This window comes from Cynocephalus volans, chromosome 12 (genome assembly GCF_027409185.1).
Source record: "Cynocephalus volans isolate mCynVol1 chromosome 12, mCynVol1.pri, whole genome shotgun sequence".
In the NCBI taxonomy this organism is placed as follows: domain Eukaryota; kingdom Metazoa; phylum Chordata; class Mammalia; order Dermoptera; family Cynocephalidae; genus Cynocephalus; species Cynocephalus volans.
In genome coordinates, this window is record NC_084471.1 from 99,118,115 (window position 1) to 99,190,203 (window position 72,089).

The 72,089-nt window shown below is 42.5% G+C and overlaps 2 protein-coding genes across 2 annotated transcripts; one reads left to right on the forward strand and one right to left on the reverse strand.

Annotated features, from left to right (window-relative positions):
- The first annotated feature begins 5,167 nt into the window (after window positions 1–5,167).
- GSG1 (germ cell associated 1) lies at window positions 5,168–10,868 on the forward strand. Its single transcript, XM_063115714.1, has 5 exons — window positions 5,168–5,489; window positions 6,813–6,983; window positions 7,683–7,835; window positions 8,478–8,589; window positions 10,526–10,868. The coding sequence occupies exons 1-5, from the start codon at window positions 5,171–5,173 to the stop codon at window positions 10,866–10,868; spliced, it is 1,098 nt and encodes a 365-aa protein (XP_062971784.1). The 5' UTR covers window positions 5,168–5,170.
- An 881-nt stretch (window positions 10,869–11,749) lies between these two features.
- FAM234B (family with sequence similarity 234 member B) lies at window positions 11,750–44,732 on the reverse strand. The gene is made up of 13 exons (XM_063075357.1): window positions 44,690–44,732; window positions 34,800–35,198; window positions 32,110–32,208; window positions 28,529–28,717; window positions 27,325–27,455; window positions 23,763–23,910; window positions 23,288–23,429; window positions 22,043–22,186; window positions 21,852–21,933; window positions 19,197–19,352; window positions 16,709–16,826; window positions 14,985–15,205; window positions 11,750–14,253 (listed from the first exon to the last, which is right to left on the reverse strand). Exons 1-13 carry the CDS (start codon window positions 44,724–44,726, stop codon window positions 14,248–14,250), a joined length of 1,872 nt encoding a protein of 623 aa, XP_062931427.1. The 5' UTR covers window positions 44,727–44,732; the 3' UTR covers window positions 11,750–14,247.
- Between the last annotated feature and the right edge of the window lie 27,357 nt (window positions 44,733–72,089).

The following is a 72,089-nucleotide window of genomic DNA, read 5'->3' on the forward strand; positions in this document are numbered from 1 at the left end:
AACTGTGAGGAGATGGCGCCACCCAGCGTTGTGATGAAACTATGCAGCCAGGAACCCAACAGCCAATGCAAAGGTGCAAAGTGACCTCAAAATCCCTTCTCCCTTCTCCCAGAGGAGAGGAACTCTGTCACAATGAATAACCGGTCGTTTGGGCAATACGGGAATCACGCCTGGACGTCAGCACACGGGTATCAATTTGCTTGTGAACATCGGTCTGAGAGAAGTAGGGAATGTATTGGATGAAAAAGCAGGATCCAAAGAGACTCATTTGGCTGGAATGTGGGATAATTCAAACACTCTGATGTTAAAGGGAACCTGCCTTTGATTCCTTAAACGAACTGCACAAATACAGAACGGGAAAAACACGACTCAGTGGCTAATCTAGGAAAGGTGGAAGAAGAGAAGGGCAGGGCAGGACATAAAGGGTTTCATTAAGGCGAGCCCAAAAGGAGTCGAACTGGTGTCATTTTACATGAATTCCCTGGGTATATATTGAGAGCTTTCTGAAATTCCCAATTCCTGGGCCTCACCCCAGAACCACTATGGAATCTCAGGGCGGGGTCCAAGAATCTGCATGTTTCCCAGACTTCCAAAGATTGTTCTGATACTCGCTTAGAATTGAGAACTACAGCTCTAGAGTGAGGGAAAGGACTTTGAAGAATTTTCAGTCAAGACAAGTAACTGCAATGGAATAGAGAAAGTGCTGCGAGAGACACAGGTATTGATATTCAACTCTGAGCCCCACAGATATGTACAATCAATAATAATAATAAATATTGCAAGAGAGATACAGTATGGCAAGGACAGAGAGGAGGGAACTGTCTGTCTTAGGGAGAAAAGAAACATTTGCAGAAAAGGAGTGACTTTTCACACTGATCTTGATAAGAGGCAGGCAGGTCACCTGGTAAAAAGAGATGGGTGGCGTTTGGGGCAGAAGGGCATCCGCAAAGGCATGGAGGATGAAGGTCCGTGGATTGTTAAGGGAATCACAACCAGAATGTCTCCTAACCTTGTCATCTCAATTCATTTCTACAATTTTGATAACAGAAAGAATGACTTGTACTTCTAGAGGGCTGGCGGCAAAGAAGATATGCATCAACCCTTCTTGATTGGTAGGATCGCTTCTTGAAAAAGTTTTAGGAACTCGCTCTTTTTTTGAAAAATGAATATTTTCATCTGTTTGCCAGAAGGTCGGAGAGGAATGGTACACAGCGGTAGCATTACTGACCCTGGAATTTATCTCCAGTCCTACTCCATTCGCATCCTCACCCCTCCCCTGCCCAACGCTCCCTCATTCACTCCAGCATTCCACCGGGAGGAAGGAAGTATGCAGTAATAGTCCTTACCAGTGATGCTAACTAGGAGTAGACACCGCCCATGCAAAGAGGAAATTCTTCCATGTCCTTGGCTCCACAGTCCCTGACAAAGCAGAGAACAGAGCTTCTTAAAAGGAATGGAAAAGCTTTCCCAAGGGAATGGGAATTTTTGTAGTAATGGTGACCTTGTAGGATCTTCCATGTCTGCCGTAAAACCAAGCCCAATCTATTCACACCAGTTACCTAGGGAATGGCAGTTAGATGAAAACCAAACCATTTACCTTTTAAAGAAATTTCTCTCTGCAAAATGCAGGTCCTTGCTTCTTTGTGCTTAATCCTAGATCCCCATTGGCAAGCTCTCCAGTGTAATCTCCCAGAACAGCTGGGCCATGATTGCATTGTCAATTATTAAATGCCCATCTTCCCTGTAAGGCAGCATTTAATCAGGAGGCACTCCAAAAAACATGAGAGAGAAGGGGAGGGGTGGGAAGGAGACGGAGGAGGGTGGGAAGGCAGTTTTCATTCTTGAAACATTAAACCAAAGGGACTTGGAACGCAGAGAGCATCCTGGGTCCTTTCAGACAAGCTGCAAGACGCTGACCATGGCCAAGGTAACCAGCTTCCCCCTCTTTATCGCTCAGGAGATGCTTTCCACAGCTGTTTTGCATCTGGTTCTTTTAAAAGGTGTGCCTGTCTCATCAATTTGTTGTCTTTACTAGCCTATGCTAATTCCAAGTTTTCTGTTAATATATGTAGATGCAAGGTTTACTAACATTGGCACCTATGCACTTCCTAAAGATCTAAGCCCCTGAGTATTGGAGAAGCTATTCTGTCCCTTTTCTAGAGTGTAAAGAGTTACTTCCCCTTCTATTTCATGTCTGCCAGCATATGCAAAGACATAGCTTTTCTTATGGCTGTTAGTTCTTCAAGATGACTTTAAGGAAACCATGGCAAAATTAAGTTTGTTCTTCTAATTCAAGAGGTATCTGGACCCTACAGAGAAAAGGCATGTTTTGAGAAAGGAGTAAAATACGTGACAAAGGGCATGACACTATAGGTATAGGAGATAATTCTTGAAAAGGCTCTTGAGTGAGATTATCATTCAATTATTAAGAATTATCTTCGTGGGTGCCTTGTGTCTGTCCTTGGTGCACACACCTTCCAGAAGGAGCCTCTTTGAGCTTCAGCCCAAGCTCTCTCTCATCCTTTGTTTCTCAAATCACCTCTTCCTTAAATTGGTTATCACCTTGGTGCCACTAGGTAAGGGTACCTTGGTATGGGGTTTGTTATTCTGTCTTATTTCTGAATAACCTGGAGAATAGTTTACAGATAAGTGTAACTTGAAATGGATTGAGTGTAGAGTTAAAATCTGATGTAATGTGATAGTAGACAAATTTCCAAATTAAATAAGATTGAAAGTAGTTCTTGAAAACGAGTCCTGAGGTTACGGTATTTAGAATTGCTTAAATCTTTAGTTCAATCTTTAAACAGAATGATTAGTGAAGATGTTTTACCTGGAAGTCCATTTCCTATTCAAGCAATGGCTATAAGAATAATTAGAAATGATAACTCATAGGAACACAACAGTGACTAAGACCAGTAGGATTTTAATAACTAAAAACAAGATGGAAACATTCTTTTCGGGGTATGGGGCAACTTATGACTCCAAGACCTGGCAATATAAGATCTATCCTCCTTCCAGATTCTGTGGGTTTTTTGTCCTTAGCCAAGGTCACCCAGAGTCATGCAAGGACAGACAATTCTTGGTGAAGTTAATTTGTTGAGTGTTTTTTTTAAAAATCCTATTATATACTATATAGTATGTTTTGTATATTGGTTTTTATATACATATGAACCTTAGTATTGCTTAATGCCACAAATAATATGCACTTTGGCTGTGGTATGCACTGTTTTAGTCCCTGGAAATTCTGAAGAACAAACCATTATATTTCTAAGATAAAGTTCTCTGTTAAATGTAGAAACTGTTAAGCTGGGGATGATGAAAAAGGCAGATTTATGGGCCTGTCTATTTAGCTACAGTTTTATTTACATCTCTTAAGCTAAGTAGATTTAGGTCTGATTAATTCTGATATGAGAGATCCCCTGGAAAGCCCAAGATGATTTACTTTAAGAAGCATCTGTCAGCAACTAAGCACAGGCTTCTTTTCTGTTCAGTGTCTATTAATGTGACAATATAAACTGCTCCCTAACACAAAGTGCAAGATCTGCCAAATTTCTTTATTTTTCCAACTCGAATTGAATCTGGCTCCAAGCTACCACTCGACAAAGTTTGACAAGTCGAATACTGGTCATTTTTTAGGTCACCCTCCTCTTCTCAGGCTGAAAATGACAAGGAGAGCAGGGGCTCCAGCCAGAGCCACAAGGGCCAAAGTCCTTTCTGCTGCCACCCACAGTGTCCCTCCTATGAGTCAGGCACTGCTGCTATATCTAGCTGCAGAGATGCCCCTCCAGGGTCCTCTCCACCGACCAAGGGCTTGGCTACGGGCACCCTCCCCATGGCTCCACAGCCACCATGCAGCAGCCACCCGCCATCTGAGATTTTGTCATCTCGATGGTGGAAGCTGGGCCCTGATCACTACCTCTCCCAATCCATATGCCCCATCTCCTCTCCAGGGCTTTCAATAGCCCCACATCCCAGCTGGTTCACTGCCCTCTTTTATCCTCAAAGCCTCAAGCCTCCATCTGCTGCCTCCAGGGGTGATCCAGTTTAACATTCATTGAGAGAACATAGCCTCCTGGACTCCTTTCAGAGGAAACTATAACTGCAGAGAGGGGGACACCAATAACTCACTATGTTACAGTAACAAATACCTCTCAATGAAGACAAAACCAAAAGCAATTCCCACAAAGTGCTCTCGATTCTTTTCCCAAACCTTGCACCTAATAGCCTCAGTGGTTTCATCACATTCTGGCTGAGGTTATTGTTCTCTGCTGCTTATCCAGACCATCTTCAATCACTAAGCAGGTTAGTGTTGAGTGCCGCATGTGCAGACACTGTGCTGGATGCTGTGGGGAAGACAGAAGGACAGAGACCTAATGGCAGAGGGAGGGCGTGGAGGGCGGTAAGATGTTCCTACAAATAAATGTGGAAAGGGTACCAGGGAGAAAGTTAAAACCGAGCCTCACTCCCACAGACGGTGCTGGTTGGGGAAGCTTCCTGAAGCAGTTGGGACTTGGGGTGAGCCTCGGAGAGGCAGGACATCAGCAGACAGAGACTGGGCAGCAGAAATATCTACAGTGATGCTCGGTCCCTGTCGGTCCAGGGGTACCAGTAGCGGCTGCTGGGGTACCAGGGTACTGTCACTGCCACTCAGGACACGACTGTTGGCTGTTGTGATGTCATTCCACAAAGGTGCACAGGCATGTCCTCCCTGGGGTTTCCCAGCTGGAGGCCATTAGACACTGTTTTCACCTTTTGAGGCAGAAATGGAAGATTTCGATGTGTGGAAGACTTCTGCATCCTCATTACAATTTGTCCTGTCTGGTCGATCACCTTTATCCCTACTTCTGTGTGTTGTTGAGTATCATACCCAGAGTCCAGCCCGTGTCACTATTGGATCTATGCGAATTGTCACTTCTTTTCTGTAGTCACTGCACAAGGTCCAACTTCAATAAGCACCATCCATTGCTGTGGTGCTCGCTCCGGGCCACTCCTGAAGCCGAGCTCGCATGCGGCTCCTGGAGAAACCTCCTGGAGGCTGGTTGTGCCTGTCAGTGTTGAAGGAGTGTGGCTGGAGCCGAGGGAGCCACAGCGGAATGTGTGCACATCTCTACAAGAGGCTCTGACACCCGCTCTCCAGCTCCCTTCCCCTCCGCTTCTGTTTGTCTTGCAGATGGAGCTCCAGAAGGGCCTCTCCAGCCAACGGACACTCATATCTGCCGTCCTCAGCCTGCTGTCACTCAGCCTCTCCACGACATCCCTGCTCAGCAACTACTGGTTTGTGGGAACACAGAAGGTGCCCAAGCCCGTGTGCGGCAAAAGCCTGGCAACCAAGTGTTTTGACATGCCGATGTCCTTGGATGGGGGCGTCCCCAATGCATCAACCCCGGAGGTGGTGCAATACAGCTGGGAGACTGGGGATGACCGTTTCTCCTTCCTTACCTTCCGGAGTGGCATGTGGCTATCCTGTGAGGAAACCGTGGAGGAACCAGGTAGCCTCCCCACCCCATCTGCCTGATTTTCTTTTTCCTTTTTTCTCATCCCACAGTGGGGCAAGAGATTGCATACAGGCAAGAAGACCCTTTAGGACAACTTAGGACAGCAGCAGGAAGTGTAGCACATCCCCCCACCCCAGTGGGCCTCATCCCCAAGCTCAGCACCTTCCACCTCTGTATTGTATCCCTTCTCCCTAGGATTCCCTTAAGTCAAAAGCCCTGGCTTTTCACCTCCTCTCTCTTTAGTACACTTGCTGATTTAAAATAGCATGTTTAAAATAGACTTAACCTTAAGAGTTTCATTTAGACCTTTCATGTTATGAGAATTTCCATTCTAGTGAGCTAGAATTGCTATTTAGAAACAAACCAAGTAGAAATATAGTAGAAAAAGCCCAAGTTCTGCCCAGCTGTGACCTTATGTGAACAACTTAATTTCTCTTGATTGCCTTGTCTCTTCTGTGAGATGAAAGCAGCACAGGAGATCATCTTTAAAGCCTCTTTCCTCCCTTCCCCTGCAGAAGTGTTTTCTCATTCTGAGTATCACAGCTACAATTTAGAGGCAGGGGAGCTGAGGCCCAGCAAGGGTAACTAGATCACCTAAGGACCCCTGGAGGAACAGAAGACAGGTCTCCCGCCACTCAGCGAGTCATAGCAAAGCAGGCCCAGGGTCAGTACAAGCTGATCAGCGTGCTTTCCTCAGGTTAGGAGAAGGGAGACACCTCCTCCTCCCGGCCCAGAGCATCCAAAGGGTACTCGTGGCGTGGGAAGAGGACACCTGGTAGTGAAGTTTCTCTAATGCCCAGAATCATGCACAATCTGAGACCTGCTACTACTTCCAATTTGCTTTAACCCAAAGGGAAAAGGAGATGGAAGAGGAATACAAATGTGTGTGCATTTAAATTTATTTTTAAGTTATGGTTGTGTCACTTAGCACTGCTCCAACTCCAGTCCTGAAGACAATTTAGAACCTCGGTCCAGTGTCCAGCAGCAGCAAAAGGTATTGGTTAACACTAGGATCATTAACTCTTCCTGACTCGGAAAATAGGAACATTAACCTGTGCAGACAATCTCGGGAAACATCTTCCTTATCCGAAATTGAGGAGAAATTGATCTTGGATGGGTGTGATCTATGCCATGCTTTCATTCATGCATTCTTTCCTGCTTGCATGGAGGGACGTTTACTTGTGTGCCTACTCTATGCTAGGCAGGAGCTGCGTCAGAACAAATGGAGCAGCGCCGGGCAGGGGACAGGGAAGGCTTTTGTTCCAGCTGTTCCAGGAAGCACCTCCATGAAGTTGTACCTGGTATGTTTCATTTCAGGGGAGAGGTGCCGAAGCTTCATTGAACTCACACCACCAACCGAGAGAGGTGAGAAAGGACTACTGGAATTTGCCACGTTGCAAGGCCCATGTGTCCCCACTCTCCGATTTGGAGGGAAGCGGTTGATGGAGAAGCCTTTCCTCCCCCACCTTCCCTTGGGGCTTGTGGCAAGTATGTGTTTGATAACGAATTGATACTAGTTACCTTTGAGTTGAGCCTCCCTGGACCTAAATTGCACTGCGTTCTGCTGCTTTTCTCTTCTTCTGAGCCCCTCAGGGGGACACAAATTCCTCCTAGAGCTGACGTGCAGGAATTCAAAATTCATATGCAGGAATGCAAAAAAGGAAGAGCAGGGATATATGAAGCTCACAAATAGAAAACCACCAAGAGCTCTAACCTACTCTTGTTGCCAAGTAACCATGAGGAAAAGCTTCTGTTTTTCCTCCAATCTTTTTTTTTTTTTTTTTTTTTTTTGTAAAATAGAAGGGAGGGAGAGAGGGAAGGAAGGAAGGAAGAAGAAAGGAAACAAAACTGATTGTCTCAAAATTAAGTAAGGAAAAAGAGAGACAAAAATGACAACTAGCAAAGTTATATCCCTGCAGGATTTATGAAAATTAGATGATTTCTTCTCAAAACTCTCTAACGGTATTTCAGTCAATCGCGTTTTCTTGGTTATATGGTGGGTGCTGAGCAGAGTGGGAGCTGTGGGGTGAGATCAGCGAAGTCACGTTTCTAACAGGTTGGGGCTCTGGCTCACCCCCTTCTCGAATGCTGCTGGACTTTTAACTTCTAACAGGCATTCTATGTTCACCATTGGTTCAGTTATTTGACTGGCAGCTGAGAGTCCCTTCTTCTTCTGGCTTCCGACAGAGATCCTATGGTTGTCACTGGGAGCCCAGATCACCTACATCGGACTTCAATTCATCAGCTTCCTCCTGCTTCTAATGGACTTGCTGTTCACTGGGAACCCGGGCTGCGGGCTCAAGCTGAGCGCCTTTGCTGCTATTTCTTCTGTCTTGTCAGGTGAGTGCCTCCCACAGTGGGAGAGGGTGGTTATCCTCAGTCACCTTCCAGCACTGGCTGGAAGGCTTGAGTCTTTGTCCTGAGAGGAGGTGGGAGGAGCCCAAAAGCAGTATAAAGAATGGAGGTAGGAGATACAGTCAAGGCATCTTCAATTTTAAATTGAAATAACATGCAAAATTGTGTGTTGGATCACTACATACTTTACAAAATGATTAACCTCTAGGTTCCTTTATTTGCAAGCTTTCTCAATATGTAAAATCGATTGTTTTACTTCTCAGTTGTGACATGGACACAGCTTTTCAGGACTGTCTCTGTTGGAGAAAAGTGAGAGATGCATATATCAGATGAAGAATAAAGCTACATTGGGCGTATGAGGTTGGTGGGGGGCACTGACTCAGAAGCTTTTTCCATAGCTCTCGGCCTAAAGTCTGGGGTAACCTATTGCAAAGATTGGCATTCAAGGGGAAACCCCTATTGCAGTTCATCTCCCAGGAAATGTGTGGCACAAGGGTGATTGAACACCCCCAACGCAGGATGCAGCTGATGCAAAATGCGGAGGTAGCTCCAAAATCGCACGCAGTCCCTGGAGATGGCAATGACAGCCCTTTCTCTTAGGGCTCTGCCTTCTTGTTCCCTCTGTAGGCCTTCTGGGGATGGTGGCCCATATGATGTATTCACAAGTCTTCCAGGCAACTGTCATCGTGGGTCCAGAAGACTGGAGACCACATGCTTGGAATTACGGCTGGGCCTTCTAGTAAGTGCTTATCATCTCCGGAACCTCTTTAGCTCCTTCCCCAGCCAAGCTTCATTAGATTTTCTACCCTCAACTGGATGCTTGCTCTGTGTCCTGCTGCCTTCTCTTCATGCCTCATCCTAGATAAACACAGGGCTGTCAGCCAAGTGTAGGGCTGGGCCATCATCAGGGCATGTCCATTCTGTCCCCCGCTTCTGACATACAGAAAGGGTTCCTCTGGTTTGTTTTGTTGGAATGTTGTCCAGTTTTTCTGCTCATTAGCTGCAGCAATTACTTCTTCACTTGATACAGATGTTGCCCTTGGGAAATGAAATTTATTTTGCACAGCTTCTGAAAATGATGCTCTGTATTTTTTTAAATATTTTATAATTCAAGGTAATGGAAGACAGATAAATGAAGAATTAGCCTTGAAGTTGGATGGAATTCCATTCCCCATAAATGGCTCACTCTTCTGTAATGAAGAGTAACTTCCTCCTATCTCTATTTTTATTCTACCAAACTGTCTTAGAAATAAAACTTCCCTACCACATTCTGTAACCCTTAAAGAACGGTCATTTTAAATTTCTCTTTAAAAGAGAGAAGCAGCAACTATGACAAAACAAACACATTCAGGCTAATTCATTTAAGAGTCCTTACTTTCTCTCTTTACTCTTTATTCACTGCATAGTTGCCAACTTGGACTTGCATTAACTGTGTGGGGTGAGTGCTATGTACTTCAACAGCACTGAAAAGACAGTACTGGGCTCAAGTTTCCATTCTAAAAAGGCAATATGGGCACCTATACATGTCTGTTATGAGATCCTATCCCCTTTCCCTGGTCATAATATGTGCTATTTGATCCCGGAGTCTTTAATCAACTCCACCAGCCACCACAGCAGCTAAGCTCATTTTCCAGACCCACTAGTTCTCACCTTTTATCTATCTTCAAGATATTCTTGGCATGACAACTGTGGAGATTGGGCTATAAAGCTCTGTCAGAAGCATCCCAGCCCAAATCTACTTAGCAGATAGAACATGCAGTACCAGCATGTAGCCTGACTTTAACCGTCCCTCAGCCACATGAAATCCCTCCCTAACCTCACAAAATTTTGTTTCCTGAGCTTTCCAGAATCACAGGGAGATTTACGGGTTTGACTTTCCAAGTTTTTAGGAATGTGTTTGATATAGTTCCCTGGCATCTTTTTTTCTTCCGTGAATCTATCCAGCTTCTCTTAATCTCTAGCTTCTCTTCCATCCATTATAAACTCCCTTAAGCCAAGAACCACATTGTTTTCATAATAAGCAAATTCCACTAGTTCAACCTACAATACCTCCAGATTTATAGTAAATGCTTTCCTGAACAACTCTCAGAGGTTCAACTTTATGGACCCTAAGACTGCTAAGTTCAAAACAAAGGAACGTGAAAGAGGGATCTTGGCATCTGAGTGTAGGAAAATCTTTGGCAGGGTGTGTGTGTGTGTGTTGGGATGGGAGAGGGAGAGGGGACGCAGTGCATTACGATATGTCCACTGTATTAGCTGAGCCACAAGTCTTGGACTCTCTTGCTTATTTTACAAGGGTAACAGCAGCTTGGCAAACAAAGTCCAAATATATGCATACACACACACACACACACATAAAATAGGCATTCCAGGTATAAAAGAGCATGGCACTGACAACTAATCAATTCAGTGAAAACAAATCCATTCAACTCCTTGTCTGATTTTAGTGTACTACATGAGTCATTCTCTTTTACTAGACTCAGAGCATACCCTACTAAGATAGGCCAAATTACATCCTCTTGCCTGCAGTTCTGTACCTGAACCATGGTGGAAGACAGCACATTCACATCCCTGAATTAGTCTAGTCCTCTAGTAGGAAGAGATCATGGCTTTTTTTTTTTTTTTTTCAAGAAAGTCCGCTTCATCCTGTCCAATATTTTTGTGTTTGTCCGTAGCACAGCCTGGGTTTCCTTTACCTGCTGCATGGCATCAGCCGTCACCTCCTTCAACACATACACCAAGATGGTACTGGAGTTCAAATGCAAGCACAGTAAGAGCTTCAAAGAAAACCTGAGTTGCCTACCACACCACCACCAGTGTTTCCTTCAGCAGCTGTCAAGTGCAGCCCACCCAGGGGGTCCTTTGGCCGGCTACCACCAGTACCACAATCCACCCATCCACTCTGTCTCAGAAGGAGTTGACTTCTACTCAGAGCTACGAAACAAGGCATTTCAACAAGGGACCAGCCAGGAGCAAAAAGAAGTAGTTGGGTCATCTGTAGAGGAAGAGCCGTGTTAGGTGGGTTTGGAGGGTAAACTGAGCCCTACCTTCCATGTTTGCTTGTTATCAACACGTGCTTAAGCAAAAGTTCGTCTCTTGAGCATGGTTTTTAGAGGCTAAGAAAGGGTACCCTAAGGTACAAGTCCAAAGGGTTGCCCGGGTACCACTTCTCCCTTTTCCTCCCAGGTCTGTCTAGTTTCTTCACCCATCCCCCATATCTCCTGCATCTGGAATTCACTTCTCTCTTTTACTCACTGCTTATGTGCCAGGTTCTGGGCTAAGCAATGGAGAAGAAAAGAGGAGTAAAATATAGGTCTTGCCCTTAAGCGTCTTATAAATGTAGTTATGTGTCTGGAAATTGGAGAAACGGAGGTGAGCAAATTAACAGTAGTTTGATTGTGGCTCAACTTTCCATGGTGCACTTGAATTTTTCTGGAAGTCACAGACTGGAAGACAGAAGCACTACTGCATGCTTTGACATGTAGGACAGATGTCTTCCACACTGCCTATTATGGTGTCCCTCATCCACGCAATAGGTACCAATCAGTCTTATTGAATATTATCCTAGGAGCCATTAGGAGAGACATATAACATGAGAAGTCTCCTACAGGACACAGGTTCACACCTAGAAATGCCCACCAAGACTATTCAGATGGGATTGTGGTCCCTCGGTGCAGAATCATACAGGGGCTTCTCCAGTGAACAAGGTTAGGGCACAGGCTCCTCTCTGAAATCCTCACCTTCTCATCCCTTTTGAGAAATTTATCCTATTATTTTCTCCATGAAGAATGCCATCCACCCACTCGTCATTTCTCTTTTCTAGAAGGGAAAACAAATGATTCTTAATGGCTAAAAAGAAAGAGTATGGCACACAAGTATATTCCTGTATATAACATTTATTTGTTTTGATAACAGTTCACATTTTAAATAGTGCTTCCTGACAATTACCAGCTGGCTCTTCTTTAATGTGGGCAATAAGGATAGCAATTCACATTCACAGGGTTAGTCAGTATCACCATACCACACATTTGGGGGAGGATGAGGATGCTGTCTAGGGAAGAGGGGAGAATTTGTAAGGAAGGAAAGAGGAGAGACTGGGTGGAGAGGAAGACCCTTGCATTTGCAAAGTCATTACTATTTCCGAGTAGTGGTCATATTGGCTTTGCTGGAAACCCCATAATGGGTTAGGGAAAGAAAAGAACACTTTCTGTCTTGGACATCTGGGTCGGTGGCTGCCTGCAAAGAGAAGGAAGTTTAGGGATACATTTGACAAGAGACCAGCACCCACATTGGTCAGATGAAGCTTCCGCAATCTTCAGCCACACTTATACCCTTCTGTACTGGCTGCAAGAAGAAGAAACCTAAAGCTTGTAATGTGTTTAGAAAGAAAGATTCAAACTTATAGTCAAAAGAATCTATGTTAGTTTGCAAATATACCATGAAGAATTCAGGGACATTATGTTTTTCTAGCTTCCTCTTATCTGTTTCTGGAATCCCCCCTGCATAAACACAGTTCTCTGCCTGAAACAATCTCACCAAAACCGGTCCTCAGGAAACAATTTCACATTTTACTCCTGCCTATAGTGGCTGACTTCCCAGAAAGCCTCCACATAGCAGAGAACCAGGTTATGGTTCTCAGAATCACCACCCAAGTGTTGGGTGTTCAGTTGACTATAAATTCGTCCTCAAAATTCTATACTAAACCAAACTCAATCATAGGCCCTCGTACCCAAGTAGAGCCAAACCCTAGAAATGAATCTGGAGTCATCCACGTACTCTGGGGTATCACCTTAATTGTTCCCCTTAAGTCAAGTTGGACCCACACATGACTTGCAAAGTGTTAAAACTAAATTTGTTTTCAGAGTCTTAAGGCAGAGGTACCCAGAAACTTGGTAAGGCCAATCTGCAGGCCAGACAACATGCCTGCTTAGGTCTATTGCTACCAACCTCCTGTTATGTCACAATGCCTGTCAGTGGTAAGTTAACAGATATCCCTTTAAATTTGGAATTCATAATTTCCTGGAATCCCTTTACTAACACAAGCTTAAAAGATACAAGCCCTGTGCTCGCTTCGGCAGCACATATACTAAAAAGATACAAGCCCAAGTAAGGAGAGAACCAGAGTTGCACTCAGGAATGACCTAACAAAAATATTCAAGAAGAAAAGCAGTTCTCCACCAGCTAACGTGGAATTTCCTGCTATATAAACAATGACCCAGAAGTTTAGAAGAGAACTTAATAGAAGTAACAAACTTACACAGAAGAAAGGGTGAGTACGCCCTGGAGATAATTCTAAAGAACTTAACCATTTACAAAAGTTATAGTATTTACGTAAGAATTTTCTTCAAAAGCTCTAAAGGAAGGAGAGATGCAGGGCAATATAGTTGCAGACTGGACTCAGGTAGCAAAAGTCAAAGTCCAGAAACATATCCCTGAATACAAGAGAAAAGAAAGCAAGAAGGGGTGAGGAGGGCGCCCTGTAGGAAAAGAAGCAGGACCTCAGCCTCGGCGGTCCTGACGCCAGCCCCCCTGGGGACAGCACACACTGGCAGGACCATCAGGACCACAGGTAACATCCACGCAGGCTGGGCAAAGATGGGTGGTTGAAACTGTGCCTCTCTTGCTCCCCTGTGACAGGAATGTAGTCATTCTTCTAAATAGATATAGATGGAAAGTCTGAGGAAACAGGATACTTAAGGAAGAGAAGAAGACGCTGCGGTGGCTAACTCAGTCTTCACGACCATCTTTCTCACTGCTGTCTACAGTTGCGAAGTGGCCAAGATACACACCCGTAGGGAGAGATGACGGTGGCTCTCAGAGTCACAGGGAGGCCATCTGGAGGTCTCAAGATGACCAAACGAGATTTACATGGGGTCTTCAAAAAGTTCATGGAAAGATTCATATTATCTTTTAATTCTATTTTTCCATGAACTTTGTGAAGTACACTTGTATTTCAGAAGGACAAGACACTGGATCCCTGAAGCTTAGGACACACCTGGAAAATAACTTTCCGACAACAATAAAAAACGCACACACGTGGCATAATGCAAACAAAAATTTTCCTCGTCATAGACTTCACTGGATTCCCCAGCAGGAGTTTATAAATTAGACATACCAAAAAAAAAAAAAATAACGCACTTAATTCCAAAGTATCCTCACAGAGTTCCTAGAGAGGGTTAATGCAAGAATTGACAAGGTAGGTGAGATTCCCCAGCCGAATGGATCGTGCTGCTTTCAACTCCAGCATGCCTTCCAAAGCAGTTGGTGACAATCGTGCGGAGATGGTGAAATGAGGCTGCAGAAGTCTTCCCTCTCTCCAAAGAACTGATTTTACACTCACAAGAGAGAGAAGGTATCCATTTGGTTCACTTTTTATGAAACAGAAGATTCCACCCGACTAGATCTATAGAAAAAAGTGAAAGTATCAGTGACTTTAATTTTTTTCATGGTAGAGATTTTCCAAAAAATGGAGGTGATCTGGGCTGGCTGGTTAGCTCAGTTGGTTACAGCATGGTGCTGATAACACCAAGATCCAGGGTTCTATCTCTGAACCAGCCAGCTGCCAAAAAAATAATAATTTTTTTTAAAATGGAGGAAACCTAATGGTCAGAATATTCCCCTATTTTCCTGTCCTTCTGTTTAGCCCCAAGTTTGCAAGGATCTCTCCTTCCCCCAGAAAAGCCCACAGACTTTGTCCTTTTCCATGTAGGCTCTTGAACTTTGAACTAGATCACAGTATTTCTCAGGGGAAGGGAGGGAACATTAGCATTTTGAGCAAGATAATTCTCTGTAGTATGTAACTGCATGACATTAGCATTGCTAGTCACTACCCAGAAAATACCAGTAGTATCCACCCCCCTCGGTCATCAGGACAACAAAAACCATGACCCCACATTGCCAAGTGTCTCCAAAGGGAGACAGTGCTGTTTCCAGCTGAAAGCAATTAACTGAGGACCATGTCTTCGTGGTCATGAGGCACCTTAGAAAATAGTGCTGGTCTACAACAGTTTGTTTTTGATACTCACCTGCTCAAGAAAGCTCCCCGCTCTCCCTACTTTCTAAAGAGCAATGCTGGAGTCAGTAGAAGCTCTCCTAAACCCTCGAGAGTAACCAAAGTTTTCAGAAGCTACTCACCTGGTAGGAAGAATCAACAAACTTCATCCTAGAGAGGAACCTTCGCAGTTCCCCGTGGCCAATTTTAGGGTCAGTCTCTTTCAGCTGGACCATCTGGCCCTCCATCAGTGCCCACCGTAGACTAAGTTTGCTGACCACCAGGGGTGCTGGGTGGCCTTCGGAGCTGGGCCCTATTGTCCTGGTAACATAAAAGGCATCTTTCCAGAGGTCGTTAATTCCAACTGAGGAAGGACAGAAACAAGAGCAGTTAACAAGGATAGATCCTTCCACTAACAGCAGAGGGTTTGCTGCAGCAGCACACTCATTAGTTCATTTATTCACACAAGAAATGTACTGAGCATCTAAGAAGGTGCCAGGCAGTGCGCTGGACAGTGGGTGTGAAGACGTGGATGGCTGGAGGCCATAAAGCAGCACATCCACCTCGGTCTCTGCACCTTTACTTCTCTGAGGCTATTTCCAAGAAAGCCCCAACTCAGGAAATGGAAGAAGGTGCCCACTACGGCAAGAATTCAGTGGAAAAGTGAGCCCAGCAAACCAGAAAGCCTGAGAATTCCTAGACTGTCAGTATATGGTCACATAAGCTATCTACCTAGCCAGAGTGTATTTTGCCTCATCTATAAAATAGAAGTTGTAATAAAAATGGTCTCAAGAATCTTAATGATCATTATTTAATGTTCACCTAATATTTTATGCTCATACTGAAAAAATAGCTCATTGATATCCAGTCACAGGCTTTTGCAAGCTGACACCTCTCCACTCCCAGCCCCACCACACACACAGCCAGTGGACAGGGGTGCCTGCAAGTTCCAGATTAGCTGTTCTTCCCAGTCTAGCCTGATAAGTTGAGAGCCACAAGCCCAAGATTCAACACAAGGCAAATGAGTCTGTAAGTATAGAGCAAGTCTGTAAGTGGCAAGAGAACGTGGAAAGAAATAAAGGAAACATGGCTGGGCTCACCTCCCCCCGCCCCCCCCCCACCTCCCTGGTCGCCAACAGGGCAGCAAATCCCATGAGGCAAGGAACCTGTGAGGAGCAGACCACCAGACAGTCCAGACCAGCAACTAGCAGTGGCTGAGAGTCCAGGGCTTTGGTTTCCTGAATTAGGGGTCTCCAACATATGATCCCAATTTTGCTTTCCAATATTATTTAGATAGATAGGTAAAGCAGAAGAACACTCCCAAAATGTTAACAGTGGTTATGAGTGGTCAGATTATGGGCAATTTTTTTTTCCTTTGATTTGTCTCCTGGCTCCAATTTCCATGCGATGTGCATGTTTATTATTTTTTTTAAATCTCTAAATAAATGCTCTGTTAAAATATATTCTACCTCTACAATATCCCTTGCAGTTAATTCCAAATCCTAAACTCCTAGAGGATCAAGAAACTAGACTTGTTAGTATTCCCAGCACCTGGCACAGTGCCTGGTGTGTCTGCTGGATGAGTGGCTGCAGGGGTCACCACTACAGAGCCCTCTTGGAACAGGAACGTGCTCTCCCCTCAGCTCTCAGCACAGTCAGAGGTCGTGGGTTCTCATCCTGTGACCCGGTGCTCCCACCCAGAGGGAGCATTCCAGCCTCTAGGCACCAGGGACACCAGAGAAAATGCTCCTGCTGTCATCTGAAAAGCATACATCCTTCCCTTGACGGGTCCCTAGTATCTTCGCACAGCCAGCACATCCTCTCACCTCGTCTGTGTATACAGACTCCCACTGTCCCTGGCACTCACCCTTGGAAGCCGTCACAGTGCCCGTGGTGTTGGCCAGATCCAGGAGAATGGAGGGGAACGCCGGGTGCAGGAGGTAAAGGTGGTGAAGGCTGGGCGGCTCGGTTCCCTGGCTGATGTCCTGACAATGAGCCGCAAAAGAAAGGGCAAAGGTAACTCTACATTCCACCACACGGTGCTCCGCAGATGAAAGCACAGAGGAGAAAACAGGATTCCTTATTCCTCTCAGATGCTGAAGTCTGGTCCCAACTACAAGGATATGTTCAAAAGCAACTCCCATATACAAGAGACATATTTCAGAGAGCTCAAAACACTGACTAATCACTAACTCTTCAAACCACTATCTATAGCCAGAAAATGCTTATTCTCTTATAAGATAAAAGAGGAAGAACACGTGCACACCCCAGGAAAGGAGTTTGCTGTAGAGACCCCTGGTCGCTGCAGGCAGGGCTTCGTGGAGACAAACTCTATTTATGAAAACATAGCGAGCCAAAGATATTTCCTTTCACTGGATATCAAAGCCAATAGCAAACATCGAGGTAAAAGTCACAAAAATCTTATCAGTTTCTGAAATAAACAGACTGTTGACCAGCCAGAAGCAAATCACACATTATAAAACAAAAATTCCAAGGCCTGAGTGTCAGTCTCCAAACTCTCTCCACAGAAGAAATGCACACTGGCACTACCTTTATCAGTGTGACTTCTGTGCAGGGATGACATTTGGCAGGTACACGCGTGTGCAGCCATGCAGTTCCTAAAGCCCAGAAATATCCCACAAGGATTAGTAAGTGGCTGCTGTACTCAGCCCCAAGCACTCCCTCCCCTGCGACCAGCTGGGCCCTCCCCTGGTAGAAGACGTGGAATCCTGGGGGGATGAACATCACCCCACTTCCAAATCCTCAACACCAGAAAAAGAAGTCCAGTGGGTGAAGAAAAACGCAGGCAGGAAGCTCGCAACCTCAGTCCCATCACATGCCCACAAAACAGAAGAGGGCATCTTCCACACATCCTCAGGATCCCAGGCACGAAGGGACAGACTGCTGGCTGAGCTAACATGACAGGAAAATAGCCAGCCGTCTTCCTCACTGCCTACAGAACGAAGCCCAAATTCCTTAGCAAGGAAACCAAGGTCTTATACCATTTAACCAAAATCTGCCTTTTCAGACTTCAACTGCAATTATCTACCAGTCCACCCCATGCTGCAAGAATGTCTGATTATCACCCTAAACACAGGCCTCACTTTGCCCTACCTAACCATTGCCAATCTTATTATTTTCCCCTTAGACTGTCTAACCATCCTCTCTACCCCATTTCCACACATTAAAACACTTGCCGTCTTTAGGTCCCCAACTTGAATGCCACCTCTTTCATGAAAAGCTCCGTAATCGCCCCAAGCAATATAAATATCTCCCTCCTTTCATCACGCGTCATCACGCCATCTAAACTTATTTGTACCTCCATTAGAGCATCTATAGCATGCCTTTGTTTTGTAGTTATTTACAGAAGCTTACATTTGAGAGGCATCTGGTCCGATCCCTTCACTTTATTATATGAGGACACCAGGAAGTTAACACGTTAGGTAAATTGCCAGTGGTCACATGATGAGGCATGGCAGAGGTAGAAAGAACTATAATCTAGATTTCAGGTCAAGCTGATCCTCACAATGAAGGAGTATGTTGGCATCTTCATTGATGGATAAAGAACATGAGGCTCGGAAAATTAAGTAAGTTGTCAAGAGCACATGGTTGATCACCAGGATTCTGCTGCCACCAGGCTCCCCTTCATTCACAGATCGTCCTTCTCTAGAGGACCAGGACCGTTTACAGTTTGTCTTTAGATCCCTACAGAGATCACAGTGCCAGGCACAGAGCAGGAGCTGGGTCAAGATGTGTGCCACTGAACTCAGCTGGGGGTGTCACCATTCCAGGTGGCACCCTGACTCATCATGTCCACTAAAACGCTGCAGAGTAACATCTAAGACTCCATAAAATCTGCCTTCTCCGTATCAGACCTCTCCTCCCATAGTTCCCCCAACTGACCTCTTGACTTCAGCCTAGCCAGTGGCCCTCTCCAGCCACTCTGCCACCCACACACCCATTTCTGGAGTCTCAGGCGATTCACCTCCGGGAAACTTTCTGTGCCCACTCCAGACCGGTTATAATGATCGCTCCTCTTCAATGACTGGAGCATATACAAATGGTCTATAAATTTGGACCCAGCATCTTGAGAGGGCTTTTATTCTTTACTCAGACTCCCACTGTCAGTGGCCAGTAGTTAGGGGCAACTCAGTGCTCACGTTCATGGCCAAAAGGCAAGGTGGGGAGAGATTCTGGAGGAACGAGGGCCTTACTTTTCCCAGGTGAGTGCTGATTTGTTTCCATCTGTGACCCCCTGGAAGTTGACTGGCCAAATAGCACCCCCAGTACCCAGTCAGACATGCAGGGCAGCTGCCATCTGACAGTGAAAAAGGGTCCCTCTCGGGCTCACTCACGGAACTGGGAGACGCAGCTGGGAGCCCTTCAGCCCAGAAGAGGAAGACAGACTTCTGGTCTGCAGTAACAGCTGAGGTGGTTGGCGTTTCCTTCATGTGACATGGAGCACTGTAGCTCCAAGTGACGGAACCAGAGTCACCATCTACCATCATCATCTGCAAAAGAGAGGACAGAGGGTGGATGTGGCCAGTCCTTAGAAAAGCAACAGGCCGAGAAAACACAGAAAACAAAACCCACAGATAACCAAGTAATACATGTATTAGCAGGTTGAGCTTCTGAGATGTAAACAAATTGGGTGTTCAGAGAGCAGGAAATCATGGCTAGGGACCAAGACCCACATTTCAGCAGCCCTTGTCCCCATTTAATAGAATTTAAAGGACCGTAGCATTCCCCAGTGGGAAGGACACATTACAAATCATCTGGTCCACCACATTTTACAGACGAGAAAATAGAGGCTCAGAGACCAAGTGGCCTGGATTATTCCATGTTTAGGACAGTCCTGAGACAGAGACAGCAGCCACTGTGTGGTAGTGGACGGGAACTAGAAGCCAGCAGCAGCACCTGACTACTTCTCCTTCCCTCCCATGACCACAGTGGCTGCTCAGGAAACAATTTTGAAGTGAATGCTGTCCCCGCACTGTGCCAAGAGCTTTCTGGATTTGACTCCAGGGGTGCCACGGCATATGTAGGTCAGCGCTAGGGCAGTCCCAAATTTAAAGGAGCACAGGCAGAAAAATAAGTGAAATTTCATTCCTCCATTGCATCTCTCAAAAGATAATTAAAGGGATCAAATTCATAATACCTGGCCGCACTTACATCTTCTCTTCACCCCAAATACCTCACACCTCACAAATCTAGAGCATTTCATCTGTCAAAATCCCCAAGAACCACCCCCCCACCTCCTGCCCAAGTGTCTTCGCTCTCTTGCTCTCTCTCTCTCTCTCTGTCTCTCTCTCTCAGTGGAACTGGAGCCCCAACCCTCTTTGATGACCACGTGCCCTGTTCTCCCAGTCTGTGGAGCCCTGCCCTTCTCTGCCCCTGCTTACAAGAGGTCCTGGCACCAACCGGGCAGAGAGGCTCTTCTGAGCGAGCCAGGAGGGAAAAATAAATGAACAGTTTAAGATTCCCTCTGGTAGTCTTGGGGAGCAAAGAAGTCCACAGGTACCACGCTAAAAAAATTTTATCCAATCACACACATATATCACTTAACCGTCACAATAACCCTATGAAGGCAGGCAGTATTATTGATTCTGTCTATAAATGCAGAAACTGAAGCTAGGCAAGAGTGTATAATTTGCCCCAGTCACCAACAAGTAGCAGAGCCAGGATTACAACCCAGGACTGAAACCCTCAGCATCTCAGCCCTTAACTAACCTAATATATACCTTTCTCCCTAATCCTCCTAGGAATACCAACGAAAATTCCAATCTCCACCTGGATTTCCCTAGAATTACAATCAGACATTGCTTCTTTCCTCTACAGCATGGCTGGCAGACTCTCCCTGACGTGATGGTTGTATTGCTGTATCTGTCCTCTGCCCGTGACCAAATAACTCTAAAGCCTCCAACACCTCATCTAAATTCTGCAGCCTTCTCCCGGTCTCTCTAGCAGGAATGTACACAGCCCATCCTTATCTGTCCACCCAGCAAACCTCTTCTCCGGTCCTTTGATTCTGCACATACAACCCCCAACCAACATGAAGCACCTCTTGACGCCCGGGCCCTCCAGCTCTCCTGCACACTACCTGCACCCTGTGTTCCTGGTGGCACCATGTGCAAACCTCCATGATGTGGCAGACCTATGTGGTCCAGGTACCCTAGGCACTATGAACTAAACAAGAGCAGTGGCCCTGTGTCTTCATTAATTTTGTGTCTCCAGCACTAGCACAGAATGTGGCACACACTAGAGGTGATGACAAATGTTTGCTGAATTCTTTTTCTCTCTCGGGGAACAATGGTGTAATACAATATATATTTTACAATGAAGATAAACCAAAAAGCTAGGTTGATTATTAAAAAAGAAATTTTTTAAACTCTGTAATTCTGCCTGTAATATTAAAGGAATGAAAAATTTTCTATCCAGTCACTATATCCTCATAATATGCAACCTCACGTAAAATCAGAAAGATCTACTCAGTGTCCTTGGCACACGCCACACCTATTCTGTCTCTGGGCCTCGGGTCCTGGTGTTCCTGACCGGTCATGATTTCCCATCCACACAAATACAATCCAGTTTTAAAGGCCCTGCTCTTATTTCCCTCCTTCACAGGGTCTTCCATAAAAACTCAGGCACCACAGATACCCTGCCTTCTCTGAAATCTTAGGTGAACATGTGTACTGAAGTATTACATTTATTTATAGCTGGCTTTCCCCAACAAGAGATTTCAGAAGGCTCCTACTGCCTAACCATAAGTCAGGGATCCAGAAGAAGGAACTCCTGCATAGGAAAGAGATTAACTTAAAACACTTTCCAGTGCTAATATTTTAGCTCTGAATTGTGAGTTTTTATTTTATCCATTCAACTAGACTTTGAGTTCTCTGGAGGAAGGGATCATATTTTGGGTTCTTTTTATTCCTTACAGTGCCTAACATACAGCTGGACACAAAGTGTTTATCTTATATGTGTTCTGACTGATTTGAGTCCAAAAGTTTTACCTTCTTCACCCCAACTCCATCCTGTATCTGCAGAAGGAAGTCTAACGTCTGGTCATCAGTGAAATACCCAGGAGTAGGCTGGCTGCAAACGAGGACAAGCAAGTAATCAACAGTGAATGGAAAACAAGGACTCTTTCCCTCCCTGCTCCTGCATCGGCCCCAGATACCAAGCAATTGTGCACACTGCAAACCTGTGCAGGCCCTGAAGGCTCAGCGTCCAATGAGGTGTAAGATTCTGCCCACGCAGCAGGACCAGGCTTTGTGTGGTTGTAATCAGGAGGTTGCTGCAGTTGGAATCTGGTGCCTTCACCATCTGGAGTAGCTCAACACCGTCACTGAATTAAACAAGACCCCAACAGTTAGTCTCTGGCTTGAATGAGATTCCCGAGTCATTTATTTTGGCTTTTTCTCTCCGTGTGCATATGTTGGTATAAATTTTTGTATTCATTTCCCACCATTATCTTATCAAGTAGGGCACTCTGTTGTTCCAGTTGAATCTCATTTTCTTGACCCTTAGAAACCAAGGATCCCTAAAAAATTCCAAGCTAGTTCAAAAGGAAGTCAAAGGAGAAGCACTACCTCTCACATTGGATGGCTACTCCAGGAAAGGTAACAGAGCAAGGGATAATGTCAGGGCAGGCAGGTGGAGACTGGGACAGGAGACCTGGAATTGTCAATAAGCTTGGACAACAATGCATGGCATACACTTCATCAAATTGTTTCTTTCTTTGTACCACTGGGTCCATTCTATTTAATACCTGTCAAATTCACTGAAACATGACACTACCTAAGAAAATACTAGAAAATGACCTGGAACATCTGGTAGAAAAGAGCAAAACAATTGTTGCCCAGGCCTGGGGTTAAATGGGTAAAATCTGCTGCACACAACAAACTACATGCTTTTAGTTAAGAAATAAAGAATAAAAATAAGATTTTATGGATGCTATCCTTGCTTCTGTCAAAATGATGCTTCAACTAAGAGAAAAATACAGGAAAACAGAAGGTCAGATACTTCAGCACAGTTTTACAAGCAGTTATTTTAAATTAATCCATTTCCCACTCTCGCTGACTCAGAACCCTAAAAATATATCCTTCCATATCCTTCCTTGCAACCTACGTGTGAAGTGATCACACATCACGGTCACCAATACACAAGAAGGTACTTCAAAAAGTCTGTGAAAAGATTCGTGTTATCTTTTAATTCTATTTTTCAATGAACTCTTTGAAGTACCCTCGTAGATACCAACACATTATTTTACAATGAGGAGAAAATTTCTCAGTCATGTTAAACAGACCATAAAATGGTGTATTGAGGCTAGCACTGTTTTCCCCCAAACCTCTGCCCATATATTCACCAGCCCAGCCAAAGCTACAGTCTCCACAGCACACGAGTCACAGGAGATCTCACTGTGGCCGAGGACAGATGCCTGCCCTACCTGTAAACGTCAATGAGCTCAGACAGGTTGACAGATCTTCGCTTCTCCCACGCTGGCTCTTCTATCTGCAGAGAAGGTGGTGAGCTGTCTCGATTTTGGGCCTGAACAAAAATGTCCCGCAGGGCGACCGCTTGTATATTTCCTAGCACCATAGGAAGAACCAACACTGAGAAGTTGACTTTAACAGAATTATCCCAGGGTGAGGATCTCGGCCCAAGACTCAGAGCCTGATCAGATGGGTCCGACGTGGGATGAGTGGGGGAGTGATTAAGCAGATGCTAGACAAAGAGCCTCCTCCCTAGAGAAGGCAGAGAGGGAACGCAGAGCTGACAACCCCCAACAAGTGCTGGGGAGTGAGCGCCCCAGCAACAGGAGGTGACAAAAAGGCAGTTCCTGAGCTTTCACCCTGACTCACAAGGGAGGCCTCATCACATGCACCAAGGGGAACAGTAGCAAAACCAGCTTTGCTTCTTACCAAAGCCAAACAGGATGTAGACAGCCCCACTGGTGGTGACATAAACCTGAGGACCGATCAGATTCCCCACTCCCACGACGTTGTACTTCACAGGCCGGCCCACTGGACTCCCCGTCCGGCCAGACACCAGCAGGAAGCACAGATCTGGCTAAAGAAGTGAAAGAGAGGGCTGAGTCCATTGCAGCCCTGCTGTTTCCTCATCAAGCAGCTTCTCCCGACAAGCACTGCCTCCCTGGTAGCTAAGGGCTCAGAAACACTTCCCAGAGTGGGACAGCACAAAGCCAGACCTGCTTTGCTTTATTTTCCTGGAAGTAAGAAAGTGAGACAAGTGTCCCATTCCCTTATTAGACACATACAAAGGGCTTCTCTGTGGTCCCCCAGACAACTTCTCCAAAGCACAACTGTTGCTGACTGAACAGTCTCCTGAGGCACAGAATTCTAGCCTACAGCTAAATATAGGGCAGCGGGGCAACCCCTGAGGATTCCTGGGTCTTCACTCCCATACCCAGGAATCCCCAGTCACATTTGGTCCCACCAGAATCCATCCAGGCAGCACTCTCCCATCATAGCATTAGATGTCTGTCCCAGTCAATATCAGTTCTACTCTCAACTGGAGATCAGAAAACATTTTCTGTGAAGGGCCAGATAGTAAACCTTTCGGGATTTGCCAGTCTGCAGTCTGTAGCGACTACTCTTCTCTGCTTTTCTAGCATGAAAGCAGTGGTAGACAACACATAAATGAATAGGCGTGACAGTGTTCCAATAAAACTTTGTTTACAAAAACAAGCAGTGGACCAAATCTGGCCTGTAGGCCATAGTTTGCCAACCCTGGCTTTAGAGGATTTTCTTTTGGGGATAGAGTCAGCAACTGGGAAACATGAAGATTGTATCGATATCTTGATTTCAGTAAAGCTTCGACAAAGTGTATCATCGTGAATTCTTATGGACGATAAAGAAATGTGGTTTGCAGTATACTCAGAAAATGGTACTCATGGGGTCAGTACTAACCCAGAAGGAGGCTTTTAATGGCATGTCATGGCACTCTATTGCCCCATTCCTACTGAACATTCTTATCAAAGATTTGAATAGAATTCAAGTTTATAACAAAGCTGAGAGGGATAGTTAATATGCTGAATGACTAACTCAAAATTCAAAAAGGCCTTAGAGTGCAAGATGGGTCAAAATCTGCAAGAAAAAAACTGGTCTATTAATTAATTGATTTACAATGTGGGTGCTTTAACTGATTATAATCAAAAAGGAAATCTTAGGAAGGCTACTGCAGGCTTTGGCTGCAAAAACAGAAATACAGAGTCTGCATCCAAAGAAGTAATAATTTCTTTAGGTTGGTGTAACTGGTTATACTATGAATAGGAAACTGTTTTCAGATATGGGTACCACCTTTTAAAAGAGATATGGACAAACTGGAGTGCTAAGGAAAAGAAATAAAAAAGTTTTTTTAAAATTTGAAAAAAGAAGGGTCTGGACTTTCTGTTGCATGATAAACAGTGTACAAAACCGAGAATTTTTAGCCTTGAGAGTCACAGGCTTAGAGGCACCACATTAATGGCTAAAGGGCTTTTATATAAAAAGGGGATTAGACTCATTCAGAACAGTCTATGGGACTGAAGCTGAAACAATAAATGGAAGCTATGAGAAAGCAGATTTCTCATCAATAGGACAGAATTTTCTAGAGCTGACCAAAAACAAAATGGACTGCCTTGCAAATTAGCAATACTCCCATCAGCCTGGGTGCTCAAGGAGAATATGGTTGCCAGTACGTCTAGAATGCTGAACCAAAGATCACAGCATGGTGTGAGAGGGTCAACCACATGGCTTTTAAGATCCTTTCCTACTAATGTTCTAGGCCAGATCAGTTCCCCTAATCCCAAACCAAGTCCAGTTCTCCCAAGCTCACCTCACTCAAAACCTGGATCTAAGAATGCAATCACCCTAAGTCATGAACCAAATGTGTTTCCTTCCTCAAAAAGAGAGAACCTTCTGTGTCTGCAGCTTAAACAGGCTCCTCGGGTTCTCTGTTGCTGGAAGAATGGAAACTATTCCATATCTGTACACTGCTGTGCAAATGGATGGATTCTGTGAAGCAATTTAGACCAAAAAAAGACAAGGCACAGAGTAAGAGCAGGCAGAAACTGACACCTCTAATGGAGACCTCCTCACTACGGAGGGTCCCTAAAGCCCGAACCACTATCCCACCAACCACCACTGGCTAATAAGCCAAACACAGTTTTAAGACCAAGATTTTCAGACTTGTTCAGGACATATAAACTTGTCCAGTGCCTTGCTGTTCCTGTGCTGGCTATAACTCCATTAAAAAGAAATTCTCCATACTTTCCCCTTTGGGACCTTTAGAAAATCACTCCCTGCTGGAAGTAATAATTAAAATTTTCCCTTGACCTCCGTCTTTTTATTCACAATGGCTGGGATAAAAAAAAGATTACATGAATAATTCCTGAATTCTTGGTTCAAATTCACTTTGACACCAACTGGTTAGCTAAAGAAAACGAAAAGAAATTACCCTTAAAACTAAGCAGGCTTCAGAAATACAGCTCATTATCTGTCTCCCTTCCTCTCGTCTTACAAACATAAGGATTGCCTGGTGCACCAGAGCAGTGCTCTTGAAAACTGTGACTGGTGGAGTACTTTGAATTTATGGTGCTCTAGGCAGAAATGTATAAAATATTGACATATTTAATTCTATTCTAAATAATTTTACTTGCAGAGTTTATAACTCTACTACATACATGAAATAAAAAAATCATCACAGCAAACACAAGGTCTATTAAAATTAAAAAGCTCTGAGAAAAACTTTAGATATAAAAACTAAAAATTGAGATAATTCTGTTCATTAATGTGTTCTTTCCTGTAATTTGGGGCAAAAACTGCTATTATTTTATTGGTATGCAGAATACCTAGTTTCAGTGCAATAAAGTTCCAGTGAAGCATAATATAGGACCACAATTTAAGGGCCACTGTATAAAATCAAAGCCTGTCTTGTCACAGCATATAGCACAGCTCTCCTTTCTTGGGCCATTGTCATCATTGTTTGACTTAGATTCTTTTCTCTATATAATTTACTAACTTTCTATCAGTCTGTATAATATAGTAAAACTAACAATACATATACACGGTAAAAAAAAAAAAAATAGGCACTACTCTAGGCACTCAGCTCTAACTCTCATAACAATCTTAAAAGTAGATACGACATTCTCATTTTACACATGAAAAAACTGAAGCTAGGATAGGCTCTGTGGCTTGGCCAAAGCCACAGAGCTACAAAGTGGTAGTGGAGGAATTCACACTCAGACCTCTGGCTCCACAGCTCTCCTTCACCACAGTTAATGGAACTATAATCAGACTGCCAGGGAAAATGGGTTCGTAATGGTCGTTCATTCTCTTAATCTCACAAAGAGAATTTATTTAAAGTTAAGCTCTTATAAAAACAAAGTTTCTAGCAGCATTTAGAATAACAACATTAGGTACTGAGATAACTAAAATTGAAGCACTCTCTATCAGAAACAAAATCATTTAATAGAGATCATACCTGCTGTTCCCCAATGGCCAGAACCACAAGGTCTCGGATGCCATCTTCGTCCAAGTCTGGCAGCACCACGACTGGGGCAGCCAAGGTGCCGTTGGACAAGCAGCTCGGGTTTAAAGTCCAAATGACTCTCCCTGGGGAAGGACAGACAGGCTGATCACTGTTACCGCTTTCTGCCCCTGGAAAAGGCAGACGCAGTGTTCCCAGGCTGGAAAAGAGAAACTCAGCAGCTGAACGACACGTAGCAACGCCTCCTGACCTCCTTCCTCTCGTTTTTATCCTACCAAGGAGGAAGAGAGCGGGGAGTGTGACCTGAAATCCTCACGTGCCTGGCTAACAAAGCCATGAACAACTTCACACCTAGATTTTTTAGATAAAATGGAGGTGCTGATGTCTCTCCAAAAGAGAAGAGCTCGCTTGCCTGGGGTGGGGGAATTGTTCTCTGGGAGGCTATTGCAACTGTCCGGGGGCAGCCAACCAGAAGCCGGCCCTCACTTCTTCTCCCACGTGCTCATGTGAGCACCAGAGAAATCACTGCAGGTTTTCAAGATGACTTCAGTTCTAAAATTAATTCACATTCCAGTGTTTTTCCCTCAGGAGCGCCCCACTACCAAACTCCAACGTCTAACCCTGGGAAGAACGTTGCTATTTACTCAGTTTCACTCGGGGGCGTGGCCCACGGTGTGGACAAGCGCACTGGCAGTGCACTTACACCTCTGTAAGGGGCCCTCATCATATCTGATTCTTTCTCATTGCTTTTGTCATGTATGTCTAAGTGCAATAAGAAGGTAAAAGGCCAAATCAACAAGCATCAACAAACCTTAGCTTCTTCGATGACATATTTTTAAGTCTTTAATGCCCAAGTTTACCCGTGGCCCCTTGTATTCCAGAGATGAAGAGACAAAGCTCGGTTTGTGTCTTTTGCACAAACAGCAGAGTAGGAAGACTATAAATCAAAAGCCTCAGGGTGGTTTCTGTTTGGATAACTCAGTTCAGCCCCATCCTATCACCAAACAGGTTGAACCACGGATCTATTTACTCAACCTGTCCAAACCCTTTCTCTTATTTACCTCAGTAATCACCTTCCAGAGCAGTAAATCAGACTTGCCACCACGTGAGAGTGGAAAGGTCCCTTTCACACTGGATTGTTCTAATCCAAAATGGTGGCTCATAGGAGCGAAGCTCCTTTGTGGCAAATGAGCCTTACCTGAGGTTGCATTGAAAGCACTGAGCATCTTGTGTGTCCCTGTCACAAGGCAGACAGTTTCACCCAAGCTTCCTGGTATCAGATCCAAACACGTGATATCTCGGGCCTCCTCAGGGAGGGGACTAGACCACAGTGTGCTGCCATTCATCCCCGAAAGGCATGCGATGTGAGCTGCCGATCTTGAGATACCTAGAAGCACATGAAAAGGGTAAGAAAGCACAGGAGGCAGAGGAGATAAGTAGAGATGAGCAGAAGGCCACAAAACCAAAAGTGAATGATGGTAAGGCAGCAACTCCCACAGGTTCCTGGCCACAAGGTCTGAACACAGAACACCTGCCATCTCTGCTCCATACTCTTTCCACGAAAGACAGGACGCCCTGGCCTCCTCAACACTGCTTCCTGTGCGTCTCCACTTCTGCACCTGCCCCCACACATTTGTTGACATGCCTGCCACTTCAGCGCCCACTAAACAGTGATGTCCTGAAGGACAGAGACTGTCTTGCTAAAGTATGTATTCACAGAGCCTTTCAAGTGCCTATCACACATAGCAATTACAAGTAGTTCTTGCTGGTCTGGAGTTCCACAGAAGCAGTTAATTTGGCCCCAGTTGGGAAAAAATACTTGGGAAGACTTAATACCCAGATCCAAGGATAGCTGGTAAGGGACTGGAGTAGCTCACCTCTTTAGTAAATAAGCCCTTATGTCACCTAATTAACATATCTGAATAATAACTTTCTCTCTTGCTAGTTTTACATTCATGCCCAGGATAGGGACACCCCGGGTCATCTCACACACTTTTCACAACACGTAAGTGTTAGAGGGTGAACAGAACCAGTGCCATCTTGTGCCCCACCTGCCACATTGACTCCTGCTCAACCTCATTCCTTTGCTTCACTGGCCGGTTGCCCCATATCCTTAGGGCAAATGTAAAGGGAACACAGGTTTCAGGGAGTGAGTGACTTTATTTATTTATTTATTTATTTTTAAAGGATTCTATTTATTTCATATCATATAAAATTCCAACAAATAATCTTCAAACACCAAATGGAAAGTTTAAAAAATAGAAGGCGACCAGATCCACCCAGTGGCCCTCACTGGCCAGAGTGAGTGATTTATTCCAGCAGGTTGTATCAATGGTCTGAGCACTAAAATCACAAGACCCCTGCCTCATGGATCATAAGATACCTAGTGCATGATGTTATTACCTTATTTTTCTTAAGATACTTCCTTGAAGTTAGTCTTGGTAACAAGGGCTTCACTTTACCAACATTATCTAACTTCAGAGATTCAGAGCTCTCATCTGCTGATGACTTTTTCTTCTCTGCATCCAGCTTTCCCGTCCATAAATCATCCCAAATAATAAATATTTCTGATTACTGAAGGGACCTGCCCTATTCCTTCTTCAGTCTCCAAGTACCTTCTCATTTTGGAGGGCATTGTACTTTAACCCCCTCCTCGCACAGTAAGTTTTAGAGCTTCATTCTACCTACTCTTCAGTATTACTAATTAAACACATGACCTGAAAACAAGTGAAAAATTGTGGTCAAAAGTAGGTACGTGTGACCAACAGTAGTACTCTATGTTAACTTCCAGAGTTCTCAAGGACACTATGATTAATAACCTGAGCTGTTCGTCCTACTTAAGGACGCTACCAACTCCATATCAATCTCTGACTCATTTTCTCCCCATTAGACCGTGACTCCCTAGGCAGAGACCACGCTTCTCTTGTTCGGCTCTCTCCATATACCCAGCACAGGTCTACAGGAGGTGCACAGCACCTGCCACACAGCAGGTATTCGATGCACGGTTGTTGAATGAATGGACAAACAAAAAATCAAACAAATAAAAAACTCAATCCCTCTTAGGTCCAGTGGCACAGAGCTCTGTGGGTTATGGTGCAGCACTTTGGCATGAGGGTTAAGGACATGAACTCCAGAGCCAGACTCCCTGGATTTGAATCCCAGCTCTACCATTCACCAGCTGCAGGACTTTGGGCAAGTTCCTTAAACTCACTACACCTCAGTTTCCTCATCTGCAAAAGGGGGGAAATAATATTAGTCTACCTCACAGGGCTGTGTTAAGGAAAAATTCGTTCATCTGTGTTATGTACTCACGGCAATGAACAGCACATGGAAGGCACCATGTGTTCGCTACATCCTTATTTTTACAATCTGTGGCCAAATCAGGCTGGTCCATAGTGTGTCCAAATCTATGGCCCTGCCATTATGAGTCTTGATATGTAGCAAATCATGTGAAATACCAAATGACTAAAAACTTCTCTAAATCTAAAAGTGGATGGAGGAAATTTTTACTTCAAAAGTTCATGAGTCATAAGCAGGTAAAAATGTAAATAAGGTTTGATTCTATGAAAATCTAATTCTAGGCTGGAGGCTCTCTCTGTAAAAGATCTCTGCCCAGATTGCTTCTACATATCACACAAGCCTCAGAAAGGTATTTCTAATAGCATCAAACAGATGCACAGTTTAGAATTCTCTAAAACATACCCAGATGTTTATTCCAGGCCCTAAATGATTAAAAAGCAGTTACTTAGATATTCTCTGCCTCAAACTAGAGTTCCTGTATCCACTTACACACTGCAGTGGAGGCTGCAGGACAAACCAGAAGCCCCTGTGTAGCTGTGCTAAAAACAGAACTCTTTTTTGTTGTTGTTGTTGCTGCTGGTGTTGTAGCTGGTATGTGTAACAGCAAGGGTCCCAGAAGCAGCACATTCATTTAGGGTAGGTTGTAGGAGGTTCGATAAGCAGCCCATTTACGAAGATGTGCCCAGGGTGTAGGGACACCACAAGCAACGGTACAGTCCCTCAGAACTGTGACTGCTCCCAGGTCCAAAGGGACAAGGGAGAAGCAATTACTGGAATCCAGAGGAAAAAGCCCTGTGAGAGGCCCACCTTGACAGCTGCGACCCGTGGTCAAGGACGTAGCCATCCTGTGGTGGTCCCAGCAGGGAGGGAGCCAGGTGAATAAATACCTTCCTCACTCTCCCCTCCCCTTCGGTTTCTCACCCATGCTCCCCATCGGCCAAGCCCAATGGGAAGCCAGCAGGCAACGGAGCCTGTTGACGTCATCGATGCCATGGGTCAGCCTCCCAAAGCAGAGAGCAGGATGGACAGCCAATCTGGAAGAGTGAACTCCAGGGGGAAAAGGAAAATAGCCAGCCAAGATCTGTGTGTGTACAAATGTGTAAGTCCACAAACAAACGTTCTCTGCCAGGGGTGGGAGGGCAGGATAGAGCCGACGTTCGTTATAACCTAAGAGGCAGTGGAAAACTGACTGGGACAAAGTCCCAACACTGCGCACTGCAGGCGTGCGGGCAAGTCTCTGCCTCTCTGGATCTCCATTTTGTCACTGGCCTGCATGACTACTACAAGCTCCTTCCAGCTACAACTCTCTCCGGTTTCTTGAACTGAACATTCTGACCAGGCTTATCAAGCATGACAGATCCCTAGTGACTTTCTATTCACTGCAGACCTTCCTCTGCAGTGCCCCTCAGGAGACAATCCTGATGCTTTCTTCTAGGGGACAGTCCCCCTAGAGCAGCCTCCAAAAGACACGTCTCTTACCCACTGCACTCACGTTCCTTGACATCACAAAGGAGAGAAGCACATCACGCAGGCCGTCTCCATTCACATCAGCCAGTTCCAGCGGAGACAAGGCCCCACCTGATACACACAGAAAAAAATAATAATAATAAGGTCCTGAGCAAGTCACCACAGACCAGTTCTGTGCCATGCAGAGAACTCCACAGAAACCAGGCAGATGTCCCGTTCCTCGACGAGACACAGTAGACACACTTCTCCCTATTCCTCCCCTAAGCACACCTAAAAGCCCAGGGCATTACAGATAAAACAAACTTAAGAAGATTGTGAAAGCTGAAGAGAAGAAGGCAGACCTGCCAGGGACTGTGAGACCCAAGGATCAACAGGGTCATGAGTCCCCTGGGTTTTCTTTTCACCTTTTATATCCCAGAGAGGGTGCTGGAGAAGCCAGCCACCCAGCAATGCCACAGGTGCAGACAAAAAAGGCCCAAGAAAAGCTGGCTCCCCTAGCCAGAAGGCCCAGGAAAGGTACAGCCTAGAAAGACAGAACAGTTTTGGATAAAAACTGCTCTATTTTAACCAAACACCACAAGTAAAACAGCAGCGCCAGCCCTACTCCCACCCCCATAGCAAAGGCTGAGTGGAGAGCCCAGACTTCCACACTCCCATAGCTGTAACAGGCACCCCTCCTCCACCCCGGACCCCCACCCAGGTCATGTCAGAGAAGACCAGGTGGGAGCCAGGACAGTCCTCCCCTCCTAGCAGTATGAAGGCCCTCTACACACAAGATAGGTTCTGCCTCTCCCTGGTGTTGAGGCAGCCCTCCCCTCCTCCCCACCAGAGCAGAGTGGTGCTGGCAGAGGCCGAGTGGGAGCCTAGACTTGCATCCCCACCTGGAATGAACAAGGTGGCACCTCCCCCACCCCCAGCGGTGCGGAGTCAGAGGATGCCTGCCAAATTTGGAGAGAACTCACGCATTGCTATTGGAAGTATAAATTGGTACAACAACTTTGGAAAATAATTTAGCATAAACTACTAAGAATGAACTTGCACACACCCTACGACCCAGTAATTTTACTTCTAGGCTTATGCCTTAGAGAAATTCTTATATATTGCACCAGAAACATGCACGAAAATCTTCTTAGCAGCATCATATATTGTTTTAAAAAAGACTGGAAATCACTTAAATGTTTGTCAACAGTAAAATGAGTAAATAAATCATGGGATATTCATGCCACGGAAAATTAGAAAGTAGTGAACATAAATAAACTCCAGCTATAATTCATCAACATGAATGAAGCTCAAAAATATGTTTTCAAAAAATGATGTTGAACAAAAATGCAGGTCACAGAAGACTACATGATTACATTTATATAAAATTCAAAAACGGGCAAAATTCATACTTTATACTCAAGAAAAATAGTCTTGTTAATTTTTCAGTACTTAAAATATTTTTTTCACTGGCAATTTACAACTGATTTGAAAAATATGTTCAATTGGTTTTTTCCTTATATTTTTTAACAGGTTTATGAGGTTTTTATCTGAACTAGTATACATTGATATACTGGCTCTTTTTTAAAAATAAAATGATTAGATCATATATTCTATCACATTCCTCTTGCACTTGTAGAGTTTTTCATATAACCAGTGATAAGCACCTCATCAGAATATTTGTAATACCATTTTTGAATAGTAGAAATCAAATGAAACAAAATAAAAGAAAAACGGATTTTTTTAAAAAAGGCAAAATTAGTGAATATATAGTGTAGGGGTACATATCGACATGGTAAAACTTTAAAGAAAAGTCAAAGTTAATCAACACAAAATTCAACATAGCAGAACGCTCTGGCGGTCAGGAGGGACACAGAAATCGCAAAGGTCTCGACGATGTTCTGTTTCTTAAACCGGGTGGTGGGGCGCCAACAATTTGTTACTAATCTTTACACTACATAAATATTACGCATGTAAATTAAACTTACCTTCAGAGAAACTAAAGATGAGAACACAAAACTCATCAGAAGCTAATTCAACTGAGATCGGAGAAGTGACAGAGAAAACATTTCTAGCTCAAGATGATTCAAGGGGGTTGGGAATAGCCTAAAGTGGTTTACAAAAGTGACAGGACTATTCAGCACACTTGAGGTATAATCCTCATTCCACAGCAAGAGGTTTTAAAGAAACCTGTTCCAAAATCAGACAAAATAGCTGGAATTACTCAGGCAGCACCACTCTAACCACTAGGAGCAAGAAAGAAAAGACAGAAACTATTTTTTTTTTTTACATGAAATGATATTATTTTAAAATTTAAATGAGGTCAGACGTCTATAATCAACCTCAGTGTCCAACAAGAGCACTAGCCCCTGGTCTGGCCAGGCCTCGGGCCTTGCTTTTCTCTGCAAACAGCCCTTCCTACAGCTTTGCAGTCCCCTGATAAAGTGCTAGATCCCAGCAAACCAATGTCCTGTCCTTCAGTGTCTAATTAAGACCAACACCACCAAACACAACAAAGCAGTGACTCCCAACCAAGTCTTTGGAGGTGTGTCAATCCATCTTTTGGTTTTATTTCAAATCTTAACCTCCTAACCACCTCCACACATAGGGGGGGAAATTCTGTGTGACACACAGTCGTTTTTAAGACTTGGAGAAAAATTTCAATGTAATCAGATATAACCATGAAGTCATAGAGAATTAGGGCTGAAAATCCCACAACTCACCTCCCTGGGAGCCCACATGGCGTCTCCAAGTACTGTGCAGATCTCTGGGGGGACAGGGGATCAGGAAAGCACACAGAAGCACCAGGATCATTGAGATCACCAAAGTCAGCAGAAAGACAGATGTGCGCACATATGACACGAGGGAAGAGGGTGCCTTCTGCTCCAGGCCCCCCAGGGATTCCGAGGGGTACCCATCTGCAGTGACTTCTGAAAGATGTGGCTTGGCAGCCCCTGCAACCTCCACATCTGAGTCAGGCTCTGGTGCTTCTCCCAGAGGACTCTTCCCATTTTTGACACCTCCATTCTTCTGCTGCAAGTTAAGCACAAGATCATCTTCGCTTTCGTCACTGTCAGCCTGGGTGAGGGGATCATACTCCCCTAAGTCTGGGCTCTTCTTCCCTGAAAAGACAGAAAGACAGAGAGTCAAGGAGAACTCGGAAGGAGAAACCCTCACCAAATGCACGGCAATTGTAACCACCTTGGAGAACACACAGAAAACAAAAACAAAAAAATCTAGGTTTACATCGAGTTTAGACCTTGGTGGCTATCTGTAAAACAAGAGGGTACTCCAAAAAGTTCATGGAAAAACAGAATTAAAAGTTAATACAAATCTTTCCATGAACTTTTTGAAGAACCCTAGCAGATGCCAGCAGTGGTGGGGGTGGGGGGAGGCTGGGATAGGGAAAAAAGAAAAGCACAGTGCTCTAGAATTATTACCTTCACGAGTTTAAAAAATTGAAAAGACGAAAAAGAAATTAGAAGATCTTATTTGTTTATTTATTATTTTAATTGATCAATATAGAATATAGTTGATTTTCATGTCCCTTTACCAATTCCTCCTTTTCCTCCTCCCTCTCCCACCTCCCTCATCAACATCATATCTGTTCACTGAAATTAGAAAATTTTAAATATCTTTAGCTTAAAATAAAGCTCTCTTAATTTGTCTAAATCTCACTAATGATAAAAACCATGGCTCTTATATCAACTTTCCTCACGCCTAACGTGCATTTTACCTTAGATTTTTTTTAGATCAGGGATGTTCTAATCTTTCCCGGTAAACTTTTAGAGCAACTCTTCTCTGAACACTGCTTTTCACGGTCCAATATTTGCGGCTTTCCAATTGTTTCTATGGAAACAGCTTAGAAAGTCGAACACTAAATGTCATCTGAGATATTTTACTGAAATCTCACTTCTGACAAACGTCCTGTGATTCAAATGCCCTTTCGGTACATCTTTCAGTAAGCAACGTTTATCTCTAAAATTGCTATTCTGAGCAAATATGCTGGGAGGGTGGCAATCTAGCAATAATACAGAGGTAGAGGACTTGTCTTGAAGCTGTAAGCACCCTATTCTTACTTAGATTGTGTGGATTTAGGGTGGCTGAGAGACAGAAACTACAGAAGGACAGCTCCTCCCAATCCACCCCCCGGGCTGTCACTGCCAATGACTGGTGATTTTATGCCTTTACTTCATGCTACAACTGAGAAAAAGTTTCTCATTTTGGAAACTATCTGGTAAGCTGTCTGTAATGTAAACCTTACTGTTAAATTTTTTGTTCAGAAGTAATACAAGAAAGAAAACACACCTAACTAATTAAAAAGGAAAAAAGAATTATTGATGCTAATCTCTGCCTCTGGGTCACTGTGATCTTGGCGATGTCATTTCATACATTATGGCTCTGTTTGCTCAACACATAAAATAAAGCAATAAAACACTATGTGGAGACCAGATGTGCAAAGTAAAATCTTTAATGTAAAGCTTAGCATTTGGTACACAGAAAATCAAAAATCAATAAATGTTTTATTTTTAAAAGATGGACATTCCAAATAATTATTTTATAACGTTAAGAACTTTCCAAAAAAAAATTTGGATTTGATTTCTAAGGGCGCAAATTACAAGAAAATAAACCAATTTTTAGAAATTTAATTCAAAATAGTACTTCCAGGATACAGAGTCAGTACAGGTTCAGCTAATCTCCTACAATTTATATTTCTACTCTATAAACCAAATTATTGTATTAAGGAACACCATTCTCTAACCATCCCAGATAACTCTATATATAATAATTTGCAAACAGAGCCATAGGGTGTTATAATAATATTATTTTTAAAGTAGTTGTTTGTTTTTAACTAAGATACACCTGGCATGATAAATAAAATATGGTATATACGTACCATGGAATATTATTCAGCTTTAAAAAGAAAGGAAATCCTGACACATGCTACAATATGGATGAAACTTGAGGACATCGTGCTAAGTGAAATTAGTCATGAAAAGACAAATACCCTGTGATTTCTCTTATATATAAGGTATCTAGAGTAGTCAAATTAACAGAAACAGGGTGCTGTAGGCTGTAAAAAAAAATTAAATTAAATTAATTTTTTTTTTTTAAATCATAGAAGCAGAAAGTAGAATGGTGGTTGCCTGGGTCTGCAGGTAGGGAAAATTGGGACTTGTTATTTAGTGAGTACAGTTTCAGTTTTCCAAGATGAAAAAGTTCTGGAGATTGATTACACAACAATGTGAATATACTTAATACTGAACTGTATAAACAAACATGGTTAAAATGGTAAATTTTATGGTATGTGTATTTTACAACAATTTAATATTTTTTTAAAAGAGTATACCTGACAAACAGGAAAACATACAAAGAATCTCCAAATATCAGAGTTAGAAGAGACTTTAAAAATCGCATAGTCCTTCCCGACCTCTATCCCAAACTAACAACTGTTTACTACCACCCAGTCTCTTAGCACCCACCTTAACATAACCAGTGTTAGGGAATCCACCAGCCTCCAATCTAGAAAACAGTTCTTTACACTGACTCAAGAATCCACTGCTGGGTAGTTGCCAATCATCTGTCCTAGTTTTAATTTCTGGGACCCCTCTTCCACAGGCAAGTCCTTCAAATACTTGAAAATATCCAACATAAGAGACATTTTAAATGGTATTTAAGAGCTCAGGTCTTCACAGACAAACACAAAGTCAGATCTTGGCTCTATCTCTTATTAACTGTTGTATTAGTCCATTTCCGTTGCTTATAACAAAATACCTGAAACTGGGTGATTTACAAAGAAAATGAAATTTATTGCTTACAGTTTCTGAGGCCGGGAAGTGCAAAGTCCATCTGGTGGTGGTGACAGTGACCCAGGGGTCTCACATTGGAAGATGGTGGAAGCAGAGAGCACAGAGAGAGACTCTCCTCTTCTTTTAAAGCCCTCAGAACCACACCCCGACCACCATTTTTAATCCACTCAGTAAGGCACGGTCCTGCAATCCAATCACCTCTTTAAGGCTCCACATTTCAGTTACCATAATAGGATTTCCCTCCCTCTTAACAGTCACAGAGGGGGCTAAGTTTCTAATGCAAAAAACTTGGGGAACACAATTCAAGCTCCAATGAATTCTGGGGGGACATAATTCAATCCACTACAACTGTGGAACCTAAAATTTCCTAACTTTATTATTGAACCTGAATTTCCCTACTTATGAAATGAAATAATTATTGTTCCTACCTCATATGATTGTTACGAGGATTAAATAAGATAATACGGTTCTTAGGGCTGTCTTATACTCGTACTCAACAAGTTTTAGCTACTGTTATTATTATTACCATTATGATTGCTGGCATTAAATCTCACAACTGCCTTCACCCAGTCTTCTCATCTCCAGGCTCAACACCTCTACCTCTTTCAACCCACTACTTAAAAAAGCACTGTTTCAGGAATCCTCAACATACTAGTCACTCTCCTCTGGCTGGACACAATGTGATATGTCAGTGCTTTTTAAAGTATGGTTCCTGGAACTGGACACAGTCCCCAGGTAGAATATGACCAGAAAAAGAGTAGGGCAAAACTGTGTCCTCCCTAGTCCAGATACTATATTACAATTCAATTACTATAACCTAAGTTCTCGGTAGCTTTCTTCACGGTCACATCACACAACCGATTCAACTAAAACTCTCAAGCATTTTAAACACACACTCAAACCATCCTATAATTGTGTAATAGAATTTTTAGCACCAAGGGAAAAATTTAGCATCAACATCTATTTAATTCAATCTTTCTGGTCAGTTTCCACCTTGCAAAAAACATATCAGCCTGAAACAACACCTTTGCCAAAGTGAAATCATTAATAAAATACTAGCTAACAGTTTAAAGAAAATCCATTTTTATCATATCATATACAGACAGGAAGGAAGAGAACTTGGCTGCACATGCTACAGAAATTTGTAAAATCTTTAATAAACCTATAAAAATAATTTGCAAGTATTCTTTGAAAAGAAAGCTCTTGCTGAATAACTGCTTTTAGAAAGATTACATGCTTCTAGTTAATGATGACAAAGGAAGGCATTTCAGCCATATTCTCTTCCCTAAAACCAGGGGGGGAAAAATCTTTAAAAATAGGAAACAGCCACATTCCCAAACCACAATTTATGAAAAATTGTTGCCAAATGCAGTGAAACTTGTATCCAACTGTGGAAGCGCAGTAAGAGTAGACACAGACACTGGCAAATCTTCAGCAATGAGCAGAGTTCACAGAATTAATAATGATGACAACAATAATGAGGAGGAAGAGAACCGGGAACTTAACTGGTCCAAGCACTTCACATGTGTTAATTCACTTGATCTTCACAACCACCTCCATATAGTGGGTATTATTGTTATCCCCATTTTATCAACAAGAAAACTAACATGCAGAGAGGTAAGTTGCCTAAGATCACAAAACTAGCAAGGAGAAAAGCCAGGATTTAAAGCCAGGCATTTGACTGCAGAGTCCACACTTCTAACCAACAAGTTGTACTACCTCCCTTGTTCCACACATACACAGCCAAACCAGGAATCTCTTGCCTGCAAAGACAAAGTCTGGGGTCACAGAAGCACCAGTGAGCCCCATTCAACTCCACAGAGCCAAAGAGGACGTAAGACTGAATGAGAAAACATACAAGCTGACAGGTTTACAAGAAGCAAGCTGTCAGTACAGCAGGTAGAAAAGTAACTGTAGGCATAATCAGTTCTAAAGTGGCCCATCTTTTTTTTATATATATATAGATTAGGCCCAGTCAGGACACAGAAAGCAGACAGCAGTTCAAAGAAGGCAAGTTTAATGTAAAAAATTATTAAGCAATGATAAGAAAGTAAACATAAAGATAGAAAGAGAACTCTAAATGGTTCCCTAGGACCGAGGAACAGTATCTGAGCTAGGATAAACTTGATATTTAAAAGGGCCCAGATCCACTTTCATAGACCAGGCAACAAAGTTGGATTTGGGGTGCAGGGACAATGAACTGACTACTGGCTGAACAAGCAAGGAGAAATAAGTGCTACATCAGCACTCTACGGTCCTGTGAGAAACCAGCAGCCTCCTAGCCAGGACAGAGACATCCACAAAGGAAGAGCACTGTTGGGAAAGGGATCGGAGTTAACAGGCCTGGATTAAATTCTAGCTTCCAACTGCCCTAGCTCACTCCCTTGGCCCCCCAGCCTCTGCCCCATATGTCAGCCAACAGCTAGCTGTAGAACAACTGCACTGTTTAAATGTGAGTCATAATCAGAAAGGAGCTCTCATCAACACTCATTCCACAGGATACCACAAAGTTCCACAAATATTCAAGAAAGAAATTACAACAAAACATAGCAAACAAAATCTGCTAAAGAACAAATTGTTGGACAAATTATACCATAAGATGGAAGACATAACGAGCAGACGCTTCCCCATGGAGTCCGAGAAATTAAGGAAAGAAGTCTTCTCTGAAATAAAGGCTCACAGAAAAATACAGTATTTCTAAGAATAAATGAAAATTCAGTAGAAAAGATAAAAAGTAAATAAGCAGGGCTCAGGAGACAATGGAAGAAAATAATAAAGCACAGAAAAGAAATTCTTATTGGAATCAGCAAAAAGACATTGCTTAAAAAGAGAGTCAGAGACATAAAGAGTAGACGAGTAAAAATCAAGCAAAATGAAATGGAGGCAACTACAATGGCTGGCAGTTCTGAGCACTTACTATACACTCTTCCAGGCCCTTTCAATGTCTCATCTCAGTAAGTCTTCATAACAACGCTTTGATGTAGACACATTATCATCTCCATTTTTGCGATAAGGAAGATGAGCCTTGGAAGTTTGAGTAACTGGCCCATAATTAAACAGCAAGGAAGTGATATGCAAGGATTCCAACCCAGACAATCTGACTTCAAAGTCTGTACTGGCTATTTATATGCCCCCATGGAAAAGATCAAGGCTTTTTAAAAAGACCAGAAAGAGATAGATACCAAAAACAAAGATGAGTTAATATATGCATAACTAAAGAAGAGAACAGAAAAGAAAATGGAACCAATAACAATATTTAAAAGAAATACAAAAAAAAGTTCCCACAAAAAAGCAAGATCTAAAACTGCAGAGTAAGGGGTACACAGATTCCTAAGAAAAACTGATACAGAATAATCAACACTGAAACATGTCTTAGTAAAGGCACTGGATTTAAGGAATCCTCTGAGCAGCCAGGCCAAGGGAACAAGAATCAGGTTACTAGTGATGGGAACGAAAATCAAGCTGATTTCTCCACAGTAACATACAATAAAATACTAAAGGATAATGGAGCAGTATCTAAACAGTCCTCACAGAAAGAACAACTTGGTGTGAAGTCTAAGAACTCTGCCCAGCCATGACATCTCTGAAGTATAAATGCAAGCATGCAAGAACTCAGAGCTATCCTACTCCTGTGACTTCCTTTAAAAGATCATAGATTAGGGCCAGCACTTGACCAACCTTTTGAGAAGGATAAATATTTACTTTTACACTAATATGTTTATTTTCAAATAATGCAAAAGCAAACTTCAGCTTAATTATTACAAACTGCAAGTTTTGATTAGAGAAGTCCTGCTTAAATAATGTTTTATCTATTTACAGGAAGACAACAAGAGAGAGCGAAGTATAAAGAATCCAACAACTTGCCTTAAGTCGCACTCAGGCTAAAGAGCTTAGGGCACTCAGCACTCACTCGCCTCTGCTGCTATCAGCCACCACTCAGATTTTTAATCAATGAAAGGTTTTCAAAGAATAAGGGAGAAGGCACTGATTTCACAATACATCAATATAAACGAGCTTCCCAGAGCTATTGCTTTTGCTCTTAGGAAGACTGAGGATGCTGATTAAACAGCATTTCCAAAATGGTATAGAGGAGGAAAACATAAATAGGAAAGTGAATGCAATTACATCATCCCCAAATGTTTTTAGAAAAATACACTAAAACATAGACTATTCTATAACATATAATATACTATAGCATATACCATACTGTATATATACTATACTACACACTTTACTGCAACCAATGGTAAATAATTCATATCATGGATTAGTTTACCAAGGGCATGCAATCACTCTTAAGTTACACATACTAAAACAAACCATAAAATGACATTATATCTCTTTAGTGTTTGAACTTCAAACTTTAAAATGGCCTAAAAAAAATACTTACAAGATAAGTTGTCCTACGGGCTTTATGAATATCACGTTGTCCTTCTGTTACTAATTAACCTCATTTTATGCATGTGAGCCAAACATCTATCCTGAGCTTAGTGGAAGTGTTTGAGACTATGAAATACACTCCCAGCAACTTCTCTTTCATCACAAGTTTGTTGAGATCTGTCATTACCTCACTATTACATCAGGCCTTCTTCCAGGCACCACATTCATAAATGATCATGATGCTAATGATGAGAATAATAATACCTAACATAATTAACATGCACCAGAGGTTAACAAAACTCTAAAGTACATCCATCTCTTTTACTATTCCAAATAATCCTATGGGATAAATGTGAAGCAGTGTGGCATATAGCGAATGTTCTGGAATATTATTATTACTGATGAGGAAACCAATCATAAAGCAATTAAGTAACTAATCTGGTAAAGACTGGGTTTGAACCCTAGCATGTCTCATGCTCTTAGCCATCATTCTATTCTGCCTTCCTCACACATAAAACTAAGGAGGATGTTAACTAAGGTAACATGACACAGTGGCCCAAACAGGACAGAAGTCTCACAGCCCCAATTACAGGGTATCCAAAAAGAGCTATAAGAAAGCAACTTCTCCACAATATAAAGCTAAAAATTGTATTTTGGGTGGAGGGGAGAAAAGGCAAGAGGGAGACTAGGAAAAGAAAGTATAAAAGAAAAAGTGCAAGTGAAAAAGAAAAAAAATTCACATCAAAGAAAGGTATCAATCATAATTCACTGCTCAGGGCCAAGCTGCCTTCCAAACACAGGCCCCAGGGCCGGGCTATGGGAGTCCTTTACCTACCTTGTCAGCAGACCAAGTTCCTACAGCTGAGTACTCTAGGGAGTAATAACGCTACAGCCTCAGGATGTGAGAACACTAAAGAGCTCAAGAGTTTCTAAAGCAAGATTTTCTTGCTTTCTCATCCTCCGAGAATAACCATTACCTATGCTGAAATAAAACAAGAACTCTAAAAGAAAAAAAGAAGAAACGAAAAGAAAGAAAGCTAAAAATGTATGATATTTCATTGCCCCTTTGGGGGAATTTCATCCTACACTAAGGATACTCTCTAAGTTCTTTTTTTTTTTTTTTTTGGCGGCTGACCTTGGTGCTATAAGGCTGCCCTCTAAGCAACTGAGCTAACTGGATGGGCCTCTTCAAAGTAACTTAATCCTGCAGGTAAAGGAACATGTCTCCCATTTCATTCCGATGTTATGTACACATTCCAAGATAGATATTATCAATGTGCCACCCAATGTTCTAATGAGCTCATGTGAAAAAAAAACTGTCTGAGGTCATAAAATCTGAGGACAGGAATGCAAATTAATAACCGAAAAAGGCACAAGGCTTGTTTCAATGCAGAGGACTGAAAGCTCATTGAGACAAGGATTCCACCATCTCCCTGCAGCCTCATGCTAGTTGGACACCCAACTAGCCCTTTCCAACCTTGCCAGTGATCATAACCGCTTTTCCCACTAATACCTTAAGTTGTCAGCAAACAAATGTTTACAGCGTAATGGTTAAAATTTATTTAGGCTGAACCATAAATTTCCCTGAAGCCTTAACGTTTAAAATTTACTTGGGCAGAATAAATATACTTTTATTAAAACAGCAAGTTTCTAACAGTGCAGTCCCACTCTGGAAGTTTAAGAGGGAAAAAAAAAACAACTTGGAGTTGCTGCCCAAAGTACTGAATCAGTTCTGGAAGTTGTCATCACCACTAGTGCTTCCTTAAAGAATATTCCATACGTTGTCTGCAATGTACAGTTGCCAAATCGTTTTCCATGCTTGGCCTCGGCAGCCAGAGGCTGACCAAGTGGAATCAAAAGCCCAGGATCTAGAGTCAAAAGACCCCTGATCTTCAAGACCAGGCTTTTCCAACACTGCTGGTGTGACCTTGGACAATTCAATTAGCCAAATAACTCTGATTTTCTTCTGCTGGAAGCTAGGATGGAGAATACCTGTCCCATCTATCTCCCGGCTGCGTCACTGCTGCTCCCCAGAGGGTCACTCGCGGTGCTACCGCTCCCCACCCTCGCCGGATCCCGCCCAAGACAGAAGGAGCTGGCGTCCCCGCGGTACCTCGTCCGCGGCGCTCGGGGAAGGATGCTCCCCTCTCCAGCCCTCCCCTTGGGACGGCGGCGACACGCGCGCGGACACCTGCCCCGCGCGCCTCCAGCGGTCCCTCCCTTCGAGTCTCCCTGGCTCGCCCCGCGCCCGCGACCCCCTGCAGTCCCCGGTGGCGCAAGGACCCCAGCCCACCGGGACTGCACCCGCCTCGCCTCCGGGCGCCTGCAGCTCCGCTGGGGCTGGGGCTTCACCTCCGAGCCGAACCTCCCTGTCTCCCCAGGCCCGACGGGGACAGGGTGGTCGCGAGGCTTCGACGCCTTACCCGGGAGCTTGAGCGCTCTGGACAGCACGGTCGCCATGGCGGAGGCCCCAGTGCGCGTGCGCGCGCCCGCGTCCTGCCGGGAAGTGTAGTTCGGCGCTAGCGGCGCGCGCGGCTGGGACCCAGAAAGGTGGGACCCGCGCGGGGAGCGGAGCCGGGGGAGGCGCCACGCCCACGTGCACGCTCCGCAGGCTCCTCTCCGGCCTTGCTTTTGCAAGTCACTTCCCCGCCCTGGGTCTCACTGGCCTATCAGTCAAATGCGGGAGATGATAACCACCCCACAGGTTCGCGGTGAGAGTGGAACGAGATAGATGGTTAAGGAGGCGCGGGTTGTGAAACGCGCGTGGCTTTTGGAATCAGATAAACTGGATTTGAATCCTGCCTACATCACTTACTAGGTGGGCCATCTTGGGCAAGTCGCTGGGTGTGTCTAAGCTCCAGCTTCGGTTTTAAATCGGAGGCAATACTGCCTACTTCACAAGCTTGCTGTGAGAATTAAATCATATGATCTGTTTAAGACACCCAGCACGCAGTAGGCACCTAGCAGGTGTTTATGTTGCTTAGGTACAGGTTGAGGTTTCCTGGAGCTCTGTCCCTCATTTCTTGCGTCCGTTTCTTTCCAGGTGTCTATTCAGCACCCTGCCCCGCAGCTTCTAGCTTGAGGGGTCTAGGAAGCAGGGACCGGCGTGCTTATTCCCCACAGGCACCAAGAGACCAGCATTTTAGTGCAGGAGTGCTAACGGTGTTATATCATCTTAGAAATGGAACGGATCCTAGAAGCCATTTAGTCCTACCCTCTTTGTTTTATTGAAGAGAACACAGATCTAGAAAGATGACGTGACATTTTTTAGTGCTGGAATAAAAGCTCCAGGATACCTCTCACTTGGAGGCAGCCTCGGTCCCTTGAGATCTGTAGATAGGACTATCCTATGAGAGTAATCTGAGAGATTCTAGCAGCCATCCCTGTGAAAAAACGTCACCGACTCTGCCAGAGCATAGACACTGGCGCCAGGAGCCAGGCCTCCTGAGTTCAAATCCCAATGCCATCATTTCTAGCTGCCAGACTAGGGCTGGTTCCTTAATCACTCCCCGCCTCAATTTCCTCATCTGCAAAACTGGGAGGAAATAGTTCCAATCCCATAGAGTTGTCCTCAGAATTAAATGTATACATGTAAAGTACTTAGTGCCTGGCACCTAGTGTTTTATATGAGTTAGCTCTTAATAATTTATTAATGTTTTAACAATTAAAAATTTTGACTAAACAAATAATAAATTTAATAATAATTTAATGGTTTAGTGAGTTATTTGTTTATTAATCCTTCCAGCATTCTACAATATCCAAAATTTCTACTGTTTGCCTGATTAAAAAACATATTTTCCATCTATGTAGGTCATCTAAGAGGAGCAACACAAGTCACAATGAGCCAGTACTTGCTTGCTTGCTATCAGATTAGCTAACTGGAACACATTCTGAAGATATGAAAACTGAGAAAAATAACCTGTAAGTGTGAGAAGGATGTAGGAAATGTCAGTTTTAGTTGCAGAAGAACAGGAACTTGAGTTTCTAGGAGAAGGTGTGGGTGGATTGGAACAGCCAGGTTACGCAGGATAGGAGGAAAGGAGAAAAATCTTTCCACTTTTCTTAGTGAAAAGGTATATTCCAGGAGAGTATAAAAAAATTGCTGTGATCAAAGTAAAAAAAAATTGTATAATTTAAAGTTTCATTAAAAACTTTGCTTCAAAATGTGTAGTCACCCAAAGTGCCTGTATGTATACACACACTTATGTGTGTACACATAAACGTGTGTCGGTGTGTACACATCCAATAGATGTGGCATCTCCAGCCACTAAGATTTCTCTGCCTAATTTCCACTCTCCCCCATAATCACCCCGGATTTGCCCAAATGATTTTCAGGCGGAAGCAGATGCTGAGGAATCCCTCCCTCCCTGGCTCCCCAAATGTTCCTCTATTTTGTCTTCCTTGCCCCTTCCGGAAATCTCTCCCACCCCTCCACATTTTTTTCTATTTTAACATAAAAACTACAGCTTAGAATAGTGTTTCTCAAATGTAATGCACTTTTCTTTCAATTAAAGAAAAAATTTCAAAGCGGCTGCCAAGTGAATGAGAATCCTTGCCTTTTGTGTAGAGAAACCTGTGAGTTCCTCCCTAGTCACCCAGGGGAATGTGAGTACCATTGCTGTCCAAACTCCCACTGAGATCACTGTGGAAAATACAAATGCCCTGGGCCTCCCTGACTGCCAGACTTGGAGTAAAACAAGAGTGGCTAGGAAAGGGTGCCCATGGGCAGTCTAACCTGCCTGGCAGCTGTGCCTGCTATGAAGAGAAGTTCTGTTTCTGGAAATCACAACTCAAGCCAGAAGAGCACATCTATTCTGCCTACAATGATCTGCAGTGGGAGTATTCTTCCCCAACTTTCTCAGGTTCTGATACCATAGAGGGAGCCCATATTTGCTGGTTCTTATTACCCTTTTGATACTCCAAGTATTGCTCAAAATCTCGTACTGTATTGGCTCATGATCAAATCTGGTCATCTAATAATTGCCATCCCTGGACATGGCCACTTCTGCTGGACCTGACCCCCTTAGGAGATTTCACCACTTTCTCTTGGAATTAGAACCATTGTGTTCACCAGCAGCTGCCACCCCTCCCCCTTGGTACCACTGGGACTGCCAGGCCCCATGGCCATCGTGGCCTCCTCTCAAAAACTGTTGCTTCTTCCTGTATCTCCCACCTGCCAAGGCCACCTCATATTTTAGTGCTGTTAAAATGTCAAAGCTGTGCAGTACAGTGAATTGCCTCTCTCTTCTTTTTATGTTATTCTTTATTAGAAAATTACCAATGCTATGTGCTGCCTATTCCTCAAGGTCAAATGCAGTATTTTCATGAGACAGAGCTTTCCATTTTTACTCTGTGAGTTAATCAGAGCAAGGTAATCGTTGCAAAAAACAACTTTCCAATTTCCATGATTTTAGAGAATAAAAGTTCATTTCTGCCTATGTCACAGTCTAGGTGGGCGGGAGTAGGCAGCACTGGGGCTCTTTTCTGCCCAGCCATTCAGGGACCTAGGCTCTTTCTGTCTAGTGCTTCTCCATCCTCAGGTCCTTGCAGTCAGTCCTCCACTGATTTCATTTGCAGGAAGTTTTTTGGGCCAGGCCTGAAGCTGATGTACTTGACTTCTGTCCACATGTATTTGGCCAGAATTCAGACACAGAATATGTGTGCTGGGAAGGTGTGAGCCCAGGAAGAAAATGAAAAAAATGAAACACGTTCAGGGATCATCTAGCCACTTTCTGCCATACCAGTCCCCCTATGTGATATTACGATATGCATATATGTACACACACATATACATATACATATATATGTATGTTTTTGTCCACAGTCCCTGGCTCCCCAAGGCAGGATTCTAATCTTCTCCCGCCTTTCTGTCTTGGAGCTGGCCATAAAGAAATTCTCTGACCTACCTTATCTGATCGTAGGTCATAAGACCCCCATATCAGGAGTGGTCCTGCCCCATACCCAGGGGGAAGGAATGCTACATAGAGAGGCCAAGAAGAATCTGCACAGACAGGCCTTAATGGGTTTCCCCACACAGTCTGTTAGTGATAGATCAGACCCTTTTTGTTCAATCACATTTCTACGTGGTTATCCATCCTTCAAATACCTACATAATGAAGCTTCCATAAAAACCCAGGAGCACAGAATTCCGGGAGCCTCCAGGTAGCTGGACATGCGGAGGTCCTGGAGGGTGGAACAGCAGGAGAGCACATGGGAGCCCCTTGCTCCTGCCCCCATCCCCCTTGCTATGCTTTTATCTGTATCTTTTGCAATATCCTTTGTAATAAAACTGGTAAACATAAGTGTTTCCCTGAGTTCTGTGAGCTGCTCAGCAAATTAATTGAACCCAAGGAGGGGGGTGTGAGAACCCCATTCTGTAGCCAGTGGGTCAGAAGCACAGCCAAAACAACCTGTAGCTTGCAATTGGCAACAAAGGGAGTGGACACTATTGGGGACGAGCCCTCAACCTGTGGGATCTGACACTATCTCTAAGCAGATAGTGTCAGAATTGAGTTGGAGGACACCCATTTGGTGTCCACTGTGGAACTGATTGCTCGCTAAGTATGTGGGGAGTAACCCCCAAACAGCTGGGGTCAGAAGAGTGTTGTTAGAATATTGGGAGAAACTGAACTGAATTTGTGCTTTTTTTTCTCACTCACCCCACATCTTTACAAAATACAGACTGAGTTCTTGATGGTGGGAAGAGGGTTCCGGTGCCGCTCTACTTAGCATTGCCTTTCTCTAGGGACCAGAGCTTCGTTGCTGAGCTGAGCTTGTTGTCCTGACTTATGGATTTCCACGGTGCTTTACCTTAAGTGCTTAAGGTAAAGCTCTCCCAGGAGGCGCCTCAATCCTTCTGCAGATAGATTTCTAGAGGCCATTCCTGTATCTATCAGCATAGCATGAACACATCTGAACTCATGGATGGACCCATCTGAAGCTCAGAGTGGTATCCTCGGCTCCAGTGGTGCCAAAGATAGAACCAGGAAGCAGTAATAAGCAAGAGATTCAAAAAGCAGAAAGAAATTACTGTGGCAAATAGCAAGGAGAGCAGAGAAATGGAGAAAAGCAAGAGGTGCCCAGCAAAGAACATTTGGGATCCACCGCAAATGTCAAAGAGCCTGTGAAGTCAGTCCCGCATTTGGATCAGAAAGCTCAAAGAAGTGTGCACCAGTGAGTGATGTGCACATTTCTCATCACAGGGAACTTGCCTGACCTGGAGCAGCGTGGCTTATCATGAAGACAAACAGGTTGTTGTTCCCAGAGCATCCATTAATAAAACACAAAGGCCCATGCAGCTCAGATTCATACGGATCACAGAACTTTCTAGAGTCTAGACTATACAATGCTTCTGGGCCCTGAGCTTTAAACAAAGGTCTTCTTCCCACGTCTCTGGCTGGAATCTATGTTTGAGAACAACAATATAATTAAGGATGGACCCCACCCAGGCCAACTCAGCTCTTTTCTCTCGGCCCTCTTCAAGCTTGTTCCGATGTCTACTGAAGCACTTGCAGCAGTAAATGTGGACAGTGACAATTACCATTCACCATACTCTTCCACTGTGAGCCTAGACACAGCTTCAGAACTCTTAACTCCACTATCCAGGGAATATCACTTCTTATGAATTTGATTTGGCTTAAAAATTGAAAAGTATTGGTAATCCTGCTTCACTTACAGCATTGTAACCGAACTAGAAACCCCTTTAAGACAGCACCTGATCCATGATAGGTGTTCAATGTTGAATGTAGCTGACATTTGTCCCACATTTGTTCTAACTGGTTGGGAAACATACCTGATTAGTCAGACATGTTCTGATTGGGCAGAACCTATGCAGTACTAGTTTTTAATATTTAGATTACATCCCTGGCCTAGTCTTTATAGTTCCACACGTCTAGCTCTCTGGTTAAGTTCAAACTAATGCTCTAAAAGTCAGAAATTGAGGTACCACTGGTTATGTAACTGAAATACTAGAACACTTCCTTTTTCTGCCCATTTTAGAGTATTTATCACAGGCAGCTGTGTGCTATAATATGAATGTACTTCTACCATATTAAAACTCCCATACTAAATGTGAGTTCTTAAGGAATGGAAGGGAAATGTTGTATCTTTTTAGCCCCACATAATACATAACGTATGGCCCTAGATGTTTACTGGATAAATGTGAATTCAAGGATGGGCAACTGTCACCTTATAAGAGAAAAACGAAATAAATTTAGGGAAAAAAGCAAAAAAAAAGTGGAAGGGACTTCATAATTAATAAAACTTTTTTCTAAGCCCATATTCCTCGATTTGTGTAATCCAGATATTCTCAAGTTCTTCTACCACACCTCTTCATCCCAATGCCATGATCCACACACCCAGGCTGCATGACTTTGGGAAACCTGGTCCCTCTGAAGGTGAATCCCTTAGCAGTGTGACATGCTCCACATACACCTCATGGCTGTCACTTCTCCCCTATCCCTCCTGTTAGATGGACTCAGCATTTCTGAAATTACCCCTGACCATCTCACCTCTGTGTGTCCACAAAGAATTGTAACATGGAACAGGAAACATTGACCTCGGCATCAAGTGCCCTGTTCCTAGAGTCTACTGGCTATAGCCTTCTCACGGGGACGTTCCTGGCCAATACTTTCCATGGAGCTGGATATACAGTACATAAAGCCAGCAAGCTCCTTGCCTCCAAAGGCCTTGCAATCTGGTGGGGAAACAGACATTAAGCAAGCAATAAATAAATATGTCATTTCAAATTGTGGCAAGCACTGTGAAGGAAATAAACTAGTATCATGAGAGGGAACTTCAGAGAGAACACAGACTAGGTTGGGGAGCAAGACAACGGCTCTCGAAGAAGTTGATACGTGAGCTGAGACCTGAAGAGTGGTAGCAGTTGGTTGTGTAAAGGATGGAGAACAGCACATGTGAAGGCCCGAGTCAGAAAAGGGCTTGGTTCTACAAAGGAGACCAGTGTGCCTGGAGAACAGTGGCAAAGACTGGTGGTGAGCAGCAAAAGGTAGACATCAGGTGCCTTGAAGGCCTTGACACTGCAAGACTTTAATCAGAACAGTGACATGGCCAATGGCTGCTATGCAGAGAATACACTGGAGGAAACCAGGAATGGAGACAGGAGGACCAGTTACAAGAAAGAGGTCATGGTGGGTTAAGTGACTCATGCTTTGTCTCTTGGACACAAATTCCAACTTACCACCTGCTTTCCTGTTCTGACAAGAATGAAATATGAGTGCTAACTACTTTCCTCTTATAACACAAACTATCGGACCTCACAAAACTCCTAGTTTTTCTCCTGTGAGCCTGGTTGTAAATAAGACAGTGACCCCCACGCAGCCTGTTGTGCTCCTGCCACCCCCAAAGTCAGTCCCCCTGCAGCATCAGTCAGTTGTCGTCCAGAAACTGGACCAAATCACGGAGACTCTGCAGCTCCCTGGCTCTCTCCTGCCTGAGTGATGGCACGGGCTGTGTGGAGCCATTGTGCAAGACGACAGCACAACACGTCATGTATGGAAATTAACTCTCTCCCTTTATAGGGATCTATCACGAGGGAAGGTAAACAGCTCCCACTTACTACATGAAAGTAAATTCTCCCTAACACACAGTTATACTAAATGCCGTCCACTATTCTCATTCCCACACAGCTAACCCTTTCAGCTTTCCTTATTTGAAGCATATTGCTATAATGTCATTTTTTGAATGACCTAAGCTTTATTTCTTAAGTATTTTTCATGATAATCTTGCCTTCAAGATAAGCTAATAAAACGTGATCACCATCAACTTGTTGGCAGCTTTCCGGGTTTGTCGTTTGCTAGGACACAGTACTCGATGTTACGCTTCACAGTGGCAGGGCTGAGAGGACATACGTAGCCATAAACCAGGGAGAGTTGTGACACTGGTAAGTCTACGTCACCTTTGCCACCACAAATATCTTCATTCCTTCTTTTTCATCGTATTTTTTTTCCTTCTAAGAGCTTGTTCTTAAAGAACTAAAGTCTCTGGGAAATTTTTCAAGAAACCATGGATATAAAACTATTTTTTACTTGTCCAGTTCATAAAACCTCAGTCATTTCTTTTTTTTTTTTTTTTTTCTTTCTTACTACAAATATTCTCCTTTTATATAACAGTCTTCAAGACCTGGAAATTGTATTCTTTCATCTGAGCAATTTTCTTCTTTCATCTGAGTAATTTTCTTCCCTTACCCTAGTCTTAATCACCAAAGGTAGATTGTTTAGAGATGAGATTTTGCTTAAAGGTATTTCCTAATGCAGATTATCTCATTTTATTTCTTTTTTTTTTTTTTTTTTTTTTTGATCTTAAAAATTCTAGTTCTGTTCCTCTCCAGGGAGATTTTACATGAAGTTAATCTTTTCTCCATTTCTGCAGTCTTAAAAACCCATACTGGTCTTGTTTGAGGAGATGTTTTATAATAAGTTTTCACATTTTCCCACTTCGCTTTTTTGGGAGGAACACTTATCCCCCGATCCTCAGATTTCCATGTGGAGGGATTTCCACTAGAGTATCTTGTGGGTTTTCTGATGAGTAAGTTAAGAACAGGGAAGGAAGGGTATGGTTAGCATAGCTGCTTCCCCTTTGGGAATTTTTTTTTTTTTAATTTTTTATTCAACAAATATTTTAGTGACCATCAGTGAAAGGCCCTGTTCTAGATGCTGGGGATGTAAGACCAGACAAAACAGACGAGAGTCCTTGTCCTCGTGGTATATGTGTTTGTGGGAGCTGTGGGGCCAGACAAGGGAGAAGTGTTAGGAAAATTAAGGTTTATAGTCTTGCTCGGGCTTCAGAGGCATTGCTGGGCCTCTGACGAAGGAATGACCCTGGATAGGCTGTGCCCGACTCTCAGAAACTGTGTGCAGGCCTGCGGGATAGGTGCTTGGTAACCGTCAGATAAGAAGGAAAGTAAGTCCTGGAGCTTCTTGGACCTTTAGAACCTGGCCAGTTCCCAGCGCCAAAGAACATCCCAAAGACCTGTTAGAAAAGATCCAAGTGTTAATAAAATAACCACAGCTGCATGTTTGCACACAGACCAATGTTAGTCTGCGGCTGGGTGATATAAGCAAGATTTCCCCAAACTTCTCTCTGAAGTCTCACCCTTGGAACAGATGCATTGCCAGGGACAATCCCAACTGGGACTCCAGATCACTGTTCATGGGACTTCCCAGCACTGCTTGGATCTGGATGTACGTGTTTCCCCAATTGGTGATGCAAACACTGTTTAATTCTTTTTTCTCTTCTTCTTTTTAATATGCCTGCATAATCTCACTTTCCTTGCTTACTTGCTTATTGCTGTATCTCAGTAAATATCATAAACTGGCTTCTCAGTGTGATGAGTGGTTTCTTTTACCAACGAATCTTTTGAACCTAAACAAAAGTAAAAACTGTCGGCAAAACAAGAAGATAGATAAATAAATAGATAAGTAAAATATATGCTGTGTCAGAGGGTAATAAGAGAAACAGAATAGGGAAGGGGAAATGAAGTGTGGAAGTTGTGGGGAGGGGGTCTGGTTTTAAACAGGGTGGTTAGACAATGCCTCAGTAAGAGGGTGGTGGTTGAACAAAGATCTCATGCACGCAGCATAACCAGCAGGTAAAGAGCTTTGAGACAGAAACACACCTGGGCTGTTTGAGGGCCAGCAGGAAGGTTCTCAGAAAGGATGATTCTAGGGAAAGATTAGATGAGGTCAGATATGGCCAAACCAGGAATTTTGTAGGTATCAGTAAAGACTTTGGTTTTTAGTCTAGGTGAAATAGAAAGGCCTTGAAAGCACTGGTGCAAAGAGTGTTGATTTGACAGATTTTAAAAGGATCCCTTGGGATCACTTTGCTGTTTTGAGATCAGGCTGTGGGGGTAGTGAGTAGGTTTTGGCTACTTCAATAGTCCAGGAGAGAATTGATGGTGGCTTAGACTAGGGTGGTGGCAGAGGAGGTGGGAAGAAATGGTAGGATTCATAATTTATCTTGAAGGTATAGCCCACAGGACTTGCTGATGAATTGCATGTGAGGTGTGAGAGAAAGAGGAATCAATGACGACGCTGAGGCTTTTGGCCTAGAAGCTGCAAGACAAAAGAGGAGAAAGACTGAGAGAGGAGCAGGACAGGAAGAGGCAATCAGGGGTCTGGCTTTGGATGTGTTAAATTCGACATCCAGTTGGACATACAAGTGGAAATGTTGGTTAGTGTATTAGTCTGTTTTGTGTTGCTGTAACAGAATACCTGAAACTGGGTAGTTGATAAAGAAGAGAGGTTTATTTGGCTTACAATTCTGGGACAGCTGCATCTGGCATGGGCCTCAGGCTTCTTCTACTCATGGCGGAAAGTGGCTGGCAGCAAGCGGGTACAAGCAGATCACATGGTGAGAGGAAGCAAGACAGAAAGGAGGTGCCAGGGTCCTTTAAACAATCAGGTCTCCCGGGAACTAATAGAGTGAGAACTCACTCAGTACCCCAACCCCCAGGGAGAGCATTAATCCATTCATGAGAGATCCACCCCCATGACTCAATCAGTTTCCAACACTGCCACACAGGGGATCAAATTTCCACATGAGTTTTGGAGGGGACAACACATCCAAATTCCATCACTTAGGCAGCTGGATATAGTTCAGGGAGAAGTCCTGATGGGGATGTAAATTTGGGAGTCCTTAGCATATAGTCCATGTTAGAGTGGGGAAACCAAATGAGATCACTAAAAGAGCGAGTGTGATAGGGAGGGGGAGTGAGCCCTGCAGCATTTCAACACTCACAGTTCAGGGAGAAGAGGAAGAATCGGCCAAGGAAACCAGGAGGCGTAGCCAGTACGGTCAGAAAGATCAAAGAAGAGTGACCCACCTGCCTTCAGAGAGCACACATCTCGGTCCACTCTGTGCTGTGGCTTCCAGGGCCTGCTGTTGTCCCACTGTGCCAGACTGGGTAAGCCTCCGGAATTCAAAGAAGGAGTTAGCAAGCCCTTTTTGCTACAGATCTAAGCCATGTATCCAGCCTAGCTTTCTTTCAATAGTGAAGCTGACATTTAATCTCCTTCTGTCCATCTCTTCTCTATCCCAGTTCAATCAGAGCTATGCAGGGAAGACGGATATTCATTTACTGGGCTAAATTTTCAGCAATCATAAATATTCCTTTCCTGTGTCTCTGCTTAATAGATGTGAAGTTTCATTCACTTATGTAAGTAGACTTTCCCAGTGATATCATCTTCTCTTCTACTTGCCCTGTCTTTTTTATTTATTTCTTTATTCTTAAAGATGACCGGTAAGGGGATCTTAACCCCTGACTTGGTGTTGTCAGCACCACGCTCTCCCAAGTGAGCTACCGGTCATCCCTATATAGGGATCCGAACCCGTGGCCTTGGTGCTATCAGCACCACACTCTCCCAAGTGAGCCACGGGCCAGCCCTTCCTGCCCTGTCTAAGAGAGAGTCTCCCCAAAGCCACTTTGTTCTTCTCTAGTGAAACTTTTAACACCAATCATGGGAGTCTTTGCAGATACCCTGATTTGGAACTAGAGAGACCCTAATCCATCCCTCCAGTGATTCTTTCTTCTCATGGGAAGCAGATGGGATTAACAAGCCATTACTAATTATTGTTCTTAAACAAGGTACTGAAAGATTCATAAACCTCTACCCAGAAGCCAGGTTGCACATCTGACACAAGGAAAGAAAACAGATTTTTTACAACTTCATCATTAAAAGCCTCTCTTTATTGAGGAATTGTGCTTTGTATGTTTTCATGTTACTAAGAGGACAGGAATAAACTTGGTCCTTGGTGACCCAAATGAAGTAGAAGATGTGATAGGATATCGCCACAAGGCCACGGCATCTGCTCTGAGCAAAGTACAGTAATATATGGAGTAAAACCACTCCTTGAAATAGTCACCAAGTCACACCTGCAGACACTCCCTGGAAGGGAGGGGGCATACCCATCATAAGTTTCAGAAATATATATGCAGCGATCCTGTGTGTGTACATGTGTGTACATGTAAAAATGTTAATGTGCATTAAAAAGTCTGAAATATAAATACTAAACTGTCCAGAGTGATTATCTGGGAGGGTGCTGCTATCATAGAGGAACTTTCACTTTTGACTCCATGTTCATCTGTATTGGTGGATAATAAGCACATGTTCCTTGTAAAAATTTTTAAAGAAACAACCAGTACAAAACTAGAAAACAAAAAACAAAATATATTAAGGACATAGATTTCAGCTGAGAGAAACTACGTAAAAATGTAAATATAATTTCTATCAAAAAACATTTCTAATGTCTATTTATATCTCATCCATGTCCTGACAAACGAAGACACATCAAGTACAGGCCGAGGACCACTGGGAGCTTTAAGAAGACATCTTCGGGCAGAGGACAGGAGCTGTGAAGGTCATGCCTGGTACTGCATTGTTGGGGGTAATGGTGATGGGAAATCTTCTGGAAGCCTCTATGCCTTGGTGTCTGAAATCTCCATCTCAAGAAGAAGAATCAAGGTACAGTCTAGCCCTTGTCCTAAGTTTGGAAGCACCTAATATAAAACCGAGAAGGATTTCTAAGATGATATCACATGGGGTTACTTTTCATAAAATTAGACATATTTTTGGTTGTTATTGTCCTTTTTTTTATTTTACCCTGGAGTTGAAGACCTCAGTTTTGTTCTGTTTTGTTTTGCCTTGTCAATAGCTTTAAAGACTTTCAGATAGGATCTTTGGAGATACATGAAGCTCTTTTTTATTACCATCACAAACAATTTATTTTCATTCTACCACCTCCCACTCCCAGCCTCAAAAATCTAAGATTTCATTCTTTTATTCAGAATATTGTCCATGAAACTACTTTTTCATTCTTGTGAAAAACATTTATTTTTTTATATTTCTTTTTATACCTTGGCCTTTAGTTTTAAAGTCATGAAACTCTGTTGTCTTATTCTAGAAATTTTATTTACATAAAGTTACTTTTTCCTTCACTAAAAGAGGCTTTAAGACAATAGATTTCTGATAAAGGACTTTCACGTAAGATTAACTTATCCCTTAAAACTACAAATTTCTTTTTTTCCTCAGCCTTAAATACTTATGATGGGATTCTGTTATGGAGAAAATCTGTGTGCATCTTTTCTCTTTCACCTTGAAACTGGGGCTAGAAATATTAGATACTGGAAAGTTTTATTACCCTTTAGCTTTATAGTATATCATTCTTTCCAAGTGAAATGACAATTTCATTTTGAATCTACCTTCCATTACATCATTACCCATGTTTTAAAATATTACTCCCACTGATGACCTGTCATCTCTTCCAGTACTCAAAAAACTATGTGTGCTTAAGCTTTAATTTAAATGAAGAAATGAAGGAGAAAATTAGGCAAGCATTTAGTTTAAAATGGAATAATAAACAAAAGCCTTCTTTAATCTCAAACACAATGTATTTGCCTGAGATATTGTTCACCTACCAACTTTAATTTCATTTAATTTTATAGCTTCTCAGTAAATCTAGAATGACAGTTTCAGACTGAAGGGCAGTGCAGCTGTCACACCTGTCTGGGCCTTATATCTCAGGGCACACCATGCTTTAGGCTGTCTTCCTTGAATTGTCTAAGTGCTCTCCAGTACCTGGGACCAACGGGGTGCAATGCCATTTGAGTGCCGTATGCCCCTGCTGGCTCCTGTTCCTCTCCTTAGGGGAGCCCTCCACCCCTGCCCCTACCCACATGCCCATGAATTTAGCAATATATTTTAAATCAAATTGTTTATACTGATGAGGCCCTGATAGAAATACTTCCCCACGTCCCCCCTGCATACTCTCTCCACCTCTGCCAGCCACCCCTTAACCCCCATCCCTATCCAGTGTCAGCCCTGCTAAAGGGGATTTGTGTGTGTGTGGTTGTTTCCTTTAATAACATTGGATCTTCATGTTGGAGGGGATCTCAGAGGCCTGCAAATCTAATCCCCAATGAGCAACAATTGCATCTGTAATCCTCAATCATTTCCTCTCTACTTGGGTATTAGCAGCTTCTGGGAGCTCATTACATGTGGCAGATATCCACTGTTGTATGACTTTGTGACTGCCACCTGTGACCGCCACCCAGCAGCACTAATTCTCCTTTCTGAAGCCATAGGGAACAAGGCTTAATCCCTATTCCATATGTCAACCTTTCAATGCCTGAAATACTTCTTTTTTTACACATACATTTGTTTTTATTTTAATGGTAACAGTTAAGCAACTAATAATACACCTCACATCAAAAAACGTAATTTCAAAAGTAACTTGCCTTAGCTAATGTTTACATTCTTACTATATTACCAGGTAGCCAGAATATTGTAATAGCTATTTGAGGAATATAAAGAAAATAAAAAACAGACCTTGTCCTCAGGGATTAGACTGAAGTCTGATTAAATTGCTAATGTCAATATATACACATACATTTAAAGCTATTTCTTGCTAAATTTTTATAGTTTAATTAATAAATAGCACAGACACCAGCATACGTGTTACAGCCACCATCAACCAAATATGATGGCTCTGGTCATTTTATATCTGTACTTCTGTTTATATTCACATCAGTGATAAAATGCCTGAAATACTGGTGCAGGGTTCTCAGGAAATTTTGCTTAAAGTTATTTTCTTCCTCCTATCAAAAACATTTTTCTTTCTCCCTTTGCCTGAAGTATACGAAGTTTCATCTTCTACTCCAAAAGGTTTCCTTTGAGGCTGACTTCTCTTCTTCAGCAATCAAGCCCTCAATCCTGGAAAGATGGTTCTTTACAGAGTTAATTCCTCCTTCCTCTCAGAAACGTTTTCTCTCTCTGCCTGGATTTCAAGTCTTTAAAGACCTTAGACATGTACTCTAAAAGCTGAGAAAATTTCTATTTCCAATAGTAGAGGCTTACAAACCAAGAACGGCTTTTGTAAGAGAAGAAACTGTGCCCAGAGCTGCTTTGACCGATCCCATCACAGACCTGTCCTGCTTCCTCCAGGTCGGCCTCAAAGACCTGAGGTTTTGTTCTCAATTCTAAGAATGAAGCTCCTTTCTTCTTTACTAGGCCAACCTTAAATAAGAGTAAACACCTTAGAGAAAGGATTTTTGCTCGAAGTTCCTCTGTCTGTTCTGCATAATCCCTTTCCAATTATTTTTTTAACCTTAATTTAAATCCTACCTCTCTGTTCTCTCATTTGAGAAATCATTGAATACACTGGGTTTTCCTCCACTCCTCAGTTTTAAACGTCAGGAATGCAAGAGTTTATTTGTTTCTGCTACAAATGTATTCATTTTCTCACCTTGGCCTTACAGATTTGTGGATTTGTTCTCTATTTTAGTAGAAATAGAGAACGGACAAAAAATGCAAACTGGCAATACAACTGGGACCAATGACCGGGTACTACTTATTCAGGTTAATTTTAATAATGTTTTAATTTAAAAAGGAATAAGGAAGGTTTGGCTCATTTCAGTTTTATCTTTTTGTGTGTAATTTTCAGTGAAATTAAATATAATTCATAAATACATGAACAAAATGAATTTCAGATATTTTAAGTGACATAGATCTAAATGTATTAAAATGGGAAAAAACCCACCATAAGTTTCAGAAATAAAAATGCAATGATCCCATGTGTGTATATATGTGTACATGTAAAATGTTAATGTGTATGAAAAAGTCTGAAAGAGAAATACTAAACTGTCAAGAGTGATTATCTTTGGGAAGTACAAGAGTACTTTAAGAAGTCCACAGAGGGCCGGCCCATGGCTCACTCAGGAGAGTGTGGTGCTGATGACACCAAGGCCACAGGTTCGGATCCCGCGTAGGCATGGCCAGTTAGCTCACTGGGTGAGCGTGGTGCTGACAACACCAAGTCAGAGGTTAAGATCCCCTTACCAGTCACCTTTAAAAAAAAAAAAAAAAGTCCATGGAAAGATTCGTATTATCTTTTGATTCTATCTTTCCATGAACTTTTTGAAGCACCCTTGTCTGTTGCCTTGCATACATGAAGGGAGCGTACTGCTATCATAGGGGAACTTTCATTTTTGTCTCCGTATCCATTTGTATCAGTGGATAATAAGCATATACTTCTTGTAAAAAATTTTAAAGAAACACCAGTACAAAAATTGAAAGCAAAAACCAAAATATACTGAGGACATAAATTCAACTGAGAGAATGTGAAAATGTAGATATTATTTTCCAACAAAAAAGCTTTTCTAATATCTCTTTAAATTTTATTAACCTCGATTATGACATCTAGTTTAACTTTATAATCTACCTCTCCTGTTTATTTTAATGCTCATGATATTGAATATCAATTATAACTTTTTACACTTCATTTTATAATATTGAAATATTGTCTCTTCATAATCCCAGTGAATCATGAAGATTAAAGAGAAATATTAGCAGATGAATCTAGTATCTTTCCCCTTGTATACTGTAGACCAGGGAAATGTAGCTCTCATGAAAACACTAATGTAGAATTTTGGGAAGGTTTTGGATTATAGCATTTCTTCATACAGAATAATTTTTTCTTTTCTTTCTTTCTTTTTTTTTGCTGGCGAGTAGTCAATTCTTTATTTTCTCACTCAGTGAGCAGTCCCCAGCTTTGTGCATCCCTGTTTTCCTCTATTGAGTCTAATCAGGCTATTTCTTGGGGATGTTTTCATAAGATATTTGAAAGAGGTGATAAACCAGAGTTTCCACATCTTTTTTCTGTTTCCCTTATTTAATGTGAAAAAACAAATAAAATTTCTGGATCCTGCAAAGATGGAAAACTGGCACAGGTTGCTTGCTCCCTTCCCCAGAATCAAACAAGGAAAAGCCTAGAGGAAACCATGGATTCCAAGAACTAATTCTGTCCACGTAAGAGCCCCCTGAGGGGTGAGGGCAGATGGGTTGGCTGCAGCAGGGGGTGGAAGACTGGCGGGGGAAATAGGTAAGTGAAAAGTTTTCATTTTCCTCAGGTCTCCTCCCTACTCTGCTTGCAGACAATGATTGCCTCATTGTTCACCACAGAAATAAGTGAAGTAGGGGTCCAGGGGGTAAAATCAGGCAACCAAAATCTCAGCTGGAGTTAGGAGTTAATAAAGACAGAGAAGAACTGAAAAGGGGGGAGAAAATTTACTCCTCCCCTCCTTCACTCCCAGGCTCTTAACGTCCAAATTACATGCGCAGCCTGAACCTTGCCATTGAACTGCAGACTCATATATCCAAAGTTCTTCTGATGTCTAATAGGCATCTCAAACAAAATATGACCACAACTAAACTCCTAATATCCCCCCCCAATTTTTTCCTTATGCAGTCACCCCTATTCAGTAGGTGACAATTCTATCCTTCTAGTTACTGATGCAAAGTCACTTTTTTTTTAAATTAATTAATTTATTTTTTTAATTTTATTTTGTCGATATACATTGTGGCTGATTATTGTTGCCCCTCACCAAAACCTCCCTCCCTCCTCCCTCCCCCCTCCCGCCACCAATGTCCCCTCTGTTTGCTTGTCATATCACCTTCAAGTAATTGTGGTTGTTATATCTTCTCCCCCCCCCAGTTGTTTTGTGTGTGTGTGTGTGTGAATTTATATATTAATTTTTAGCTCCCACCAATAAGAGAGAACATGTGGTATTTCTCTTTCTGTGCCTGACTCGTTTCACTTGGTATAATTCTCTCAGGTCCATCCATGTTGTTGCAAATGGCAGTATTTCATTCATTTTTATAGCTGAGTAGTATTCCATTGTGTAGATGTACCACATTTTCCGTATCCACTCATCCGATGATGGACATTTGGGCTGCTTCCAACTCTTGGCTATTGTAAAGAGTGCTGCGATGAACATTGGGGAACAGGTATACCTTCGACTTGATGATTTCCATTACTCTGGGTATATTCCCAACAGTGGGATAGCTGGGTCATATGGTAGATCTACCTGCAATTGTTTGAGGAACCTCCATACCATTTTCCATAGAGGCTGCACCATTTTGCAGTCCCACCAACAATGTATGAGAGTTCCTTTTTCTCCGCAACCTCGCCAGCATTTATTGTTCAGAGTCTTTTGGATTTTAGCCATCCTAACTGGGGTTAAATGGTATCTCAGTGTGGTTTTGATTTGCATTTCCCGGATGCTGAGTGATGTTGAGCATTTTTTCATATGTCTGTTGGCCATTTGTATATCTTCCTTAGAGAAATGCCTACTTAGCTCTTTTGCCCATTTTTTAATTGGGTTGCTTGTTTTTTTCTTGTAAAGTTGTTTGAGTTCCTTATATATTCTGGATATTAATCCTTTGTCAGATGTATATTTTGCAAATATTTTCTCCCACTCTGTTGGTTGTCTTTGAACTCTGTTAATTATTTCTTTTGCTGTGCAGAAGCTCTTTAGTTTGATATAATCCCATTTGTTTATTTTTCCTTTGGTTGCCCGTGCTTTTGGGGTCATATTCATGAAGTCTGTGTCCAGTCCTCTTTCCTGAAGTGTTTCTCCTATGTTTTCTTTAAGAAGTTTTATTGTTTCAGGGTGTATATTTAAATCCTTAATCCATTTTGAGTTGATTTTAGTATATGGTGAGAGGTATGGGTCTGGTTTCATTCTCCTGCATATGGATATCCAGTTATCCCAGCACCATTTGCTGAAGAGGCAGTCCCTTCCCCAGTGACAAAGGCTTGGTGCCTTTGTCAAAGATCAGATGGCAGTAACTGTGTGGGTTGATTTCTGGATTCTCTATTCTATTCCATTGATCAGTGTGTCTGTTTTTATGCCAGTACCATACTGTTTTGGTTATTATAGCTTTGTAGAATAGCTTAAAGTCAGGTAGTGTTATGCCTCCAGCTTTATTTTTTTTGCTCAGCATTGCTTTGGCTATGTGTGGTCTTTTATTATTCCATATAAATGTCTGGATAGTTCTTTCCATTTCTGAGAAAAATGTCTTTGGAATTTTGATGGGGATTGCATTGAATTTGTATATCACTTTGGGTAGTATGGACATTTTCACTATGTTGATTCTTCCAATCCAAGAGCATGGGATATCTTTCCATCTTCTTGTATCCTCTCTAATTTCTCTCAGCAATGCTTTGTAGTTCTCATTATAGAGATTTTTCACCTCCTTGGTTAACTCAATTCCTAAGTATTTTATTTTTTTGGTGGCTATTGTAAATGGGCAGGCTTTCTTGATTTCTCTTTCTGCATGTTCACTATTGGAGAAAAGAAATGCTACTGATTTTTGCGTGTTGATTTTGTATCCTGCTACTGTGCTGAAATCATTTATCAATTCCAAGAGTTTTTTGTAGAGGTTTTAGGCTGTTCGATATATAGGATCATGTCATCTGCAAACAGGGACAGTTTGACTTCATCTTTTCCAATCTGGATGCCCTTTATTTCCTTCTCTTCTCTGATTGCTCTGGCTAGTACTTCCAACACTATGTTGAATAGGAGTGGTGAGAGTGGGCATCCTTGTCTAGTTCCTGTTCTTAGCTTTTCCCCATTCAGGATGATATTGGCAGTGGGTTTGTCATATATGGCTTTAATTATGTTGAGATACTTTCCCTCTATACCTAACTTATAGAGGGTCTTTGTCATGAATGAGTGCTGAACTTTATCAAATGCTTTTTCTGCATCTATAGAGATGATCATATGGTCCTTGTGTTTGACTTTATTAATATGGTGTATCACATTTATTGATTTGCGTATGTTGAACCAACCTTGCATCCCTGGGATGAATCCCACTTGATTGTGGTGAATAATTTTACGTATGTGTTGCTGTATTCTGTTTGCTAGTATTTTAGTGAGGATTTTTGCATCTATATTCATCACGGATATCGGTCTGTAGTTTTCTTCTCTGGTTATATCTTTACCTGGTTTTGGTATCAGGATGATGTTTGCTTCATAGAATGAGTTTGGGAGATTTGCGTCCGTTTCAATCTTTTGGAATAGTTTGTAAAGAATCGGTGTCAGTTCCTCTTTGAATGTTTGGTAAAATTCTGCTGTGAATCCATCTGGTCCTGGGCTTTTCTTTGTTGGGAGCCTTCTGATAACAGCTTCAATCTCTTTTATTGTTATTGGTCTGTTCAGATTTTCTACATCTTCATGGCTCAGTTTTGGGAGCTTGTGTGTGTCCAGAAATTTATCCATTTCCTCCAGATTTTCAAACTTGTTGGCGTATAGTTGTTTACAGTAGTCTCGAATGATTCCTTGTATTTCAGATGAATCAGTTGTAATATCACCTTTTTCATTTCTAATTTTTGTTATTTGAGTCTTCTCTCTTCTTTTTTTTGTTAACCATGCTAATGGTTTGTCAATTTTATTTATCTTTTCATAAAACCAACTTTTTGATTCATTGATCTTTTGAATTGTTTTTTGGGTTTCAATTTCATTCAGTTCTTCTCTGATCTTAATGATTTCTTTCTGTCTGGTAACTTTAGGTTTGGATTGTTCTTGTTTTTCTAGATCTTTAAGGTGAAGTGTTAGGTTGTTCACTTGCCATCTTTCCATTCTTCTGAGGTGAGCATTTAATGCAATAAATTTCCCCCTTAATACTGCTTTTGCAGTATCCCACAGGTTTTGGTATGATGTATCATTATTTTCATTAGTTTCAATAAATTTTTTGATTTCCTCCTTGATTTCTTCTTGGACCCATATGTCATTAATTAGAATGCTGTTTAATTTCCATGTGTTTGTATAGTTTCCAGAGTTTTGTTTGTTATTAATTTCTAGTTTTAATCCATTGTGGTCTGAGAAAATACATGGGATAATTCCAATTTTTTTGAATTTGTCGAGACTTGATTTGTGACCTAATATGTGATTTATCCTGGAGAATGATCCATGTGCTAAATGAGAAGAATGAATATTCTGAGGTTGTTGGGTGGAATGTTCTGTAGATATCTGCCAAGTCCAATTGGTCTAGAGTATTGTTTAGATCTTGTGTTTCTCTACTGATTCTTTGCCTAGATGATCTATCTAATATTGACAGTGGGGTGTTCAGGTCCCCTGCTATTATGGTATTAGTGTCTATTTCCTTCTTTAGGTCTAATAGAGTTTGTTTTATAAATCTGGCTGCTCCAACATTGGGTGCATACATATTTATGATTGTTATGTCTTCTTGATGCATCAGTCCTTTTATCATTAAGTAGTGTCCCTCATTGTCTCTTTTTATGGTTTTTAGTTTAAAGTCTATTTTGTCAGATATAAGAATAGCTACTCCAGCTCGTTTTTCTTTTCTGTTTGCATGGTAAATCTTTTTCCATCCTTTCACTCTTAGTCTGTGTGAATCTTTATGGGTGAGGTGGGTCTCTTGTAGGCAGCATATAGTTGGGTCCTCCTTTTTGATCCTGTCAGCCAGTCTGTGTCTTTTGATTGGGGAATTTAAGCCTTTTACATTAAGAGTTGTTATTGAAAGGTGTTGATTTATTCCTAGCATTTTATTGGTTGTTTGGTTGTCTTAGGTGTCTTTTGTTCCTTGCTTTCTGATTTACTGTTTGTTTTCTGTGTTTGTTGGTTCCTTAGGTTGCGGATAGCGTTTTTGTTTGTTTGTTTTCTCTTCATGAATGCCATTTTTATTATACTAGTGGGTTTTGATTTTTCTTGGGTTTTTATGGCAGTGGTAGCTATTTTTCAGGAACCAAACCCAGTACTCCCTTGAGGATTTCTTGTAAGGGTGGTGGTGTGGTAGTGAACTCCCGCAGTTTTTGTTTGTCTGAGAAATATACTATTTGCCCTTCATTTCGGAAGGATAGCCTTGCAGGGTAGAGTATTCTTGGCTGGCAATCTTTGTCTTTTAGTATTTTGAATATATCATCCCATTCCTTTCTAGCTTTTAGGGTTTGTGATGAAAAGTCTGATGTTAGCCTGATTGGGGCTCCCTTATAGGTGATTTGACGCTTCTCTCTTGCAGCTTTTAAGATTCTCTCTTTGTCTTTGAGTTTTGCCAATTTGACTATAGCATGTCTTGGAGAAGGCCTTTTTGGGTTGAATACGTTTGGAGATCGTTGAGCTTCCTGGATCTGAAGATCTGTGATTTTTCCTATACCTGGGAAGTTTTCTGCCACTATTTTGTTGAATATGTTTTCAATGCAATCTCCGTTTTCCTCCCCTTCTGGAATACCCATGACTCCAGAGCACTTAAGGTTGTCTGATATCTCTCTCAGATTTTCTTCAATGTCTTTGATTCTTTTTTCTTTCTTTTTGTCTGCTTGTGTTATTTCAAACAACCCATCTTCAAGTTCAGAGGTACTCTCTTCAACTTCCACAATCCTGCTGGTTAAACTCTCCATTGTGTTTTTGTTTCACTGAATAACTTCTTCAGTTCGGCAAGTTCTGCTACAGTTTTTTTCAGGACATTGATTTCCTTGTACATTTCCTTTTTCAGGTCCTGTATACTTTTCCTCATTTCATCATGATGTCTAGCTGAGTTTTCTTGTATCTCATTCAGTTTCCTTAGAATTATCACTCGAAATTCCTTGTCAGTCATTTCAAGGGCTTCTTGTTCTATAGGATCTAGAGTTTGAGATTTATTAACTTTTGGTGGTGTACTTTCTTGATTTTTTTGTATTTCTGGTATCATTTTTTGATGTTTATTCATTGTGGCAGGGGGTTTCACAGTCCACCAGTTTGAGACTATTGACTAACTAAGATGTTGCTGTGGTTGCGAATTTGGTATGGCTACCTCCGTGACTGCTCCGTTGGCCTCTAGTGCCTTGTGTGTATGGTTGCCTCGGATCTTGGGCCTCTCCGGGGAGCCACCTCTCTGGTCAGCTTGGACTCTGCTGGGCTGCTGGATCACGGGGCGGTACCGCAGGGAGTGTGGTCTCTGCTGAACTTCCACTTCCCGTGCAGGACTTCTCCCTGTTCCGTGCGCTCTGGCCCAGGCTGTTGGATCGTGCAGCGGCGACCACACAGGGTGTGTGGTTTCTGTCGAGTCTCCACCTCCCTAGCCCGACGTCTACTTGCTCTGTGCACACTGGGCTGGGCTGGGGCGTGTCTTCTGCACCCCTCATCTATCAGCCGGGCCTTCAAGACCCTGCTCGGCATCGCCTCACCCAGGAAGTCTACCAGGTTTCTGCTAGGTGCAGACGACCGGTCGCTCTGGGTGCCTTTGTAGCACTGTGTAGATCTTTCTCGGGACTTATCACTTTATCAGTTGTTACTTTTTCTAGGCATAGGAGTCGCTAACTCTTCTTTCCCTGAACTGGAGACGGAGGCTTCCCGGCCTGGGACTGCTGCCCTGAGACGTCGGCAGGCCTGGCGCTCGGGCTGCTCCTCCACCGGCGGGGATACTCGGCCTTCCTCCGGCGGGACACAGCAGCTGCTGCGGCAGCGGTGGCCACAGGCCCGGCCTCTGTCCCGACCTCCCCTCAGCACGCGGCTGCTAGTGGTCCCCGCAGGCACTGCGGCCACCGCCTCAGCGGGCTGTTGTTGGCGCTCCTCCGAAGCCGCCTTGGCCACCGCCGCCGCCGCCTCTCCCCCTTCCTGGTCCTGTTGCTCCGGGGGTCTCGGCTCTTCCATCTCCCCGCAAAGTAACTTTTTAAATCTGTTGGCACTGTCTTCAATTTATATCTGGATAAATTCACAGAATGGGGAATTATGAAGCTGTAGAAAGGAATAAGATCCCTATGTACCACTCTGGAGTGAATTCCATGAAGTATGGTTAAGTGAAAAAAGCAAGGTGTAAATTATAATGTACAGGCATCTCCAGTGAAATATGTCCACAACTAAACTCTTGATATTTTATCTAAGAAAGGGAAGAAATGTGAAAAAAAAATGCATATATTTTCAAGAAATGGAAGAATAAATTGAAATGTAGTGAAAAATGGTTGCTTTTAGAAGGAAGGAAGAAGCAGGTTAGAGGGCAACAGTCACAAGCTAAACTTCTCTGAATATACTTTGATTTATAGCTTTTGACTTGGGGACCATGTAAATGGTTTACATAATTATAAGAAAAAATTAAATGAAGATGGGAAAATAGCAGCCCCTAAAAATTGAAAACAAAATATCAAATATATAAAGTTGATGGTTTAATTACATAGAGAAGAATGAATTCAATAATTTCAAAACAGTCACCTGATGCTATCTTCCTAGTGGAGTATATCCTAAGAAAAATAGAATTGCAAAGGAATCTTAAACTGTATTCAGGAGTCATATTGTTAATAGCAATATTGATATTTTTAGTATGAAACTATTATACATATGTACAAAATAAGATATAGCAAATAAGTAATTTGTTAATATGTTTGAAACTATGATATATACACATGAAATAGACTAAAGTGAGTAAGTAATTATGTTAATGAGTAAAGGTAAAGAAATATAAATATGAAATCAAAGAAGTTATGTAAAGAAAAATTGTAATGTTTTATTTGAATTGGAACTGTAAGTACTAACTAATGAAGTATTTCTCTTCTCTGTAAACAAATATGTCTTTTTAGCTCTGTCCAGAGAAAAGTCCTAGAAGCAATAACCAACTCCATAGCAACGAGGACCCCTAGTGTCAGATCGTGATCTCTAAATACTATTTCCCACTAAAAAGAAACAGGACTCCTTGGGAAAGTGGATGATTTCACGTTTGGAGTAGGAATGAGCCTACAATACCTAAACATTCCAGAAAACAAGGAAGCTACTAACGTCCGCTAGGGTCATGTCAAAAGGTCACGGGAATCAATTTGAAGGAGCTCCCAATGGTCAAAACTGAAAAAATTTAAAAGAGCTCCCAGAAGCAAAAGATGGGACATTAACAATAAAAATAATGATTGCAATACAGTGGGACACATAAAACATGTTAAAATCCATAAATTCATGACATCTTATTTTTTTAAAACCCTCATTGATTAACTTTAAAGGGTTCAAAAGAACCAAATAAGTTTTCTAAACACTGGAAAAGTGAGAGATTTTATATCCCATAGGGCAGTTCTCAGCCCGTAGTGTACAGGAGTCAGTGGTAACTATCCCCTTCTTCCCTTTCAAGGGAAGCAGACAATTTTTACGTGTGCTGTACATGACTTCCCAGAAGGTCCCTAACAAGATTAATCTTCAGTTCTCTACAGAGGGATCAACTCAGCAAGGTACTCTTAGATTATCTTTTCTCCCTTTTCTGCTTTATTTTTCCTTGGAGAATCATTTTCTAAAATGATGACCATCATGCAAGCCTTACCTCAGCTCCACGTTTTTGAGGGACTTACTTTAAAAAGTTGGTAATAGAAGTATCTCTACATAATGGAATACTATTCAGCCTTAAAAAGGAAGGAAATCCTCTCATTTGCAACAACATGGACAAACCTGGAAGACATTATGTTAAATGAAATAAGCCAGGCACAGAAAGACAAACACCACATGATCTCACTTACGTGTAGAATCTAAAAAAGTCGAACTCACACGAGTAGAAGCAAAGAGTAGAATGGGGTGGGGTGAGGGGGGATTGGAGAAATGTTGGTCAAAGGATACAAAATTTCAGTGTGACAGGAGGAATAAGTTCAAGAGATCTATTGTACAACATGGTGACTATAGTTAATAACAATGTATTCTGCACTTGAAAATTGCTGAGTAGATTTTAAGTGTTCTCACCACAAAAACGGGTATGAGGTAATGCATATATTAATTAGCTCGATTTAGCCATTCCACAAATATACATATTCTAAAACCTCATGTTGTACACCATAAATATATACAATTTTTATTTGTCAATTTAAAATACATTTTAAAAAGAAGAATGAGATTCTGAGACTGGGCCACTTACTGGTCAGACATTGGTAAGGACCCCATAACTGGTAATAAGCAGGAAACAGATAATTATAGAGACTATGGAGTTGGCTAGCTTTTGTTCATGGCTTTAGAAGTCTTGAAGAAAAAAGGAAAAAAATATATAGATGGGCTCAGGTTAAACAGACCACTCAAGATATACAGTGGAGGTGAGAAAGTTTCCACAGCAGTGTTTAAAGAGACACTTGTCCCTTGTAGCCACACGAGGGACTCTGCTGAAAAGCAATCCCAGGGGTTTAACTACCAGGCTGGCAAAGCTTAAAGAATACTGAATGACAGTCTAAGCAGGTCTCTTATGTCAAGGCCAAGAACCTGATATGATAATAGCGAGAATCAGAGACCCAAGATGAAAACATTTGGGTGCATGAGATACCCAAGATAACTCCTAATCCTCTGTTTTGGCAAAAGCAGTACCTCTCTCTTGCTAAAGGAGAACAGCCTCATTCAATTGGAGACCCTGAAAAGACCTCACCTGAGGCAGGTGCTTCACAGAAGGGTGCTTGCCCTCCTCAGGGTCTAGCTCCACCTTCCCTAATTACATCCCAACCGATGACTAGGAACCAGTCGCAGCACAACCCACTTGGGAACGCCCTCCTCTGGGACATGTCGTGTGCACATCCAACAAGTGTAAAGACGTAACCAACAGGCATCAGAAGGAATCGGGGTACGTATGGGAGTGGAGCTTAAGGATGCTAGACTAAGAAGGGCAGAATATAAGGCAGGATAAGGGAGAGCTATTGACACAGAAGCACTCTTTCATGTCTAGGGACTTCATGTCCTGATATGCACACCTGAAGTCAGTCCTCAAATGCTGTTGGGCTGCCTCCTTGAGGCTTGGATACCGCGTTGGTCTACAATGAGATAGAGAAGCTGGAACTACCTCGACAGAGTGTTGAGAAAGGTGTCAGTAAGTTCAAGAAAGTGTAAAGGTGAGAATCACTTGTTATGTGAATCAGAGAGCCTGCCCACTAACTAGGTTCCCCAGGAAGGCCTGAGGGCACTCCCATCACAGGAGAACAAGAAATAACTGGTGATGGGTCACCAGCATCTTTGAGAAGTTCAGCCATAACTGTCCTCTGCACACTGCAGTTGAGAGCAGGAGATTCTGCCATGGAATTAGGCTCATTGTTATCAGTAAGGGTGATAGGATTCCAAAATAGCAGAGGCTTGATGGCGGCACTTCATCTTTTTTTTTCCCCCAAGCATATAACAGAAAAAAACTTTATTTGGGATGCATAAGCCAAGAGCCAGGCCAATCTCATGAACTATGCCAAGCTCTCCAAAAGGTTGGAGTTACAATCTTTTTAATTTTTTTTCACATCTACTTAATATTTTTGTGGAGTACGGTGTGCTTTTTCAATACATGCTTATGCTGCACAATGATTCGTGTAGGGTAGATAGCATAGTTTTGCACCCATTAGTCCACCCCTTCTCCTTCCTCCCTTTCCTGGCCTCTGGTAGCTATTATTCTACTCCCTACTTCTATGAGAACCACTTTCTTTTTTTGATTCTACATATGAGTAAGATCATGTGGTATTTGTTTTTCTGTGCCTGACTTATTTCACTTAACATGATGGTTTCTATTTCCATACGTGTTGCTGCAAATGATAGGATATCATTTCTTTTTACAGCTGCATAGTATTCCATTGTGTACATATACCACAGTTTTTTTCATCTATTCATCCATTGATGGGCATTTAGGTTGATTCCATCCCTTGGCTATTGTGACTAGTGCTGCGATGAACATGGGAGTGCAAGTGTCTTTTGATATACTGATTTCATTGAGTATATACCCAGTAGTGGGATAGCTGGGTTGTAAGGTAGATCTATTTTTAGTTCTCTGAGGAATCTCCATACTGTTTTCTACAATGGCTGTACCAATTTACATTCCCATCAACAACATAGGAGGTTTCCGTTTTCTCCACATCCTCACACGCATTTATTTTCTGTCTTGTTGATAATAGGTGGCATTAATCTTAAGAGTCAAAGTGAACATAATTACTATAATACAGACCAAGGCTGGAGTGACAAGGTCCCTTGACCAAAGATCTATGACAATGGCTAATAGATCATGGAGCAATATAGATTAGAATGTTGCTTGATTTATATAACCACATCAAAATTGGAAG

Coding starts and splice junctions, on each gene's coding strand:
- GSG1 (XM_063115714.1), top strand. CDS start 5,171: ATGGAGCTCCAGAAGGGCCTCTCCAGCCAACGGACACTCATATCTGCC. Junction 5,490..6,812: donor GGAAACCGTGGAGGAACCAG/GTAGCCTCCCCA, acceptor GTTTCATTTCAG/GGGAGAGGTGCCGAAGCTTC. Junction 8,590..10,525: donor AATTACGGCTGGGCCTTCTA/GTAAGTGCTTAT, acceptor GTTTGTCCGTAG/CACAGCCTGGGTTTCCTTTA.
- FAM234B (XM_063075357.1), bottom strand. CDS start 44,726: ATGGCGACCGTGCTGTCCAGAGCGCTCAAGCTCCCGG. Junction 28,718..32,109: donor AAGGAACGTGAGTGCAGTGG/GTAAGAGACGTG, acceptor ATGTGCTTCTAG/GTATCTCAAGATCGGCAGCT. Junction 16,827..19,196: donor CAGCTGCGTCTCCCAGTTCC/GTGAGTGAGCCC, acceptor GCTCATTGTCAG/GACATCAGCCAGGGAACCGA.